Genomic DNA, 71892 nt, shown 5'->3' with positions numbered 1-71892 from the left:
GGTCTAGCATGTCAGGAATAAAAGCCCTCTTGTTGCAGCTATGTGTTCTGTAGCTCATATGCAGATCCAGTAAGATTATTTGTAATGTATTTCATAGTTGTCCAAATCAGTATCACTTTCAAAAACAGAGAGGTTAGCTTTCAGAAAAACATTAGGTCTTAAACAGCTAAACCCTCAAAAGATATTTCAATCTCCTTAAAGATGCAGAAGTTAACTTGAAGTTTCCTTTTCTGGCTACAATTTTTGTAAGGGTGTAAGATAAGCAAGAACATTGTATTACCCATAGAGGGACAATCCTCGAGTCTCAGATTTGTGACTTTTTGTTTGTTTCAACAAAATACACATTTTGATGTGGCTCTCAACATTGCGATAACCTAATATATACATCTCCCAACAGGAAAGAAACTGTCGTTCCTGCTATTAAAATGCCATTTCATACCATACTAAATTTTCCCATACCAATGCCTGTAACTGTGAGCTGAATAATTCAGATGTTTTGAGGGGTTTAATTTCTCATTAAAACTAAACTGAAGACTGTGGCAGAGACCCCTTATTAAAGATGGATAACAGATACACCACAATGCAACCAGATGGCCAGCGAGCAACACTTTCATTTGTTACTGCAATGCAATGTGTTTCTGCCATACTGTGTGTGTGTCAATCAATGGATGGCTTAAGTAGAGCACAACAAAGCTGGGTTCTCATCTCAGTTACATGGGTGTTTTTCACCCATTGACACCACTGTCACCAAGGTAAGTTTGAGCGGAGGGTTTGGGTTTGGTTTGTCTGGGGCTTGTTTGTTTTTTTTTTTTTTTTTGTTGTTGTTGTTTTGTTTTGGTTTTTTTTTGAAATAAAGGAACTCTAGAGTTACTCCAACTACATATTGAATCTTTAACCTTTGTGTTAGCTTGGTTATGAAATCTTTTATCCATGACAAATTGATTTCGTTCAATCATATCTACAGAATCATATTACTTCAGGCAATGATGATATGCTGTTTATATATAAGCTTGCACTTCACAAATTTTTTATAAGCCCATTAAATTTGCATATGGAAGCATGGTACAAACACAAAGATGAAGCCAACCTGTCTTTAGGCAGATGGGACTCCTAATATTTTCTAGCTGTGGCACTGTTTTGTGATTACCTAATAAAAAAAAATAATGTCGTAAAAATGGGATCTTGGCTGCACTGAATTAATCTCTAACATTTTTCTCCATCTGTACTGGCAAATTAAGCACTACACTGCATGGTCCTGATCATAAAGATCACATGCTGTGAGGTCAGCCATCAGATGAAGTTCCTATTTTCTTCAAACCCATTCAAGTTCATTTCAAGTCAACGTTTACCAGACTGAATGAACTGGGTTTTGGTAAACTCTTATCAACATCCAGTCAATGTTTGTAGATCAAACTGCAAATACAAGAGAACTAAATAAATACTTATCCGTGTTATTAAGATGATTCTCACGCTTAAAAAGCTAGTGAATAGCTTGTTATAAAATAAAGAGGTATTCAGACCACTTTATCCTTCTTATGTTTGTTAGATTCTATATCATTACAAGCTAAAATTAATATTGATGTTTCAGAAAAGTGGTGTTTTTTCTAGTTGAAAAAGAAAGTAGAGTCCAATGTAACAACGACAGCTGCCTTTGTGGGGGAGCCTATTTGTCCATGTGCTGAATTCCAGTAACTTCAAACAGCACTGTGCAAAGTGCAAAGATCCATCCCATTTGGGCTGACTGAAGAACTAGGGACAAACTAATCCAGTCTGATCCAAGGTCCACTGAGCATTTCTAGGATGTAGGTATTATAAAATAAATACCATCACTGAAATTGGATCAGGAACAAGGTCTATTAAAAAAATGCTTCATCTTCCCCAATTTAGCACCATTTAACCCAGCATACAAACCCCGTGTCTTACAACGCCATACACAGTTTTGCAACTCTTTTGCTTCGCTTCCTCAAGACTGTGTTTAACTTGGTTACCGAAAGAAGTTGATGATGAGCATGTCCATGCTGCAAGCTAGTTATGCCGTTTTTACACAAGCTGAAGCTCACTGAAGAAATAGCGCAACACTGGGAAATCCAAAAGGAGAAGTCGCACCATAATTTGCATTTAAGCTACATGTTCACCCACATCCTCTGCAGTCTCACGACTTGCTTGTTTCATGGCTGAAAAACACTATTGCTGTCTTTCTCCTGAATGTAGTAGAATACTGTTGTCCATTGTTAACTGCAATTAATCCCGTTGTTAACAGCAATTAACAATTTCCTCTGGAAAAGTTCAGTTAAAGCTACTGTTGGCATTTGTTAATCAGTAATCATTAATTTAGTTAGATAATACTATTTGTTAGGCATTAAAAAGTAGCCTGTTTTGTGGATTTTTTTTTTTTTTTTTTTTTTCCCCTCTCCAGAGTTAAAGATGTAGGAGGTTGATTTCCACAAAACCCTTATGCATTTTAGCTGCAGTTTCACATTAAGTTTATCATCCTAAGCCAGGGACAGTCCCAGTGTGCATCAGGAAGGGAGGAGGCTGCATTACAACTGCCATGTCATATGGCTGGCATCAACAAGAAGGCCCCTTCCCATCCTCCCCACTGCAAATCCAAGCCAGGCCACTTTATCCTGATTTATACTAGCCTGTAGCAAAGACTTAAACAATCAATCGATGAGGAATTTAATCTAGATAGATGAAAGTAATGCTTTTATACACTTCTTATTACAGACACCCAAGACCAGTTTCCTTAACTGTGTCACAGCACAAACATGTTTGTAAGGGACAAATACTCTGTCTTTTCATGCCATAGGGTCAAGTGCTGCCCAGAAGGTCCGCAGGTTGGCATGTACAGTAAGTGCTGGAAATTGTTCTTCCTAAAATACCACAATTGTTTATCATTAGCGCTATTGATGCATTTCAACTTAATAAAATGTTATAAAAGCCATTACAACCATTGTTAACTGTGGCTAAGAAAAGCAATCCTAATGGCGTGGATGAATCCAGCCAGACCACGAGGCATTACATAGCTTGATTTGCTCAGCCTAAGTCTCATAACAAAAAGGCAGAGGGAAACAAAACTAAGGTTTCAAAATGATCAAGACATAACCGTAATGCTACTTTTGCTTAGATATATTAATCTACTATGCCTTTAGGAAAAAATTATTAAAGAACATAAAAGCACAACAGAAACTCCCTTTACTACACAGAAGCAATGCAAGGGGAAAAGAAAAAAACCCTTTCAAACATCTGCTAAACTATAATGCATTTTTCCCTGTATATGAATACGCTGCCCTCAAGAGTCCCAGTTTCACTGAGCTCCTTTGGACACATACACCCTTGTTGGTCCCACTTGGCCGAGGCTGTGGCTGATGCAACCTACCAGTGTTTTACGCTGACTGCCTCACACTGTCTCAAATGCAACAGTTTTGCCAAGGTCCCAGCTTTCACCTGTTGGCACTCTACAGCCTCGAGGGTTTGAATGGAAGCCGGAGCCAAAAGAGCCCAGAGCAGGAGGAAGCAGAAGAGCACAACCTGGTCTGACAGCATATTTGAGTAGGACATAATACCTGCGGCATACTCGCCCCAGGACACTCACCACATTGTTCAGACAAGGATGCATCCCCAGCTTCGAGGGGTAAAAAATGGTAGCTAAATGAAGTTGTGAGATTGGTAAATGAAGTCTGGTTATTGGTATAACTCAGGTCTTTCTGCTTGCTTCCACTAATAATTGTCAAGACTGTCAGACAGCAGTGAAAGCTACTATAATTAGATATTTGGGGGGGAGCAGAAGAGGAAACAGGCTAATTTGTTGAGGTTCTGAAAAAAAATATCAAACAAGATGGGCCTTCTGTTAATGCTGAGTGGTAAAATGATATATCACAGCAAATTCAGTATCATAGAACCATAACTGCTTATCACACTGAGCTGGGAGAACTTTGTACTGACTTAATTGAGGTCAAGATTTAATTGCATGTCTTTTAGATAACATTTCTAAATGGCAGCATCTGCCTAAAGAAAAGACATCAATTCAAACCTTTTAGGCCAAAAATTTACAGAGAAGCAGGAAGTTCCAGTCAGAGCAAGAATATAAAAAAAACTAACTTATCTTGTCATAAAATGTGTCTTGATTGGCAAACTGCAAGGATCAAACCAGTAATATGCTGGAGAAATAACTAGATACAGAGTGTAGACTTGGGTATTTAACCTACTATTTAATGTTCTTGCCTCCTAAAACCAGCCCAGCATCCTCTTTTCTGTTGTTAATACTTAATGATGACTGGAGTTAGACCCTTATTAGAGCAAAGCTACTAAAGATAAACACAAAAATAAAATCCAGCAGTTGAACAAATTGTACTGGATTTGTTTCAGCTTGTTAGTAAGGATTCTCAAGCTTGAGTGGTGAAGAAACAGGACATACGATGGGGTGATTTAATTCCAGACTATCTTGGTGCCTGAGATCACCAGCTAGGTGATCTCAGCCTAGTAGGGAGCAACCCTAGCTAGAGTAATGTCTTGGACATGGGAATCTGCAGGAGGATCTACCATGCCTTGCCATAAACTGTTTCTTTTCCTGAAGGCAGGGAGGAGTGGAAGCGGAAGCTTCACACCTTCTAGTCCCACATCAGTTACTGCTGTCTCAAACTGAGGTGGAGGCTGGTAATTTGGAGTATTGCAAATCGTATTGCACATTCCACTCCCTACAACACACACTCTTATTGTGGTAACTTCTGTCTCCAAGTGGAGGTAGTATAGGAGTTGTTACATACCTTAGATATTGATCATCTCTCCCCTAAGGATAGGGTACACATTAAAAAACAAAACCAGAAACAAACAAAACCCAAACACCCCACCCCCCTCCCCCCAAAAAACAAAAAACAAACCAAACCAACAGCAGTCATTATATGAGGCCACAAAAACATTCCCTTGGCTCCACTCTGATAGATGGCAGAGGCAGAAGCCAGGACTGCAAGCAAGCATAAGGTATGCGTGTCCCAATCTATACCAGAAAGACTCACATTCCACGTGAAGAAATGCACTTGCATCTCTACTATTCATTATACTGCCAACCACCTTAACACTTGCTCCTGGCCATTCAGTTTTCCAGGTAAGCAGCCCTAACTCAACCTGGTCAAGCAGAGGCTGTTGCTCACTGTAACGCAGCACGGGTGACGCCACCACACACATTCACAGCTTCCTCTGCTCTTCCTTCTCCAACATAAATTCCTAACTATCAGAACTTTTGCAAAGATAACTTAAGGATATGACAAAAAAGAATCACCAGGTATATTTGGAAGGACTGGGAGCAAACACCGTTGTACAGGATGACCTGTTAGAAGCTATGGGCTGTGTCTTGAAGAGATGGATGAAAAGGTGCAAGGTAGCAGCAGGATAAAGACACAATTGACTAGAAATCCACTCGTGAATTTGAAGAATGACGGCAACAGATTGTAGGAAAAAAAAAATAATCAAGTATTTATGTATGATTGCTCAAATACACTACATAATACACTCTGGAGAAGCCTAAACCATTGCCGGAAGTCAGGAAGATTTGCAAATCGCTACTTTAACCACCACACTCAGAAGCAGTCATTCTTACACCAGTATTTACCAGAGGCCTTAGAAAACACCACTACTTGACTTCATGACCAAAATAAAGAGATAAAAACACTGACTTGCAACTTGAGTCTTGCAATCCCGTAGTCCAGAGATCAGCAGCTGCCAAAACCTCATGCTGTCTCTGGTCACTATCTTTAAAAACAGATGACAAATGAAATATCCTTAGAAAATACAATGGATTAATATTCTGTTCTGATAGGAAAGCACTGAGTGCCACAGAAAAGCCTACATATTTGCTATTTCAGTTGAAACCCTATGTTTTTCAACTATTACCACTGCTTTTCAGTAGAATCTCTACTTAATTAACTGTTTCTTTCTAGGTCTCCGTGCCCTTGGTCACAGAGCTCTTCATCCTGTGAGCTATGTTGCTGGGATCCTACCAAGCCTGTAACAGCTGATCTGGTTCACACTGAATTTCAGTTGAACTGTTATAAAAATCCTGCAGGGATTCTACAAAGGTCTTCTACACAAATGTAGGTTCATTTATTTCCTTTCATTATGCAAGATAAACAATATGAATTACTGATTAAAAACAGTTCATGTGAACCTAGGTATTATATATACACCAAAGGCGACTTTTATATAATCTGATCTTACTAGTCAGTGACTTAATTATGCAGGGAAACACAAGCTGAAATACTCAGATTTTTCAGTCCGGTCTACAGTTTCACATATAGAACCATTTGCATGCGTTCAGTTCCAGACTAAGTCTACTCCTAAGTACATCTGTTGTCTGCAAACAAAGTTCAACAGAGCTACCTACATAAATCCAAAAAAATCAAATTTTGAATTTGTGATGGAATGCTATTGGATTGCCCATTACAAAAACACAACACAAACAAGCACAGGAGCATATAAAATTCCAGCTATTGCTACAAGCTAGATTAAAAAGGACGCTAATGAACAAGATTCTAGTTTTAGCAATTCAGAAGTACTAATTCTATTACATTAGATTTGATCACCAAGTACAGTTAAATTAGTCTTTAATCAGTAGTTTCATTACTTAACATATGCTATTTGAGTGTATTTGTGTATTTGAGTGTATTTATTAAATGCACTGTTAACATCTCCCTCTCCCCCAGAAACTCAAATACCTCAAGATCCTTTTGAAATTTTTAGAATTCATCTTTAATCTTTGCTATTACAGAAGTATAAATTCATCCAGTTCCTCTTACTTTCCACCCCCCTTCAGAGTAGCAGTTGCTCACACATGCACAAATACTTTAAAGACTTACATTCTTAAAGAAAAGGTACAAAGCTTTCATGCGCCTCCAACATACTTTAGTAAGCAGAATGCCCACTCAACTGTTGTTCCTTCTACTCCTAGATAGTAAAAAATAATTAAAGAAACAATTTAAATGACATCCATAATCACAAGTAGCATTCTTTGCAATGATTGGATTCTTTGCCATTGCCTGGATAACACAGGTAAATATTTCACTGTATCAGGTTGTACGTCCTGCCAGGCTTGTAACTGAAGTGGCCTGGAAGTTTTAATATTTCAGAGCGGCACAAATGAGTCATGGTCTCGACTGCCTCTGCTGAGCATGAATTATGTACCTCGCTTTAACAGAAGTCCAATACAGAACTATAGCAGAGATCCTGTGCCCTGTGTCAACCCTGCTACAGCATTAAGAGGATTTATCCTGCATTGAAGGAAACTTCTGTCTACATTCTGTTTAGAAATCTGATTCCTGTGAATGGCTTGTGAATCCACCTAGACTGTTGAGTAACCAAATCACTGGTGAACAAGTTACATCTCAGGCAGCATAGCTGTAGATTGCTGCTCTCTTGCAGGACCAGGCCCTTTCCATCTCTGTCCTTCTGTAATTTCAGCTGTCAATTTTTCATTACCAACACCACAACTTAATACCAAGAACTTGTATCAATGAATCACTGCTCAAACAGCTGAACTGCTATGACTAACCCAGGCTCCGTAGCTTCTTTAGAAAACTGGTCAGAGTCTGCCCTTGAAGGTAAAGGACAAAATGAGTTCCATTTTTATTCCCTGTGATCTCATTATTTCAAAACTCTAATTTACTAACCTTATTAGCTGTAATCATTTCTACAAGCACAATCAGAGGGTGTTGAGTTTATCTTCCAAAAGGCGGAGATAAGGAAATAAAACAGGCAATAATTACAGTGACACATTTTTAAATTGCTAACTTGCAATCAACTTTTGTCAACTTGCAAGTCTCACTCACACAAGTGCTACCCACCTCCCATCCGCACTTCCTTTCCTACAGGTTTGAGTGGAACACACTTGGCTTGTAAAACTTTTATTAATATCCTATTCTGCTGTTCCTTTACTGCTTGAATAGCACAGCCCCGCAAGACTGGGCATTTGAAGGCAAAAACAAAGCACATTCAATTGTTTAACAATATTGTCAGAAGGACAGATTTTACTGAACATTTGGTTCTTGGTATTTTAACTATTTTTTTTTAAGCCACACTTCCTGGAGTCAAGTACCAAAAATAAAAATGAGGAATGAAATTATGCAAAACATGATTTATAGCTATCATGATTGCAGAGAAGCAGGTAAGAGTAAAAGCTCAAGAGATTAAAAGTGGCATTTTTTTAATTATTCAGATTGCATAGCAGAGTATTTGAGGTGGCCAATGCCAACTTCTCTCTGGGCTGCCTTGGAGCCACTGGAAACAGTCTAAGATTTACAGCAGGAAGGGGCCATCAAGGACCCAGCAGCTTTTCATATCAAAGAACATTCTCATCTCTGCCAGCAGAAGTGGCCAGACATAGGTGAGGACTCATGAATCAGAAAAAATACATTACATCACAGGTAAACAGTGGCTGACCTGACAGTAGATTATTAGTCCTTATATGCTGCTATTAGCCATGACAAGAAGGGCTGTGCTCAGAAAGCACAAAGCCCAAGAGAAGCAGAAAGGCACGTTTCAGGTGATTAGGCAGGCATCGCAGAGGGCTCTCCCATCTGTCTTGTCACAGCAAGAGCTCACTATGTTTATGCTACAGAATGGGCTTCACTGAAAACAAATTTTAAGTTACAATATCCCTCTTGGTAAGCTGTTTTCTGGTGAGGTAGTGTTTACATATATACATAAATATATTCAGTGAATCATCAACGTTCCCATCTGCCATTCAGTACACTCATATCATTAAAGGACAGACTTGGACATGAGTACCTGGTCTGCACCACTGTTTTTTGTTGAGGGAAAAAAACCCTACCAAACAAAACGCAAGAGACTTAAAGAGATTGATTCATCAGCATGGCATTTTAAAATAGTTTTTCTCAAAAGCATTATTGCCATGCAAGTTCTGCACTGGTTTTGTTATCTTGCCAAGTTGTACTACAGTAGGTATTGCAACACAATAATCACGGGTTGGGACCTCCTTTTTCCTATACAAAAATAAAAAATATCCCTTCACAAAACAACAGCATAGTGTTTTGTACTTCCATAGCACCAATGAACTTCTAGAACTCCGAGCAGCAAAGTATAAGGAATTAGGGTTTTGTTTTGTTTTTTAAATGGGAAAACCAACGGATTCAATGCTTTTCTTAGGGTCAGGCCAAAATATCAGGAAGACAACTAAACCTACAGCCATCAAGCTATCCTTACGTTTCACCCATATCGCCCCACTCCCCCCAAAAACAAAAATCAGAGTATATTTTTGTCCTTAACCTAGCGTACACATGCTAACAGAAATACAAATCTCTCTAGGGGATCCAATGTACATCTGGCTGTACTACCCAGATGTGCTCAGAATTAATCATCTCAGAAATCACCACCCAACTCACAAAGACTTTGTCCACACTAACATGCAAACCCTTACAACAGGCAAAACAAGGAAAGGTTCTGCACCTCTCACAGGACACAGAGGACTGTCAGTTAAATCTTTCCTTCTGCAAGGCTGAAAATGCACATCAATTCTTTACTGGTGACATACAGAGAGACACAAAGGAAATAAACTATCAGAGTTTGTACACTGCAGACAGGATCGATTCACACTGCTTAGGAAAAAACATGTCAGAGTGATGGCTTCACTGAGTTACAATAATTAGCATAATTAATTACAATTGTTGCTGTTCCTCCCTCATGAAATGAGGGAAAGAGGCCTTCTGAAGAGGTCAGACAACATTTTTTTGGTGAATTATTACAACTCCTGGAATTTCCTATCTGAGCTGGGTGACTAGCTCCAAGAGTTCTCCATCCATGTTGCTCTTCCACTCTACTCAGTGGGCAATGATCTAGTTTGAACATTGTCACTTGCACAGACCAATTTCTGCAAATACACACCCATGAAACTAGTGCCAGTGGATTTAAGATTAAGTGATAAAAGCCTGGCTTCAGCCGAAATTTCAAAGCGTTCACGTAGGAACAACACCAGTATAACTAAAAAATAATGTGAAATCAGAACCTTGACATCCACACACTGCAGGATTTTGTAAAACAAGGCGAGTCAGAGAGCTGTCATCGCTCACTGCTGTTAGCTATTACCCATGTGCATTGCTGGCAAATCAGAACGTATTCAAGCACACCTCACACGCTGCAGAGCAAAAACTGACAACTCACTACAGGCTTGGCCTCGTCCACTGCTCCACAAGGGCATTTCTTCCCTTCTGCTGCCTCACTTGTGGGTGGTGACTCACAGCAGACAGGAAGGCCAGGCAGCTGGCTGGTAACTACTGCACTGATCTCTGCCCTCTCAAACTGGCCATGCAGAAATGCCACAGTTCAGAAGTAGGTGAACAGATTGTTCCCTCCAGATTTGTGTTAAGTACAGAAATATACCACAGATGCATGGTCAGGCAGTCCAACAGTTGATTATTACTTCTAGGATACACCATACATCTTCTCCAGCACCTTCCTTGTACTGGCTCTGTTGATCAAGTTGCTGCAGTCAGCCAAGACAAACCTGCTGATTCAGCTGAAAAAACACCCTATCAAAATGAAACTGTTTTAACGGGATAAACTCGTGATCTGATGCAAAAAGCAAAGACGGAGGCAGGAATAAACAGCAGAGAGTGGCTCTTTCAGCAACACCATACACCTAGATTATGATAAGTGAAGGATGAAACTGTACCCTGAAGATTCACCCATCATCTTTGGCAGACTCTACCCATCCACGTACCATTCAGTTTATATTTATCACAGTTTCTTCTAGTTTAACTGCTACTCGTTGTTTATGCCCTGTTAGAAGTTAGGAGCTGTGTGTTAAGCACAGACAGCTATTAATTTTAAATTAACTGCACTCCTAAATGTAGTACTTCTAGTAAGAACAGAAAGGATCTATAAGATGGACTGCCAGCAAGTCACATACTTAAACTGTTGAGCAAGGGTATTTTAAATCAGATAACCCACACAAGTCTTTATCTTCTTTGGAGCTTTTTAGTCACCACTAATACCCATAAAAAACTCCAAACAATTGCTTTTATTAATCAGAGTTTTACAAGGTTTCTTGAAAACCCCATCAAACTCAAGCCTGATGGAATGTGAATTTAAGACTCCCTATCCATCGGGGGGCAGGGAAGGATGATTTTTTAAGACTGTGAAGTGGCTATGACCTAAGTTTTATTTCTATACAATGGAAGAGCTGCAGTATCTCCTTGACTGCTCTACTGGGTCACCGGTTCAGCACTGACAAAAAGAAAAATTAGCTTTTTACTACAGTTCAGTGTCCAGTAGACTAGAGAGTTCAAGACACTGCCACAGGCTCTGTCTAGCCTGAGAAAGATCTTTCTGTCAAAATTCATTAAATGCTGCTCTTAGTTTGTCTAAGATCCTTGGATCAGGAGGCTAAGGCTAATTGGAAACTCCATTAACATACAGCCAAGCTGTTCCTTCATTTTGATAGCATTGCTTTGAGGTGAGCAAGAGGTAGATAAAGACTTTATCCTAAAAGCAAATAAGAACACCAAGAAGATACTTCCTATTCCTCAGCACTATGCTGACAATCAGCAGAGTAGAGCAACTTTCGGGAGCATGCAGAACAACCGGGATGACTACTCACTGAAATACATGTAATCTGTGATTTCAATAGCGAGTTTGAGCAGCTGCTGTTTGTCAGATAGATGCCCCTTGGGGTACAAAGAACCCAGGAGCTATCAAGGGTCACCATTAAGATAGACTTGTTTCCTGGTAACACAAAACAGCACCTGGCTTAAAAATTCACATGGGGAGAAGGTAACTGCAACACTGCGTAGTACATCTTGTAAGAAAAGCAACGTAACACTTGTTTTTCCCTTGCTTTCAATAAGTCCTTTTGTTTCTATCACTCTCTCTGCTTTGGAGGTTAATAAGCCACGGTTCTGTGCAAGTCTCCTTTTGTTTATCATCTAAGGTTGTGTCCTTGACAGCATCTATGTGGGTGAAGCAAGAGCAGCTCCAATAGTCCTGGACGCAGGGTTACAGCAGTCAAGCTTTGCTTTGGACAATGCAGATACCCGACTACATCTGCACTGCCACAAAAGGAACAGACTGTTTTGAGAAGATGCTGCTAAGAATTAAAAGGGCAGGTGTGTAAATATGCTGACTGAAGAAACAGCAAAGCACTGTAGGCCAGCAGAAAGACGAAAGCCAGAAAAGAAATATAGTTACTCTGAAGGCAAGATGCTTCAGAGTAAGATGCTGTGCTGTATGAGATCTTCTCTATATATGTACACACACACACACACGTTGAACATAATTCAAAAGAGATTTTAGGAGTGCAATATAATTCATTCAAATCCTATCAGTTCCTTCAGTAAGTCGTTTGTTTTTTTTTTTTTTAAACAGAAGTTGTGACATCACTAAAGAAAATAATTGTAAAAGTTTATGCATGTTTAAAGAACCATTGAAATTGCTTTAGACCAGTCCAATTCCTGTACAGTTTCACAGGATTTAAGTCAAAGATATGCATATACTCACTATCAAATACAAAAACTAAGCTAAATTAAGGCATTTCAGTCCTCAGGTAAGATGAGTACGTAGCCAGGGAAACAAAAATGGGAAGAAAGGGAAGTCTAAGATGCCATGAGTACCCGTGATGAGTGCAACTTCAGGGACTTGCTTATGAAACAGACTTAAATGACTTTAGTAGGAGACTATGCTCTGAATTCCAGAGGAAGGCAGAATTTGACAGGGGAAATTCCTTCCCTACGCCTTGTTGAGTTCCACATTGCCTTGAGCAACAGATCAGCCAGGAATCTAGAAATGACACTTTCTGGTATGTCTGAGCCCAGGTAAGAATGTGAGTAGTAAGTACTTCTGAGAGTAACTGGCTACATCATCCATGGAGAAATCAGGGTAAATTCTAGAGCCCAAGCACCAATTACTATTTGCTTAATGCAGAACTGCACGTATTATGAATACCTCTGGTCATCTTAATTTGATCATCTCCACCCTTCCCCAGCCCAAGAATTTATCAAAGCTAGATGAAAGCATATCTTAATCATTAAGACTAGATAACGATGTAGCTGCCTGCATAAGCCTTTTTGTTGTTTGAATTCTTAGGAGCAGCCACAAGACCAATGTCCAGCCAGTGAATATTTTCTTTCTTCCGCCAGTAAGTGAAAAAGATCTGAATTGTCTTCCATTACTGGTGTGCAACTATGCATAGTGATCGTTACTGCTCTGTTTATTGAGAAACCCTAAACAGATTTAACTTAGGTCCATATCACAGAAGTACTTTCTAGATTCTTTGTTGCACATCTTCAAGTACAGGCACCAGAAACAGAATGCAGGATTCAAGCAAGATAACCTCTCTGCTTCTATTAATAGTCAAGGATCACATTCACTGCTGATAGCTCCAACAGCAGCTTTCTGTACATTGCTGTAACTGTAACACCCTTCCTCACTTCTCTTCGGGTCTGAAAATCTTGGTTCCTGTTTGCCAAGTGTATTTCACAGTGTATTAGGAATAACAATACACAATGTTTGAAAACAAACAAAACAAACACCTGAAGAATAACCTCACTACAAACCCCACATACGGTAAAACACTGTGCATATGTAAAAGGACAACTTAGTAACAAGTCCAGGGTCTTTCCTGATCAGCACACACATATAACTAACCTGCAAATGAGCCAGCATGAGAAATCCTTCAGAGTTTGTTAGAAATTCAGACACTTGCATGGCACGCTACCTTCCCATAGCAGCTCATTTCCAATAAATACTACTCGCCATTTTCCAGAAGACATTTACCATCACCCCACAATCTCCCATACCTAGCATCCAGATTTTCAGACTTCAGTTATTATTTGCCTGGCTTCAAAATTGACACAAGTTTCTAGAGTTCTAAAGGCCTCTCAGATCAGGTGAACAAACTTGTTTGGAGAAGGAAAAATTCTTTTCAACAGCAGCAGGGTTAATCTTAGTGGCTCGCAGACAGTTAAGCCTCAGGCCAGGTCAGGGCTAAGTTTATTTCTGCTACGCTTCTCGTAAGTTTAGCTACGTGCTGTGAACATTGTATGACTTAGGAGAAAAGTCTGCTCCCCAGTGTGGAAATTTCATTCAATTTCAGAGTTGTTTTGGAATGCTGCCATCACAGGTTTCCAAAAACATATTGGTCAATAAAAGAGCAAGAAACACACATTCATTATGCAGGATAAAAGAATAGTTTGACCTCTTAGTCCTTTTTCTTTTTTTCCTTTTTGCGTTACAGTAAGGAGGGTTTTGTGGTTAACACACTGATGTATGACTTTATTGGAAAAACCCAGCCAACCACAAACAGTTCAGATCTTCAGTCTGACAGACTGCATGCACAACACTAGGTAAATCATCTTTCTGGACTATGTAACCATACATACCTATAGGTACATGTATGCATACATAGCTGTACACATATGCGCGCGCACACACAAAACTCTTAAGTATAACCATAAAAGTGGGGACAGAAACCACCACTTTCCTCAGCCAGCTTGAAGGGCAGTGGTAGTTTGTGTCCTACACAAAATACAAATCAGATTTAAGAAGGATGCTGGCAAACTTTTAACAATTTTGTGAATCTTCTATTTCCACCTTGCATCCCAATTATCTTTTCTGCTTAGGATTATAGCCTGACCAAGACATTATGAAATCTACCGTGATCACGCCTTTTTTTTTTTTTTTGGTTAACGTTAAGCCAAGAGGAAGAGAGTTGATTTCTTAAGCAACTATTACGGGAAAACATAGCGAAAACAATTCTTCATCCAGCTATGCCAAAGAAACCCAGGCTTATAACAATTCATCGTCATATTCTCTGCATATAAAGCAAGCAGAACCTGCAAGCTCCAGTCAGCTTCTACAGTGAAATCAACTTGATGAAATAACAGTATCTTAGGAATTTACTGAAAAAATAACAATGAAAATTCCTGCTCCAATGAGAGGGATTAAACCACTTACAAGTCTGCAAGAAGTGCCATTCTTCCCTCCTCCCTATTCAAAATGGGTCCTACTTTTCTGCAGTGATAAGCAGAGATTATTTATGAGGACCAGGTGAAGGATATGTTATGTGATCTACTGCCTGTGTCTGGACTCCCAGGCAAAGTTCAGCCTTTTACGTCTCAAAGGAAGCATGAAAACTATGTATAAAGTAGCAAATTTCCAAAGTTATTCTGAATCAATTTCTAGTATTGGTAAAATTCTCCTTCAAGTTATCTTGTAAAAGTAACAGTTAAGATTACTAAATTGGTCAAAGAGTACACAAGATTACAAAGCTTTGGTATATACAATTCCTTTTTTAAAAAAAAAAAAAAAACACAGTTAAAACAAATGACAACTTGCAAGTTAACTTCCCTCTTAAGAGAGCAAACCAAAAACCCTAACAAAACCAGTGCCTTCCAAAATACAGATACATGAAGATTTAAAAAGAACATAGTAATCTTTTTGATATCATCTGAGAAACAGTTATTGTTCCCACCTGTAAAATTCTGCCTCTTGTAAGACTCCCCAGACAGCAGCCCTTCAAGCAGTTTCCTCCCTCTACAATGACTAGGTATGACAAGTGAGTTACTACTTAATGCATACATCTGAAAGAAAAAAGTTGCGCTGATGAATTGTAATAATACACATCCACCAGCCAAATTCTGGAAGTTGCTATTAAAAATGTCAGAAAAAAAAGTCTCTGGATATTTTTGCCAATTCCTTCACATTAAAAGACACAGACTTGGTATTACTCGGAGTTCTGTATGACTAGCCAAAGTGTTTACCGATGTCCTGTAAGCCTAACATTAGAACCTATGTGCTTCAAAAAAAGAAAGTACATAAAGTACTAGTCAAAGAGCTCTTTGTGTCCTCCACTATCAAAGTTTGTGGAGCCTGCTGTAACAGGTTTGTAAACAGAAGTGAAGAGATCAGGTAGAAGTTCTTAAATTAAAAGCACAACTCCAAATTTGAACAGAGTTGCTCTGCTGAATCAAGTTCAAATTTACCACAGATAATTTAAAAAACAACAAATTGGCACCTGAGACTTTCTAGGAAAAGGTTAAAATTGTAGGTCTTTCAAAACAAAAAAAAAAAAAAAAAAGAAAAAAAGAAGTGTCCAAGAAAAACTGTAATACCGTTGACCAGGTTAGAGTCACTTCTGGGAATTAAAACCGCGAGTATGCTGTTCTTTGCTGTTGCTGCTGTGATGGCGGCTGTCCTTGCTGTTGCTGAAGACGAACCTGCTGGGAGTATGGATCCTCAAGAGATTTAACAAAAATAGTTGTTTTAGGCCCAGTTTTCCAGACAATGCCATTTGAATCTATTACAGAGGACTCTACTGTGATGTTGTGGGTGCCAAGTATCACAAAGTTTAACAGAAACTGAGTGCTGAAGTAGTCGTTGTGTGGTTCCACCCTCTGCTCCATTTCATTGGTCATGTTGTCAATAGGAATCTGAGAACACATGGAAGGTTAAAATGCCATTTTATATAAACCTGATAAAATAAGTTTCCTGCTCTCCGTTATAAGGAGAGAAAAAGGAGAAAAAACGTCCTCAATTTTCCTAAACCAATGTATGGGCATGTTTGAGCTAGCCTGACATGCTTTGTCATCAATGAATGTGTTATTTTTATATTTATTCACAGAAGCAAGGTAGCTAACAAGACTTTCTCTCCCCAAGGTCCCAGTTTTCCACAGAGTAACAGAAGTCAGACAAACATTACACACGTCCTTGTCCTGTTTTCTTTTAGAAGCAGACCTTTTTTCCTTTTCCCCCTCAAAAAACCCCAAACAACAAAACAAACAAACAAAAAACCAACCCCAAACCAGGTCTTTCACTAAGTGTCACATGTTAGCAGAAACTGAACTTCAGACATGCAATCTTTGATAAAACCATTGGCTTGAATTTAATACGTATCTCCTCAGGTGCTATTTAATTTGGACAGCCTGTTCTCCCGATTTCCATTAACAAAAAAAACCCCAAACCTTACAATGAGGATAAAGAAATTCTAGAGACTGTGTGGTAGAGAATAATCTACTCCTGCCTTTTTTCCCCCCTGTGGAGTTTCATGATATACACCTACGTTGAATTTTCCTGATCTCAAGCAGATTCTTAATGACATGTTCTGAACATCACATATCCTCTTTTGTTTGGAAGAAAAGCTGTTACTAAGAAGGTATGAGCATACAGCAGCCATAAAAATCCCAGATTCCTTCCATGCCCTATGCCTGGATCTGGCCAGTGCTCGAATGTCAACTGTTAAGAGTGAGAGGATTACAGAAGAACCCACTCATTTCAACCTGAAAATTCTGCTAGCCAGAGCCAAACAAAAGAGCAGGAAAATACAGCAAGAAAGCTTAAGACTCCTCCTGGCTCTAATTCTATCCATACCTTATAGTCTTGTCCAGATTTGCTCTGCAGCACTGAAGAGACATTTAGACAGACGGATTGGATTTTACGGAAAAGGCCTGGTTTAGATCCATGCTGAACCACTCCTTCCACCTTTAGGGCCAATTGCTGATTGTTCTGTACTGCAATAGGTTCTGCTGGGTTCCTTGGAGATGGGGATAGAGCAAGCTGAAACACAAGAAAACAGACCAAAACGTCACTTTATGCCTCCAGAAAAACACACAGAACTCAAGGATGAAACATCTTAGATCATCATCTTATAGAAAAATTTCCAAGGAGATGTTTGGTAGGGAAACCAGCAGATGGAAACACAGAACGTACATCTGAGACCTGTTACTATAATAATTAATAAGCATCATCAGTAACACCAGATGTGGTCTTTATATCAGTTTCATTAATTGCACTTCTTCAAAAGTGGAAAAAATCTTCTACAAAATAGCCACAGATAAGTATATTAAGCTGAGCAAAGAAGTGCAGTAACAGTAAATATTAAATATCTTAAGGCTTTCACTTTTCCTAGGTAAGAGGAGCACTTGAGTTAAAAAAAAAGACCACTGAAGGTCACATATAACCATTCTTAGTCAGTCAGCTGATAAATATTACAATTTTTTTCCAAGATAGTAAACATTGCTTTTTAAATTACAAGGAAAAACAATACAAATTTCTAAGTGTTGCCTTCCCAAGACTATTAGCTTTGCAGACTCAGAATCAACAAAAATTCCAGTTAGATTTTACCTTTAAGACTTTGCAATCAAAGAACTGAATGCTACTTGCCTAAGTCACAGCCTAGTGGTTCTTAATGATTATATGTACACTTTATTCAAGTTATTCCTAACAGATAAACCCAGATGCTATTTGCAGTTAAATATCTTCACTAAAAATGCTGAAGCTTTGTGCCTTCGGTAAGGCTTTTCTCACGAAGTAAAGACTCTATAAAGAGAAGTTTTAGGCCACATTTGAGCAGTACTTACCTTAATACTTGTAGACTGCAGCTTTTGAAAAAAGTACCTTTGAAATGAAAGGGGTACCTTCAACAATGCAATGACAGCATTGCTCAGACAAGCTGTATGCTGTAAGAAACAGAGAGTTGAGAAAATCACTCATAGCATAGGAAAAAGACATGCACTTGAGGTACTGAAACTGCAGTAATTTCTACAAAAGTCCAGAAATACATTGATACAGTCATCAAGTAACAGCCACTACGATGACAATGTCTACATTCAGCCTCTGTTTCTGTTCTGCCCTTAATGAAGAAGATATACTGTTCTGGAAAGAACAAGGAGGCCAAGAAAAAGAAAAATGCAAGTCATTTCAGTCCTAGTCTTAGAGTCCGCAGAGCAGGATCTGAGCAAAACCCTCATACACAAACTCTCAAACGAACAATTCCTCTCCAAGCAAACAAACTGGCATCTACCACAACTTAATGCGATGCAATAATTAAGTTTTAAGACTCTTGACCACTCTGCCTTTCCCCACTGCACTATACTGTCCTCCTGGCTCAGATGAGCAAAGGCAGCACTACTGAAGTCACCAAGCTGCATTGGTGTGGAACCAGTGACAACTATGTTTACAGGGTTTACCTTTGCTATGTTTTACACAACTCGTTCTTCTATTCTATTTGGAATCAGTACTGACTGTTGAATTTAGAAACAAGGCAAATAGACGGGTGCCATGACAAATGGAAAATGAACTACCTTGTTCCCATCAACGTGCACTTCAGCTTTACGATGTTCACTAACAGTAAAAGATGAAACCATACTAGCCCTGTAAAGCAGTACGTTTATCAGCTCACTGTTTGCACTCAGCACACTTTACATTGTGTTCCCTGATGACCTGCATTGATAAGAGAAACGCTATACTCACAAAACACAGTATTAACTGCCAACAGCCCAGTGACCAAGGCTAGGCTGCTGCTGGACTCTCCAGCACTGTGTGCGGTAGGGGAAGAATTTCTTCATGACAACAGCATGAACAAAGAAAAAGTGCTTCAGTATTTGAATGCGAGTGTGGTGAGAGATCTTAGAGACCTGACGCTACTTTTAAGTATTTTTATCGGCATCTGCTATATTCTTAGTATCAGAATTTTTTAAACATTACTTTTAATCAGACCAGTAGAGCTACAGATGTCTTAGTAAAACTTTTGTTGAAGTATTTTTGAAGTAGTGAGTCTCCATAGAGGCCATTTGTGCCAGTAAAAGGTTATGTTAATTAACTGCTCTTCAGTTTCTTGACCACCATTGATAAACGGAGCACCCAAGTTTTTGGAACCTTTGTCTACAGAATATACATTTAAAACTTTTACTTGCCAAGTAAGACACAGGAGCGTACTTCCTGTTGAGGGATTCCACTTCTTCCAGTACATGATTAAATACAGACATCATTCTTCTCTCATATTCACTCTCAATGTGTGCTGTTCCATTCGAACTATATTCCTGGAAACTAAAAAAAAAAAAAAAAACCAACAAAAAAAAACACAACAACAAAACAAACCACACCAAACAAACAAAACCAACACTTTTCATTGTGTCTAACATACTTTCCTCATCATAATCTGGGAGGCTCACTCCCAGACAGGCCCATCCTCTGTTACAACTTGAAATCCATTAAGAAATAACTGTCTTTCAAACTGCTTCCTCTGTTTCTTTATTATTTTTCCATTATAAGACTTGCCCTTTACACTTAAAGCCTTTCTTAACTAGAGCTTATCCACCACTTTCTGCCCCCACCCTCTCTAACTTGAAGCAGTTACAGGTCTAACAGACTCAGCACGCTTAATTCCCCTGGCTTTTATTTAATCCTGCAGTGTTCAATTCCCCTTGCTTTTATTTAAGCCTGCAGTGTTTATAATGTTTTTAAAAGTCTCACAACTCAAGGAAAAACAAGAACGCCAGCCAGAGTTAAGACTAAATCTGGAAGTTTATAATCTCATGCTTTGAATACAATTCCATCTCCTAGACACCTAATGCTTTCAAGTCCACAGGTTCATACTTTTCACAAGTATGTTTAATACACCTTCTAAGCAATGCTTAATTCCTAATGAGTAGGACAGTCACTTAGGATGTTCACTTTTATTTCCAGTTATAAAATTAGACATTTAAGAAGATGTTTATCCACATTGTCTTCCTTTTAATCTCAGCCTGGAAGTTTTAGAGTGATTCATTTCAAAGGTATTTCAATGCAATTTTTTAGTGGGTATAAGTTCACTGTTAAAAAAGAGCCAGAGGTCATGGATTTACAGTAGAAGATTAAACTAATTTAGTGCATATATTCGCAGGACTCTGAAGGAAACTAATGTGTGCTTACAAGAAGAAACGGTAGGTATGGGAGCTAACAAAGAATGACAAGTTAAAATAGGTGACTAAAGAAGAGATTAAAAGTTGTTTGTTTTTTTTGTTTGGTTTTTTTTGTTTGTTTTTGGTTTTGTTTTTTTTTTTTTTTTTTTTTTTCTTTCTTTTAATGCAAGTCTATATTGAAGACAAGTCCAGTATAGTGCTCTCAACAGCACAATCGGTATAAAATGCAGAACCCAAAACACAGTCCCTAGCCTGCCAGGTATAGCACAGCAGCAACAGGGCCTCAAGTCTGCCCAGAGTACAATTAGAAAGGTCTACTGAGAAGTTTTCTGAGCATTCTTTGAATTCCTAGGCTTAAAGCCCCAAGGAATTAGAAATAAATAGCAAATGAGTAGAAAGTTAGCTATCAAACCTACCTTGCAGATTCTGGATCCAAAATCAGAGCTTCTATCGCATGTGAAATCAACAGGCAGCTCTGCTGTTGTCTGATCTTAATACTAAGGAGTTAAAAGACTTAAACTTGGCACCTAAACCAAGAAATCCAGTATATTTACTGGCACTTTTCCTTATTTATCTAGCTTTTGTGAAGTAATCCCACAGTCATTACTCCTTTAGTAAACAGAGCGAGAACTATGAAAATCTCAAGTTTTATGCTGTTGCAATTTGTATGTCATAACTTGTTCATAAAGTAATTCCAAACAATAGTATGGCAATGTTTATTTCCAAATAGGTTTTAAGCAATTGGTTCCTAATTTTTATGTTACTAACTGCTGCAAAATGACTTTGTGCCAGTCTTCATAGAAAAGACGATTGTTAAGCTTTATGCTGTCTACCTAAGTGAAGTGGACAAATTCTAAGATTTTTAAAAGGATACAGTTCTACATTCCTTAGAGTTGCTGAGTCTGCATCAAAAGATGACTGATACAGATCTCCATATCGTGTAGCCAGGTTTCGGAATTCCTCCATTGAGTGTTTCATCTGCAGAGACAACGTTACCAGTCAAAAAAAGCAAATCAAAGCAAAACAAACAAAACCCCACACATTCAGAAAACCACTACACTATAACATACAACACTGAAGGAATAAGACAACATACTCTGGAAAAATACATAAACTTCTCGCTTCTTCACACAGATTAAAAAAAAAAAAAAAAAAAAAAAAAAAAAATCGCCAGTGACAGACTATTATCCATGCATTAAACAGATACTTTTTCTGTAACACAGCACCAACATACCCTCCTTGAGTTAAAAAAAAAATAAAAAAAAATACCCACCACCAACCTCCCCCTTCCTCTATTGGTAAATCAAACTGCTCTATCTTTCAAAGACTACCCACTGATTCCTTCTTGGAGACAACATGCGTTTTAGAAGCAGACTATCTTGGTGTTGTGTAGAGTACCAAGTCAGTTGCCAACACTCACCGAAAGGAGTTGCAGTACGATCCTAAAGTATATATTCTTCCTTAGTGTAATCACAGTATCCGAGGTGTTTCAAAACAAGGTGTGAAAGGTCTTGCTACAAGTTTGAGTGTACCGAGTGGCCTGCTCTACATGTATATCCTTGGAAGCTGTGCACATGAATGTATGCAAAAACATACATACATGCTCTGCTTCAAAATATGGCCTGCTACAGGCAGACGTTTTTATAGCTACAGGTGAAAACAAAGGCCCACTATTTAGCAAAACTCTTCACTACCACTTTTCATTTCTTTTGTCAGATATGTTTGCTGAGAAGCAAAATTCAAACCAGAGTCATAAACATAACTGCACAAGAGTGGAACATGTACACATGCCTGGTTAGAGATGCGTCCACACCTTTGGAGATCGTTTCCTGATGTCATAGCAATGGTTGTGGCAATAGCTGGTGGTGGACTTGTTTTTAGACTGTTGCAGGTACAAATAAGTTGAGAAAAAGCTTGCAGAAGGTCAATCCTGAGTTTCACAAACCCACACTGAAAGCTCAGAGGATTAAGTGGTGTACTAGCAGCCTGAAACACAGTAATAGGAACGTTGACGATCTAGGTCAAAAGCAAACATGATAAAATAACTTTGCAGCGTCACTGAACTGTCTCATCAGACAACTGAACCCTTCAGTTCAATTCTAAAAGCTGCTTTTTTTAAAACTACATTTAACACATTTGCTCAATTTAAATCATACTGAATATAAACCACACAGAAGTTAGGTAATTACTAAGCCGTATCTCAAGTGTATCACCCTTGTAACAAGTATGACTTAAGCTGTTACAATGCTATTGGGGCACCTATTTCCCTCTTTATCCAAGGCCAAGCCATTAGGCTTCAAATGACATCACTCCAGATGGTCCTTAGCATAGAGAGAACACACTGAATTGGAAGGCAAACAAACACAAAAGACTGAAAAAGTGATTGTCTGCATCTGCCAGAGGAGAAAGAATTGGCTAGAGTTACCCGCAGCAAAAAGAAGGGGTGATAACCTTTGATTTTTTTGCAACTCTGAAACGGATAGGAACATTATGAAGGCAGTGAAACTTGCATTTGGTAAAGGCAGAGACACAGTTCAGTGACAACTAAGAACAGTAAATAACAGAACTCCAGGAGGGTAGACACACTGCTATTATTTAGAAAATATGGTTCTGGGAAATCTTGCTCCCTAAAAGCTTATCAGACTTGTAGAAGCATCTGTGACAGCTTACGACACCCAGGAGGGGGTAAACTGCAGCACTCAAGACTTGATAATAGTTAAGTGAAAAATGCACTATTTATTTTTCTTATACAGTGGGATTTTGAGAAGAGTACACTTTTTTTCTTTAGGAGGAAAAAAGCCATCTGCAAAACAAAGCACTGGGACCTTCTCTTACTCAGAGAATAGAAGTATGTTAAACTTGTGCATGTCATCCCCAGTGCTTCTTATTGCTCAACAGAAAAGGTCACTTCTGGAAGCAAGAAGTTATAACCCATCCCAAAACCTTACTAAGAACCATTTCTTTGCCGGCAGGAAAGCAGCAAACTAGTTTCTCACAAAACATCACATCATCTGAGAACTGGAACGCTATTGACGAAAGCGAGGAAACATCAGCCAACTGCAACAACTTTAAACTACTGAGCTAGATTTCAAAGACATAAGAAGGACTCAATGGCTCAAGTGATGAAATACTCTTATCTACCACTTTGCTTTCCCTTTTCCAAGGGCATAAAAATATCCCTTTTGAATGGAAATTCTGCACGGGTGGTTTCAGAAAACCCTCTGTGGAAGAGATCTCACTACACTGTAATTGCTCTACAGAGACTACATGCTTTTATAGAGAGTAAAGTACCAGTACTTATATCAGAAAACCCAGACATTTTTAATAGCATGAATTGGACTCGATTCTTGTAAATGGAAATACAAGCTTGTCTCATTAATACTGCAATTTACCTTATCTGCTACTCATATAGCCATGGGCAATTAATGAGTTACAATTCTTTTTTTGAAAATGACAGAAAGAGTTCTTTGGCTCAGCCAAGCTCTTCAAACACCACCACTTGTTATCAACATGTTTGGAGTTAGTGCTACTTAATCAGCGGTGATATTAGTGCTTTGTTCAAGTTCTGAATCTTCACTACATTACCAGCAGCAAAAAATAAGCAGAATGCTTCCAATGAGATGCATATTCTGTGCCACAAAGAGCAGTTCCTATTCAAAACCTTTGCTAACTATATAAGCAAGTACACAGCAAGACAGATGGGACTGTGGCCAATACGCTCTATGCCAAGGTTCTTGCCCCCCCCCCCCAAAGTAATGGGACTTTTTTCCTCAAGTGGACTAACTCACATGAAAGAACATTTTGCATAGCGCAATGCAAGACAGTTGTATGTATATCAAGAAGGAACAGAGAAATTTTCTGACAAGATCACACACTGTCTGAATATTTCATCATTGCTAAACTGGGCTGACCAAACATCTGCAACAGATTTACTGTCGGTGTCTTCCAGCTACAAAATGGACAGCTACACAGAGTTCCTCATACGCCCTAGTGGTCTGTGGTACCAACAGCGCAGAGTCATGCTCTACACTGAAACAGCAGCAACAGTAAAGCTGAAGTCAGAGGGAAGAGACAGCAAAAGAAGTCTTCAGCAGCAAGACTATCGTGCACTTTATGGTACTTTGCTCTCCTCTGAGATGCTGAGCTCTGTAGATGCAAGCAGTGAGTGGCTCCTTTTACAGCTCATACACTCAAGCACGGTTAGGAATTTGTGCAGAGTGATGAAACAAATCAGTGACAACCAGCAATAAAACCCAATTTCCTCTTCTCTAGCCCTCTGAAACCTGTACTTACTCCTCTGGACAACAACCCACAAGGAAGTGCTTTTCTGGGTGCAATACCTATTGGCAACATGCAGGAATAAAGTCAGCAGAGGAGATGAGGACAGGAACCCTTCAACAGAAAAAAACCCAAACTCTAGGGAAAGGCTAATTAAATTACTGAATCACAGAATGACCTATTTAAACAAGTTATTTTCCTGACCATATTAAATATTAACATCTAATTAGATGAGGTCCCCCCTCAAAGTCTTCTAGACATTAGAGAACTCTTGAAATGTTGAATTAAAAGGCTTATTCACTCAGCCAACAAGTTAAAGACAAATACTTCAGTAACAGAGCTTTCTCTCAGAGGACAGACGTGTAAAATTTACGTCCGTCCTCCTTATTCAGGGATAGTTTATTAATAAACAGTACTGTGTGAATTTTATTAAACACTAATACCTGAACTGTCGTGATACTGGCAGTTTCAGGAACTGAAAAAAAAAAAAAAAAACCCAAACCAAAAACAATCCGCTTCAGTCAAAAGACATACAGAAAACTGTATGTAAAGGTTTCTTCATGGAAACTAAAATATGAAAGAAAATACCGTGTGAACCTTGATCATCTTTTGTTAAGCAGCAGCACCTTCACTGAAAGTCCATATTCATTAATGCTTTTTTGTTTACATTCACAGACATCACGTACACAGGTTCTTGTTATTCTCACCACTTCAGAGAAGCATAAACTTGCATTAAAGCAAGTACCATCAGAATTCTGCTGATTTGATGAGACTGAATTGTCCTCCCTCCTCTTAGTAAATTGGTGTTGCCTTGTTGTTAGGATTCCATAAGGATCGCATTGTCAAATACAAGGCACCATGAACTCAGCATCAGAGAGGAATGCAATTAAATCCTTCTCTTTATCTTGAGAAGATAGCAGCCAATTTAGCCAAATTCCCAGGCTTAACTATTACAAGAGTGTTTACTCAGCCAAGACAAGGAGTGGAAAATTTTAAGAACTGTAACTTTAAGAAAGATCTGTCACATATATGATTTGATCAAGGCAGGAATTGGGGGGGGAGAAGGAAAGAAAAAAGAGAAATCTAGCTAATCACACTTTGCTGAGCTACAGGATCTTCTCCCTGAAGATGTGGTATGTTACAACTGGCTCTTCCCTGCAGTCCCCTCAAAACCAGAGCCTGGCAGATGTCAGACATCTTTAAAAACTTTTCAGAGATTTAAGAACAGAAACCAAACAGACCTTCTGCAGTATACAGAAACATCATCACTAAAGTAGAAGATCTGTGCTAACCGTCAGTGACGCTATTCCTTTGTGATAGGATTTTAAAGCTTCAGCAATGCAAGAAAGTGCTGAGCTATAGTTGTCCTCCTGCAAACCTGTCAGACACTGTTCTGCATGGGAGAACTCCTTCAAGCTGTTCAGCCAGAAGTAGAAGTGTTCTGAAGCCACTTGAGTCAGCAGGCTTTGATACAGTTCTCTGGCCATGTCATGGTTGCCCTGTAATGACAAGAATGTTTCAAAGAGGGGACATGAAAGCAAGCTGTGAGTTTCTATGAAACAAATACAAATAAGAGAACAGTAACACCTCCAGAACTACTGTACTTTAAAAACAGAAACAGTGGAAGTTCTTCCAATCATTCAAAAATGACTGGAAGAAACAAATACCAAAATTTACTTTTACCCCAGCATCTTGTACTAGGGTTTCTATGTAATTCTAACCCCAGTTATGACTTTACTGAAGGGAAAAAGGAAACATCATCTTTTTCTTCCTTTCTTCTCATTGAAGGAAGAGAAGCACACATCAGGATGGCCTATATCACCTTCTAAAGAACACCTAGACAATGCAGATTAGGCAGGTGCTTAAGAAAGTATCAGGTCATTGCTTTCTTCCCTCTCAAATACTTCAAAAAGACAAATGAAAAACTACCCTGATGGGATAACTGCCCTAAACGGCATATATCTGAATAAGCATTCCAGGGAATTAAGAGGGAAAATTATTCCCCCTCCACCCCCTTCATTTCCTCCTCCTGAGTCCTACCATTTTCCCTACTTTCTTTTTCCAGTTCAAAGAAATCGCTAGCACCCTTTCAACCACACCAAAACTTTTTCCTTCAGGTATTTTCACTTACCATTCTGGAAGCCTGCCTGGCTATCCTGTAGGCGGTCCATCCATTGGAGGCATTCTCAAGCTGCTGTTTGATAACAGTTTTGATTTCTGAAGATAAAACTTTCTGACTGGAAACAAATATCACTGTGGCGAGAGAAACCTAACAAAGAGTGGAAGAGTGAGGAAGAAGGTTGTATGTCAGGAATTAAACAAAACAAGAAAAAAGCGCTAATCCTGTTTCCTAAACTACCAGAAATGATCTTGATTTTGGATTCAAAACTACATAGAAGATTACATATACATTTTAACTGAGGAACTCTTCTCTGGCATCTTTTAAATAGTTATGGCAACCCAAGTATTTCTTGTAGATGAAAGTCACTTTCATTTAAAGAATCTTTTCTGTGGCTTTTAACTGAGATATTTCGAATGCTCCAAATGAATTAACAGGATGCTTGTCGTTTCTTTCTTAAAATTCAAATTAATTTCCAAATAGATGTGACAAAAGCATTTTTATCTCTTACACTGTATTAAAAGATGTACATCAGAGTACCATACATAACCTGACTAACTGCCATTTTGTTTCTCCTACAACCATTATTTTACAGGTACTCCAATAATTTCAATAGCTAGGTTTGTCTAAGCAGTGCCATCTACTGGAAAATGTAATGGAATACACTGCATAGTTCAGGTCCATCTATGAGATACGATTTCAACATTGAACAATAACATATGTAGACAAAAGTTAAAGCAAAACTGAAAATAGCAGCTACGGATTGGCACATCAACTTGGACATAAGGAATGGCTTTGCTGCCTTTTTAAATAAAATCCATCCACAGCAGTTTATATAGACTTTATACATCATGGGCTATTCACCAGAAGGACATCTTACCAAGAGTTCCTGTTTTTTGTCTGTGGCAGATCGTCCAATTAATTTATAGAGGTCCATTAGGTCTCCTAGCATCCCATCTGCTAGGACAGGCAGCTGCATGGCAATAGCTGCTAAACAGTGGCACATGAGAATCCTAGCAGCATCCTGGGCACTGTGCAGCTGGGTCAGCAGGGATTCAACTACGGACTGGCTCAGGTGAGGACGGCACTTGACCAGCTTCACCATACAAGTTAACGTGATCTGCAATTCACACAACCAACAGGTACAATAAACACAATGTCTACTTAAAAATAAAAAAGCCAGACACACTTATCTGCAAGTATGATTGCAGAAATATAGAAGATGTGGTGTTTTCAGAACCATGTACTCTACAAAAGATGAGATTTTTCTAAGAGCCCAAGCCTCTGTCCCTGAGCTAACAGCGTAAAAACATACCACAAATTCAAGAAACTATAATCATCTTTCTTATGCCACCATTCTTTACAGGTAAATAACTAGATAAAATTACTGGTTATGCAGCTTATGAACAGGGAAAATAAAAATAACAGTTTATAAAAAGTGTTGTAATCATATACATTGCATCCCCATCTCCAAAAAGCAAGTTCTCTCCAACGCTCTCTTCATCCTCCAGAGACATGTCCGTCCCATGTTCAAGTTCATGTTTTATTACAGCTGTTCCTCCGAGAGGATTGTTTCAGGGAAAAAAAAAAAAATGCATTCAACTTATTCTAGAACTAAGAGGAGATGCACTATAGCTTTGCTCAGTTCCTCTACTGCTCTGAATTCTGATTATGACCAAAACATAGAAGAACCTTAATTTCCTTCCAGTATGTTATGCTTCTACCAGAATGGACCTGGTGCACACTAGCCTTTCAGTGATATAAGCTATTAGTATAACTTACAGCAGTGTAAGGAAAGACAACAGTAACATCACCTTTAAGGTTGCCTGAGCTCCTGGACTGTCATCTTGACTACAAAGAACAAGAAGAGCTTCCAAGCCAAAAACTGCATCTTGCTCCAAAGGCAGAAGATCTAAGAAAAGAAAGACAGAGTAAGTTAGTTCTCTGACCATAATTGGTGTAATGCTTACACTGGTATTGCAGTCAGGGCAGATAAGCATCTTCCCAATACTTCTGCTTTACCTTATTTTGATTAGAAACAACTCTGCCATTCCATGCCTCAGGTAACTACTCAGCAGTCACACCAACTGTGATATTTGTAAAGCACGCGTAAGTCTCTGGACTAAGATTTCTAAATGCCCTGTTATTCTTTTGCAACAGACTTTGCGCAAAGAGTTTTCAAAGGTTGGCAAACAATTCGCTAGTCTTACAGCAAAACTAAGACAGGCATTTATTCAGCACGAGTTCTACTGTGCCCAGTAATTTTCTCTAAATTAGACGAAGATGGAACCTTCCCAACCATTCATAAAATCATACAGAATGTCTTCTACTAGATTATAGTCCCCATCTCCTGAACCAGCATGAAGGGTCTAACAGATTTATTGACAGGTTCACAGACAAGACAGTTAGTACGTGTTAAGTGCATAAGCCTGACTGTAAACAGACACATTTCACTGTCCTTGCTTTCATTTACCTTTTTCCTGACAAGAGGCTGATATATTAGTCAGAATCCTCACACCATGAGCTGCAATGCCACGGTTATTATGGTAACAGCACTCCTGTGCTAGTTTTACTAAGTCAAATGATCTCGCAGTTGTAGCTGCTGTTCCTAAATAAAGACAAGACAAACAGGAAATAAAACAGTACAGTCCATAATTACACCACAGATCTTTGCAAGTACATTTCTGCAAAAAACCTGTATTTACTTAGGATTTTTTTTTTTTTTTATGTTTAAAGGATGGCATGAAAACATATCTTTTCCATCTTTCCACACAGAGGCTTGCCCTCCATTCCTGAAGACTATATAAATTAGACATATACTGAGAAAGAATATTTGGATCTAACAACTAACGTTTCAAGGTCTCAGAGAAATATTGCCTTAAGAAACATTACATTTGATTTAAAAAAAGCTGGTGAGCATATTAATTAAGACATGCCAGAACGACTGAAGAGGACATACTATTTTTCTCCATTTCTGCGACCCATGTAGTTGGGCTCATAATAGTCATTAGGACAGTCTGGCTTTCAAGAAGATAAAAGAAAACAGTATGATCCCCATTTTAAGAACAAGATACCTCAAATCACTTTAAAACGTCTAAAATTTCTCCAGAATATAGTCATAAAGCACCTGGTACTGAAGCAGGTCATCCTCACAAGGGTAGCATAGCTTCACTGTGCCAGGGTAACATGCCAGCCCACTCTCACACCATTAAGTTTCCATGCTGCTCAAAAACTATGCAAATCCACAGTTTCAAAGCACCTTAAGCAGGATGCAGGTCAGCCATTTGAGAGACATTACATTTCTTCATTTTATAAAGAAAAGTTTAAGACACAAAGGTAAAAACACCTTTCATATAGCATATTATCCACAAAATCCAGAACAAAATCTTAGATCATGACTATTCACGGGTACACAGTATGCCATTTTAAGTTTACATACGATGAACACAGTCTGACTCTCAGCTAATGTTCTGGAGTTCAAAAATAGTTTAAGAATATTGTACAAAGTGTTTAGATGAAACTGATTATCAGTAGATAGCCAAGCCATTAGAAATGCCAAAGATAATAATCTAATCTAGTTTTCTTACCTGGAGCACTGCTGAAGTACTGTTTAATGGCAATGGTCCCCGATAACGTGGAAAGAACAGACAGCATACCCAGTTTCAAGCTGTCATAGGGAGTGTGAAGAGCAGATTCACAGAGTGCCTAAATATTAGCAGGAAAAAAGATACAGAGGGAAGGAAGACCCATGAGCTATCTGTATAACATGTTTAGTTGCACTTGTCTGTGATAAGTTTTGAGAGTCAAAGTTTTTCTACAGGAAATAGTATACTGAACTCAAAAGTTAGAAGTCATGTCCTGAAGCATCTGTTTTAGTAGACTGAAGACATAGCTTGCAGAAAAGTGGCAGTAGGTGTCATATGCTACAAAACACCATTTCTAAGTCATTTATTAATTTGAAATAAGCAGCAAAAATATTATCAGGTCTAACTGATCAAATATTGCAACGGAATTTTAAGACAGTTCTCCAGTCTTAGAGGTATACTGATTATTTTTGCCTTATTACAATCTGCAGGGTTTTGTGTAAGTACACATCTCTGAAGAGCGAAGTTTCAAGTGTCATTTCCTTCAAGAGTCCAGGTGTCCAACAGAACGCAGTTTAAGTTTCTTGACAGACATCTTAAAGTGTATTTTATTTTTTAAATTCATTTCTAGTACAGCTCCTGTCATATTGTTGTGCCTTTTGCCAGATGTTCTCAGGCCTTATCACAGCTACATTGGAATAACTCTTAAAATGCACATTGTTCTCAGATTCATTATGCCAACACTGTCCCCAGTTTAGTCATTCCTTGGGTTTGGAGACTTTTTTAGTCAACAGAAGAGAAAGCAATACGAGACACAAATGGAAAATGTAAGTATAGTCTGCCTCAGAGAGTGTCAAAGCTGAGTAAAGAAAAACAACACCACAGAAACCCCCCAAAAATGTTCTTATCAGGCATACATATGTTTTTGTATGGTGTAAGGGTTAAATTCTAAATAAATTTTTAATTTGTACCAATGTAGTATTCTGCTAATCTACTGAATAGCATGGCATCAACAGACAGAAGAAGATACAATGATTAGGGTTGAAAATGAGTCTTGATGTCTCCCAAGACGCTGATGTTTTGCTCCAGTGCTATTAGATCACCATTCAGAGCATATTTGAAGTAACTATGAAGAATGCCAGGAGCACAGAAGAATTAGCATGATGGACCACAGACTGCTTGTTATCTTCACACTCAGCGGGAGGACTGCTCTAAGCATCAACAGCTTCTAAAGCTGATGTCTAGAAATCAGTGAAGTCTCCATAATTCAAAGACCAAGCCCCCAGCTGACCTACGTAGATTGACCCAAAATGCTGAAGGAATTAACACTGCTGAAACTCTTGTTGGTAAAAAGGTATAAGAAGCAGATTTTGCCATGAGATAAGGAGGGTCTGTTCTAGTTCCTGAAGTAAACACATTACCAAGCCATTTAAATATATGGAAAAAGTCAAAATGTTGACTTTTCAGAAGTCAGAAAAACTCTCCTTACTTCTGCACACCATTCAGCGAGCAGTAACAAGCTTGAGTCAATTAATTTTGTTGTAACCCAGTCACTGACTTAGTTCTGACATCAATGGAACTTTTTCCTATGCATTTCAACCATCAGGACACCTACTTTAAGACACTACATAACAATAAAAGCCATGTTATCAATGTCTCTCACTTGTATTGAGATAACTACCAACCAGGCATAATAGTAGAGGGAAGCATTTTGACTGCAAAGAACCCATAATTAAAGCAATTCCTTAAAATTCCTAAAAGGAAATAAATTTCTAGTATTAATCCATTATGAAGAATAAAGCAGTTCACTAAAACAAAAACCTCTTCACACTCCAAATCATCTTATCTAAGAATTGGAGACAAAGCAAAACACGCTTTATTTCTCACACAATTATTAACAAAAATCCACAGGTTTTCATCACAGCTGTCTTATGCTCTAACAGCATATAGCAAAAGTAGCTTCCAAGGATAGCAAAAACAAAGAAAAAAAGATCCAGAAAAATAGACCTAAAAGCCTGTGTCTTTAAGTTCTTGAAATATTTACTTTCCCATTAGAAACTTAATTTCTACCAGAAAAAGGAAAACAGAAGAAAATGTTCATATGCAACTGCGACTGAAAGAAAATGGCAATCCTAACTACAATATAACAACTGTTTCCCCAAATACCACTGATGTACTATAAACAACTTTTAGGGTCTCATTCATACAACAGGTGTCACAAGGACACTATTGAAATTGAGCCATTAATCCTAACAAATGAAGTCAAAATTACATTTGTCCTTTCAGGTATACCTTGCTGGATGACATGCTTTGACAAACTCCAGAGAGGCTCTGTGTTACATGAGCACTAATACATATTCAGTATCGTAAGGTTAATGTAAACATTCAGCTCTCGTGTCTATTATCTTAGATGAGTTTGTCAGATGGAAAAGTTATTTCCGTACTGTAAAAAAGCCTACTACATGACGCATGCCTTTCCTCAGGTATAATACTTCAGCTTTGATCCTTATGGGTCAACTTAGCTAACTCAAGATATTCTATGAACTGTTCATTAATACTTGGCTACTCTGCTTGGCAAAGTAACTTAAGGATATGGAGATGTATGTTCTTTCTTTACCTCCCAAATTCTTCTGGAAAGAATTCTACAACTAACTGTGAAGTTTCATAATGAACTTTAGCTTAAAAATGTATAAACCTGAATATTTTCTCTGCTCCATGTATGTGGTGTCTTGTTGGCCAACAACTTTAAATCTTGGATTGCAAGCCTCTTCACAGCCTTCCGGGGGTCATTCTTCAAGTACTGCAACAAAAGCTGGATCTGCAACAAAGTAAACGCATCGTTTAGGAGAGAGATGCTACTAGAGGTTAAGTATTTTCAAAAACACTCATGAAGAAATTTTGAGCATGCTCAGCCAAAACTAACCTGCCTTACCTGTCTGATTGCTGGCCACATGGAAAAGCCCTATGTCACACAGCTGTTATGCCACAGCAAGCTAAAACAGTCCGACAGACTATTTCTACCATCCTGCTCTCCTTGTTCGTGTACCCTTCTCTACATCACCGTGCATACCTGAGAAGCCTTGAGACTTGTTTCAGCACTCACAAAAATACCATAAAACACCCTTGAGAAGCTCAGTAAACACCTTATATGCTACTAGCAAGTACTCCGGGCTTTTGGTGCTAATTTGGGTGTCTGCACAATCTGCAGTTAATAGACAGCAACACGGACATATCTTGTATGGCTCAGTAGTTGCCAAAAACAACCCCAAAAACCCAACCAAAGAACAACAACCTCTACCCAGATGCTCCAAAGCATTTATCTCAAATTAAGTGACACTTAACTGCATGTCCTTTGTTGCGTTCATTTCCTGCAAATTTACAGAGATGGAGTAGCCAGCACATGAAAACAGTACGAACATGCTGATCATGGTTTTGCTCTCCATCCCCACCCTGGCTACATCAGTTTTAAGCAGCATTGACTGTTGCACTGCAGAAATACAGCCCAAATCACCATGCTTACTGACATAAATAAAAACCAAAAAGCACATCAAGTGTTCTGATGTTGTTTCAGTTGGCTTAAATTCAGTACTATTAAAAGCATGCTCTGAAATACGGAAATCAGCCATACCAAAAAGAAGTTTCAGACATATCAATGCTATTAGTCTAACAGTAACAGACACCAACTTTCCATAGCTGTACAGGATTGAAAGAAAGCAAATAGACTTTCATGGCTACTTTGCAAGGATTAGTTAGACTAATCTCAAATGTCACTGTGTTCAGACCTGCTATACAAATCACATCCACAAAGCACGTTATCAGAACATAAAAGCATTGTTTTTTCAATCACTGCTTTCCCATAATTTAGTTTATAGTCTCAAATTATAGCAACAGATTCAAATTCCTCAGAGTTCTTCAAGAAATACATTTTTAAAAGCACTCTATGCTATCGTAATACTCATTTGCTTGCATGCAAGGAAGGCAAAAGGCACATGCATGACCCAAGAGAATATACAGCAGTGAGAAGTAAAGCCTGGGTTCTACAGGTAAGTTGAAATGTTTTCAGAAAAAGTCAGAGCGTTTGCTTTCTTAAACACTGATTGATCCTAGTTGATTTCAATCCCAGTTGATGTAAAGAAAGACAGGTTACAATCTGTAAAGAAGGGTTTCTGTGTTTGATGGGGTTATCTGGAAATGGGGTCAGAGAGGGCAAAAAATACGAAAGCAGAGCAGTTTTCAGGGTATTCTTTCTCTATAGCACATAGGAGCAACCATCCTAGCATATCCATCACGATTTATTTTCAGCATCGGCTAGAATCCAACTTTTTTAAAAATGTACTTTGTACTTTAAGTTGAAGGAATGAATTAGGAAGAATTACCTGCTTAGGAATGTCAACCAAAGAAGAAGCAGCAAGCAGAGTAAAAGTGTGCAGAGTAACAATGACCATCTTGGTAGAGGGATACGACGTTACCAGCTGCTGAAGCAGCTGCCGGGAGCTGGAAGCCAGGCTAGCGTCATGATGCATGTGCTGTAAAATAGGGATCAACTTCAATTTCAAGTCTACAGGTGTGGCCAAACCTGCAACAAGGAAGAGAAACACAGGCAGAGTGTAAGTCCTGTGTACTGCCTTTTGGCAGTACTGAGGCACACAGTACGGCTGCATGGCTACTACGGCTGAATGCAGATTGTGCAGACACCTGCGTGAACTTCAAGTAACTCATCTACTAGCTAGCAGCATAACGACAGTGGTATCAAGCACTTCCATGGTTCTTTGAGAAGGTTGCTCCTTGCTTCGTTGCAGGTAACACACATACTAACTCATCTAAAGCAACCTGTGATAGTCTATGTCAGTTTATTCACTGTACTATAGTTGAGCTTTTATTCTTTACCAAACAGGTGTTGAGAACTTAGATAATTTTTTTAAGAGGACACAAGAACCAGACATTAGATTACTGGCTAGCTAATTTAAAAACTGGAAGCATTTGAGTAGAAGGGCAACAGCATTCTGATATCTGACATTTACATATTGATAATAAAGAATTCTCAAAATTACAGATGTTCCTTTTTATCATTCAATATACATATGTACCTTGAATCATCTCACTGATCTTATTGCATATTCCAGCAGCAAAATCCCTGTAGAGAAAAGACAAAGTACCAGGTGAAATGAAAAATAAATAAATGAATAATTAAAAATAAAAATCAACTGAACTACCAAACATTTGTGAAAGTTTTTACTATTAAAACACAAAGAGTGCTTGCCAAGACCCAAGTCATTTTAAAACCCCTGCACAGGCACGTGATCAAATGATAAAATGGAAGCTTTCAAAAACATGTCAAAGTGACAAGCAGCACTACATTTTATATATAAAAATATATAAATACACACACACACACAAACTAACCCTTGATTAAAGCTGCTATTACACTTCGCGTTCCCATATTTATGAGCTTTCCATTACTGTTTTAGACAAAAAAAAATCTGCTAAACTTGTATTCAGATTTCTTTACAATACTATTATTGCACATAGTTAAATGTTTTGCTATAAATGACATTTAGTGGTACAGAAAGGAATATTAAGGTTTGCGACATTAAGGAAGTGTCAGTGGAGTTTCCATTCTCTGTAATATGAAAAACTGAAAAAAAATTACATCTTACTTTGATTGTGCAGAAAAGTTGGCAGCAGCAAATATAGCAGCTTCAACTTCCACATTATCATGGGAATCCAAACTCTGACGAATACTGTGATGTGCATTCTTCCTTTCTGGAATAATAGATGCCATGCTGCCCAACATCCTACAGAAATAAATCACAGCAAAATCAGCAAGAACAATGACCATGAAGACAGACAAGATGAAATCAAATAGAAATGTAAAAGGAGCGGTTAAAAGACTATTTTTATGTAAACATGTGTTCTTCCATGTCTATTACAGAAACAAACAAATGCTAAAAGTAGGCATATAATTAAAAGGTAACAAATTTCGTCATGTGGGTTAAGTCAATGGTTTAATAAAAAACTGATTACATGTTGATACTTTTTAGCTTGAAATGGGCACAGTAAGAAATTTACCAAGAATTCTTATAAAATAAGTGCACTACAGCACTAGAAACAAGTATTTTTAAGATGCTTTTACTTTCAAGCTCTGATAACCAATGCAACAGGTTTACTGCTAAAATGTACTGATGGCTATTTTCAGACACACATGAAGTACACTTTACATGATATAAATTCAGTGGTTTATAACTGTTTCCACTCTTTTTATCCCTCTTCCCAGTTAAGACTGCAGAAGTAACAGTCATAAATTTTAACCACGTGCTAAGAAACCAAAGTTTCTACCATGATCAAGCAAACAAATATCTTAGAAACAAATGATGAAAGTCAGATCTTTCGCTAATGTGAAATAAGGTTATTACTGGGAATAGTGCAGTACCTTTTGTGTAACTGCTAAAAAAGGAGGCAATCAATTTATACTTTGCTAAGAATATTCCAAAGATACCTTTCAGACATATTTAGCATAATCCAATTAAAAGAAGAATGAATGGAGGAATGATGTACTGATGGTAATTTTAGAGAGTTCTATGCTAATATTTACACACAGTCATCTAGCAATAAAATTCCACAGACACAAAGTTTTGTTTTAGCAGATCTTTCAGCACGCTCTTTCTTACTGACACTACTTAAGGAGGACAAAAACAAATCAACTGAAGAATTTAATCTGAAACTGCTGAACAAACAGCCATTTTAACCTTCCACTTGTTGCATCCTGTGAATTGATTAGTAATTTAAGTATTTTTTCAAACTGAGCAGATTCCTGGCCTTCTGGCAGTTTGTAAAGATAGCCCTCAATACCACTGAGCAACTACAATCTTATGTTAGAATACTTAAGTGGAACTACTAGAAAACATGTAGATATACCAAATTTACAGACTTCTGAAACACCAGAGCACGAAAGCTTGATCTCAAATAAAATATCAAAAGAAGAAATGGATGTATGATCTAATTAAAAAAAAAAATCCCTGTTAATGCTTCACATCTTTCAATAGTGAAGTTAGTAACAGTTCTGGAGGGACAGAAGAAAAGAATACAGGGAGAAAGAAGAATGTTCTCTTCACATTTGAATTCACTTGCACAGGACTTGGAAGATGCTGTTAAGACGATCATGTTGGATACTATTAGAGACACAGACACCAAAACAGCAGGACAGTGACATTAAAATAGCTTAATTTATTCCCCCATCATTTGATTCTCAGGAAGTCCAAAGCAATGAATAACACAATGGAACTTCCTTATAAATTATTGATCAGAGACCAACAAGCAGCAAACTTCTAGAACAATGATAAATGAAAAATAGCTGCAAGCATAACAAGGTTCAGATAAATAAGTTTTGGTTACAAGTTAACAGAAATTATTTTGACACGTAAGGAAGCACTTCCCTTTTGGTCCTGGTCTAAATATATCATAGGCAACATATGACATATTGCATACAGCTACTGTCTGGGTTATGCATACAACAGGTTCATTTTTCTTCTCCTGAGTACACGCGATTTCAATGCTGCAAATTCTGTTTTGCCCAGAGACTTCACAAAATCTCACCACCATAAATGGTAAATAACCTTGTCCTTCTGATCACAGATCCTTATGGCTCATCCCCTTTAAAGACAGATATCTTTGCTTTTAACTCTATGAGCAACATATAAGATGCTTCCTACATTTGTTATACCAGACTAGCATACTAATAACTAGCTACAGATTTGAAGTTAGGTTAATTTGTGTAATACATACCGAAGTGTAATAGCCCGAGCAACTGGATCATTGCTATGAATTACTGAGAAAACTCTTTTGACAAACTCATCCACGTTTAGGATCTTCTCTAAGTGCTTCTCACTCTGCTGAGTAACTTTCAGCACGCACAGCCTCAGGAAGTTGTTTCTATTAGAAGACACACACATTTCTTTATCAGGTTGTTTTATAATAAAAATTCAAACACTTCAAACACAAAATTATTCAAAACCCCCCACCTTCTAAGAGTATATTAAAACAAGGAAAAAATCTATGCTTCAGAAACATTAAAGTAGACTGATATAGTCAAACAAAGACTATTAACACACTATTGTTTTATTTTCTATTACAGGTAGTGTCAAATTTAGGCCCAATTCCAGGGAAATGAACCTGCTGACACCAGTGAGAAGGAGTGTAAACAGATGCCTCTTTTGTGCACACTTAGGGATCTAATTTTTCTAAAAAAAGCTTGTCCAGGGTTAGGACAGAAAAGTGTAATTGCCATTGCCAGGTGTGAGTGAATTCCTTTTCCTTCCTGGAGCCAACAGGGAAGATTCCACAACAACGACAGGTAACATTGTAAGCCATTCCAAAGTAGCTCCAATTCAATCACGTGCATGGTTTTGACATCAGGCACTTGGAAAAGCTATACTTTGGGCTTTGTTGCTAACACTCCTTAGAGATGATATTTGCACATATGGTCATTCATCTATTTATTAATTATGAATTTGAATGTGCCTACAGAGAATTTACACCAGTGAATTTACAAACCAGTCAGCAAGTGAATCCTCAAATCAGGACAGGTGGAAAGGAACAGTGTCATTGATCACTCACAGCCACTTAAGCCCAGCAAAGACAGGGAAAGCGAGCTTCAGTCGAGCACAACTTGTCCTCAACAGAGCCGGTACCACCGTGGTATTATCAGGCAACCAGAAAAACCCCATGACTGCCCAGGCTCCAATGCAGCCACACTCCAAGATACAGCGTTATTACTATGGAGCAGAGATCTGGAGGGACAGAAACTGACTGGTGTTACTTACCCAACCCTGAAAACATCAGCGAGCTTTAGGAAAGCCGAATTAATGAGAATAGGGAAAGGATATTTCTGGAAGAGCCTGGGAAAACGAACGACGGCTTCGCACTGCTCCCCGAGCTTGCCAGACCTGAGGCCTAAACGAAACGACAATAACTATCGGGGAAACTGATGCTCCTTCAACACCAGCTCCTCCCTCCATCCCCCCCACCTCGCGGTAAAGAGGCACCAAACAAGCCTCCCGCCGCTGGGGACCGAAGGACGGGACCGGACCTCCACAGCGCGGCGGCGGCGGGTGGGTGGGGCAGAGAGCGGGCGCCAATGGCCCCAAGGGCAGCCCCGGCCCCGCTCCCCAGGCCGGCCACAACCCCGAGCACGCCCGCCCTCACCTTTGTCCAGCTCCATGAGGGCGGAGTTGGCGTCCAGCTCCTGCTCGCCGTAGCCCGCATCGGCCAGGAAGGACTTGGCGCTGGCAGCCATGCCGACCCCCTCAACTCTCCCCTCCCCTCCCCTCACCGCTCCGCTCCGGCTCGGCTCGGCTCGGCTCGGCTCGGCCCAGCCACCACGCATGCGCAGTCACCCTCCCGCCTCCTCAGCCCAGGGGCGGCCACCCCATCTCCGCGCGATTTGTGCGCAGGCGCCGTACCGGCGAGCGGCCGCGTCCCGCTGATCCACCGGAGGGTTGGGTGTGGCCTGAAGGCCCTTCCCCTCTGCGCCACCCAATCAGAGGAAGAGGGCGAGGCGCGGCGGGAGCCTTGCTGCCCAATGAGGGGCCGAGGCGCGTTTGGCGGGTCGGTCGGTGGCGGGAGTTGGCGATACGAGTCAAGCTCGCGCGCGCTCCGCCGGTGCTCTTGGCCATGCTGTGCCGCGCGCTGCTCCGCCGCGCCTCGGCCTCCTCCGCGCCGCCCCGTGAGTACCGGCGGCCCCGCACCGCGCCGTCCCGCACCGCCGCCTCTTCCCCGGGCGGCGGGACCGCCGGTGCAGCGGTCTCGGCGCCCCCCCCGCCCCCGGCCGGGCACCTCCACAGATGCTGGGGGAAGCTCGGAGGTCCTGGCGTGCGAGTGCGCGGTGCCCGGTGCGGTGACGGTCCATCTGTCTCGCTGCAGGTCGGTCCTCGCCGCTTCCCCTGCAGCATCTCTTGGATGGCTACCAGTGCAGCCACGACGATGACCACCTGTCTTACGGGGAAACGGGAATGCCGGTCCCTCCTTTCGGCTGCGCCTTTTCTGCAGGTAATGTCACCTTCCGAAAGGCCCTTTTAGGGGCCAGCGTGTGGGCACCGCTGTCGTTTGGTTTTCTTGGTTGTTTTTTTTTTTTTTTTTTTTTTAACATGTCTCATAATTTGGTTTCAGAGCTTCTTGGTTTTAAAGTGAGCTGGTAATAGTGTGCTTGCGCCTAGATGGGATATAAGTTGGATCACAGTGCTCCTAGATAAGCTGTTGGGAAGTATTCCCTGAAAGAAGCAATTGCAAAGCATTTATTTTAATGCCTCTTTGTTTCAGCTTTGTCTGTTTCAAGGTATGTCCTCTTGGTGACAGTGCTAGGCCACATAGTAGAAAAATCGGGCTTTGATCAACATATATAAAAGATATAACAGGATGGAGAATAGTATGTAGAAACCGAAGAGGTGGATGTATGTGACTAGACGTGTAGCGTTTCCCCACGATAAATACGTCATGAGTGAAGAAAGCGTGGAAGTTCCTGGATTTTTAGGACAAAGCTTTCATTTGTAGTACTCTAGTTTTGGTGTGAGCCTATACCTTTCTCCAAGGCGGCTTCATGGTTTTCCGACTGAGAGCCATAAAAAGTACAGGAGGTTGTAGAGGATAAGTAGTATAGATACAGAAAACTGTAACTAGAGAACTGTAACAGCTGGTAAAAGAGGCCATTATCTCAAAAATTGCTCCTGGAGCCATTTAATTGCTCATGTTCCTGAATGGAACATCTAGAAAAAATGCTTGCCAATATTTCTGCATTTTGAGCATTTAAAGTGCTATGTAAATACTGTTTATTTCACAACTATCTATTTGCTGCGTACACCATTAAAGGTGTCCGTGGCCCTTCACAAAGAGCAGGGGCATGATTATGAGTCGGCTACATAATACACTAATACGTTTCAATTTCTTTTCAGCCCCGAATTTGGAGCATGTACTAGCAGTTGCAAATGAAGAAGGATTTGTTAGACTTTATGATACTGAAGCTCAAACTACCAGCAAATTCATCTTTAAGGGTAAACGTTATAGCGAATGTGATCTTCATTTGATGTGACAAGTATGTAATTTACTGGAGTCAAAGAAGGCTTTTTGCAAGTCATTTAAACATAAATGTGGGTAGTACTTAAATCCTTTCGTATACTTTGCTGAGTTGTCTTTCCAAAGCAGCAGAGCAGCAGCCTGAGTGTGCTTTTACAACAGCGGGAGTGAGTGAATTGTTCTGTGTTGCCTAAGGCAAGCTGTTGACGAGTTTTCTGATTTCAGTGTCTGATGTTCTTTAGTATTCTGCAAAATACCATGCTGCAACACACTGAACTAATCTTGGCTTTCGTTTTCTTGTTAGAATGGCAGGCTCACTCGAATGCTGTATTTGATCTTGCCTGGGTACCAGGGGAAGACAGGATTGTAAGCAGCCTTTTGCCATCTAACTTTATTTTTAATGCTTTGGCAAGTGTGTGCAGAAAATAACTAAAGCTTTTTATTTTTTCCTCTGAAGGTCACTGCTTCAGGAGATCAGACAGCCAAGGTGTGGGATGTGAAAGCCGGAGAGCTTCTTGGCATATGCAAAGGTCACCAGTGTAGCCTCAAGTCAATTACTTTTTCTAGATTTGACAAAGGTAAATGTTGATATTCCCTGTTGTCTGTTTTTTCCTTCTTCTTTTCCCCTGGCACATTGGTAGTTTTGGGGCTAAAAATGGGCTTTGGAAACTGGCAGTTACGAATAGCACAGGCCGACTGAGCAGCAACCCAGCCAGTGAAGCAAAATTAACTTGTTGGAACTTCACAGTGACCTGATGCTAACATCTATACGTTTCTGATCTTGGGCGAGTTTAAGATATGATATCTACATCCATACGTAAGCATGTAAATACTCTTATCATAAGCAGGTTTCTCTGGAGTAATAGCAAAAAAAAAACCCCAAACACAACCAAAGCCGAAAACTAGGAAGAGCAAGGAAACTAGTTAAAAAGAATCACAGAACAGCAGCCTGATTTTTGTATTTTTAGGACTGGCATCCCAAGTTTTGGGGCAGAAGAGCCAGAGGCACGTAAATTAAATTGACTTTTGGAAGCTAACAGCACTCTCTTTCTCTCTCTCAGCGGTCTTCTGTACTGGAGGCAGAGATGGAAACATCATGGTTTGGGATACCAGATGCAACAAGAAAGGTAACTGAACTTTCAGATATGTATCAAAAAAGCTTGTTATCTCATGTGAAAATAGTACTTAGATGCGCTTGTTGGACAAATGCTTTCAACTACAATATAGGCAACACTTCAGTAAGAAGAGGAGGACTGTCAGTGTACTGCTTTAGTGCAGTAAAAGGATGGAGTAGGTATTACTTCTACATATAATAAATTTTTCCACTTTGTAACAGTCTCAGATTTGCAGCATGGTACACATGCTGGCCTGATAATACTCTCTATATTGGTAATGAGATAAAGGGGTACGGAATACATCCCTGTGTGGGCCAGCATGGAGATAGATGGGCTGGGTGGGAGTGCTTCAGTCAGAGCCATCCAGAGAGATGAAGCAAAGCCGGGAAGGCTCCTGCCAGAGTAGAAAGGAAGGCAGAAAGTGCAGGAGCAAAGGAGCTTGTGAGTGCTCGGAGCGACTGAATATAATGCGGGAAGACCTACTAAATGCAGGGTGAGCTCATTCTGCTCCTCTCTTTGTTTCCTGGAGCTTACCCTTCCCCGGTCAGGTCATGCCCTTATGCCTCTTCCAAGTTCCCTGCTCTGTCCCAGCAGTTTCCTGGCCTGTGTTGCCAGAACACATCTCACTTCCATGTGGCCCAGGTTCCCTGGCTCTTCAGACTGGCAAGTGGGGGAAAAGGGAGGTTCCACATGACTGAAGTGGAAGGTATAGGAAAAAAAGTAGAAAAGTTGCTTTACCCCAGTAAAGCAGTAAGTTTCATAAAGTGAAAAGAAGCAGACAAGAGGCTAAATAGAATATTATAAAATAAAGTGGAAAAGCACTGGAAACCTTCCTGTGAGTGCAGTTCTGCTCCGGATGAGATGGATTGAATGCTCCACACCAGGGCGCATGCTGAAGCCCAGACCAAGGGGTAATGATTTCCAAAGGCAGACTGCCTAGACCACTTTTAGTTTCAATGTCCATGCTACATCAACCTCTAATTTTTTTGCAATAAGTGCAAAATATATTTTCTACTGTGTTCTTTTCATCGGTTTTTTATGTTTTTGTATGAAAACCATTTTGGTTTTCAGGATACATTAATGATTTTAAAGGTTAGTCTCAGCCATTTTTTAGGACTTACGCCAAGCTGATGCCTGTTTTATTGAAGCGATAGCAAAATTGCATAGAAACTATTAATTGAGGTGTCTGTGATTTCTTTCAGATGGATTTTATAGGCAGGTGAATCAAATCAGTGGAGCACACAATGTGGTTGACAAGCAGACTCCTTCCAAACCGAAGAAGAAGAGGCAGAACCTAAGAGGACTTGCTCCCTTGGTGGTAGGTATCTGGGAAACAAAAGAAATGTAGGGCTCTCTTCTGAAGACAAGTGTTATTCATAGAAATCTTCCTAAGTAATTATCATGAGAAATATTTGGCTTGAATGTGGTAAATACTTCCATTTATCTTTGCAGAGATAGGGGTTTTTGTCATGGTCATTTGCTATGGCTAATTTTAGACATTGTTTAGTTGTTTAACAACCCCTGTGCCATCAAAGCCATCTTTGTGCAAATGCCATGTGAAAATACATCTTTTTTTTTTCAAGAGAGGAAAGGAGAGGCCAGCATTTGTTTTTTTTATGGGGGAGATAGGGAGGGTTGTAATTTTTTTTTTTTTTTTTTTTTTGTGATGAAGGCAGCTCTCTTATCTCTGACCTGAAATGTATAATCTCAAACTGCTTCCCAAACACTTACTGCTCAGTGGCAATTTCACTGGTGGGGGTATTTGAAGGATTGTTGGATCCTAAATGGCATCTGGTATTCCCAGGTTCTCCTGCCTGGCTAGGAGGAGGTTTTCTCGGTATTCACTTGGCCTTGAACTAAGCAACAAGATCTTGCTGACCTTGGAAGAAAATAAAGTTCTTTTTTTTTTATTTTATTTTTAAGGATTTCCAGCAGAGTGTAACTGTGGTGCTGCTTCAGGATGAGCATACTCTTATCTCTGCAGGAGCTGTTGATGGGTAAGGAAGAAGGATGCCTGCTTTTCTGTCTCTTCTGCGTGTTCTTAGTGGCACAAAAAGATTGGGAGATTTTTTTTTCTAAAAGCACTCAGTGGCCCACAAGGCTAGAGTTACTATTAGGTAGAATCAGCAGACCCATGCTGCCAGCTTGCATTGGCAAAGCTGAATGATGCTTTTCCTCCTTACTGGAGATTGCAGCGCTGGGACAAATTGTGCATACATGGTAAATACTCATTTTAGTGTCTTAGGTATGGGGCAGAATGAGAACAGTCCTTATCATCTGTCGCTGTTCTCATGGACCTACAGGACCACACATAAACAGACTATTGTTAGGCAGTGAGCTGTTTTGGGATGCAAGTGGGTGGTTGGTGCCTGGATATGTGTAGGCGTGCTTGAGAAAATGTTGCCTTGAGTTACAAAAGGTGCATTCTTTTAGGTGCCAGATCCATTGCAGCATCTTGGAGCTCAAGGAAACCGTCCCATGGATTAGTATGGAGATTACCCTCTCAGGACTTGATTCTTTAGCAGGCTCCATGTGGTCAGAGCCTTTCTGAGGCAGATGAGATTGACTCTCCTGCCTATGACTCACGAGAGAGTTTTGCTCCTGGAGAGCAAGAAAAAACTTGAAGGACTTCATTTTTAAAACTACAAGTCAGGAGTATAAAGGCATCCTTCTCTTTCCATTTACTAGGTGAAGCAAGTCGACTTGCAGGCTCTTGTTGTGTTAGTTACAGAAGACAGTGCTGTTTCCTCATCCATACCCAGCAGAGCAATTGTTTGGCTTTCAGCACGTCTCTGTTCTACTTCTACTCAGTTGCGCTCCTTAGCACTGGACGCTCCTCAGTAACAAGCGACCTGTCTTCTTGTGCTCTTAGAAGGCCCTATCAGCACTGCAAAAGAAATTTTGAAGTTGAAGATACTTGTGCTTTTCTATTTCAGTGTGATCAAAGTATGGGACTTGCGCAAGAACTACACTGCTTACCGTCAGGACCCAGTGCCTTTCAAGTCTTTTTGCTACCCTGGGACCAGTACTCGCAAACTTGGTAAGTTATTGGAGGATGTATTTGTTGAAGTGCAAAGTGAATTTAAGAAGTACTGACAGTTCCGTCTCTTATCTATTTATCCAATTATTGATCAGACTGACAAGCTCAGCAGTGTATTTTCATTACCAATACCAAATTTTCAAGTTGAAGTGCCCCACTTTTGTATCATTGCACCAATGATAAAAACTTGCAGAAGCTTCAGAAATGGAGATGAGGGAATAATAAAGCTCTTGAGGTAAAATTAACTAGTCGTTTTGATGCATGAGTAAAAATCAGATTGAACTCTTTCTTTGCATTGTATCTTGCAAAGACAACAGACCAGACTGGGTTTTTACATTACAGCCTTCCAGAGTCAAGCAATACTTAAAGCTGTTTGTTATAAAAAAACAATAGCGCTCTTGTTCATGTTTCTCTGTGCTTCTCTGTATCTTAATGCCTTACAATGCTCTGATGCAACACAGTTATTTCGGATGACTTGTCTAATCAACTATCTTGATGTGGTAATGGTCAGTGTCGGTCCCAAGAACATGAGGGGAATCCTCAAGGAGCTGATTGTGAAATAATTTGCTCGCAGGGAAAGATTTTTCTTGAACCTAAATCACATCAGAGGATACCTTATTATACCAAAGCATGAGTGTTTCTATTTATTTTTAATCTCTGCTTCTACAACTGGTTGTTCCTGTTACCCATTTGAAAATATCAAATAAATCACTCGACTGGTCTGAAGGTGAGATTCACCTCTAAATATCATCCTGAATCCTCATGAGAAAAAGTAGATGTTATTCTAGAAACCTTCCTTCACCAGCAAGTGCTCTGTCAAACAGACAAACTTTCCAATGACAATCTCATACGTGATCAAGATCCTTTCCAGATTTCCCTGTCTAGGCATTTCTTTGAGAATGCCTGTTTTCCAAAATGTTGTGTGTTTTTTGGGTTTTTTTTTGTAGAGTTATTTCTTATGAAGAACTTTTCTTTTTGTCTATAGGATATTCTAGCCTGGTTTTGGATTCCACTGGTGCTAATCTGTTTGCTAATTGCACTGATGACAGTATCTACATGTTCAATATGACAAGTTCAAGGACCACTCCTGGTAAGCATGGTATCTGTTGAAACAGCTGCAAAAAATAGATGTGACAGGGCATAGAAAGGCAAGTTTGTCCCTATGACTTAGAGAGACAGAGAGCAGCTTGAACACTTAGGAAACCTATTCCATGCTCTTATGTCTCAAGCTACCCGGGAGAGAAGGCACGTGTTACAAGGACTGTTTGTGTTTTGTGTTAAGCCATCCACATAAAATTAACAGCACAAGAACTTACGTAAGTGCAGATTCCGGCTCACCCAGGCATAGACCTAATGGCAGTCTGCATGTTGACTCTAGTTACCTGGTGAGGAGTGGCCAGTGTCCAGCTGCTACCCACCTGAAGCACGCTTGAATCTTCTGCGTACTGGCACTCACTGTTTTTTCAAACTCTCAGATATGAATCCATGTAAAGTGATCACCTGCTATGGTGTATTCAGATATTTTAAGGTGTCTTTTAAATTTAGGTTCTACCACAGTTTCTGGGAGAAAGCATCTCCAGCATATTGTGGAGGTGCTTCAGCTTTTTAGGTTCCTTCAGCTCTGCATCTGTGACCTTTACATGGCCAAGATGGCCCACAGCCTTTGGTGCACTGAGCTGCTTTGTCACAGGCCAGTGGCCGCTTCTCAGGAAGCAGCAAAACTTGTTAGATGCATTCCAGCCAGACACATGATTTAGTTTCCATTGCCTTTTCTCAGTCTCTCAGTTAATTGAAATTTAACGAACAATGTGTCCTTCTGTCTGCTCTTCAGGCAGGCAGTCTGGTGGGTGGGAACGCTTCCAGAGCCGAGAAGCGGTGCAAGCAGTAAATATTAATAGGTCAGTCATTGAGGTTAACCCTGGGTGCCACCACTGAGCTGTGGAAATACAGGCAGGAGTCCCCCAGGCAGGAGCAGGCTTTCCCCAAAGCACAGGGCATCCCGCCCTCGGCCTCTTCATGGAGCTCTTGCCTTCTGTGTACAGCCGATAAAAACCCAGCGAGGCGAGCAATCTCCCATCCATCCGGCGGGATGAAACACGTGCGGCTTCTCGGTGTGCCGCTGTTCCCGCAGAGGGCAGCGCCTGCCCGCAGGTTGGTGCCGCTCTTCTCGCTCGCCGGCTTTCATCCCCATTGCCGCCGCTCTTATCCAGTATCGAGGCAGCTGGTAGTTTGCCAGGGGGACGTGGGGGAATCCTCACTGTGACAGGGCTTGCTGGTGGGTCTGGCTTAGGAAGGGACTAGTAGTCTGGTAACTGCGGCGCTGAGAGAGCTGTGGGTAAAGATTGAGGGATATTTTGGGGTCTCGCAACTTTTTCAAAGACCATGAAAGGCAGCCATGTGTCCTCTGATCTGTGAGTCGCCTCCTTCGCCAAAACCACTATTAAAAAGGGCTGGTAGAAGGGTTGCCGGCCCCACCTGGTGCTACATCGGGAAACTCGCCCTTTCTGCCCCGAGGAGAGGATGGAGGATGGGACGTGGTGCGGCCGAATGCTCTACATCCACACTCAGCTCTCGTGCCAGCTGCCGTCTCTTCAGGTCCTTGCAACAGGGGGGGGATGGCTGCCATTTGGGGCAATGGTTTCAAGGTTTTAGCAAACACTACTGAGGCTTTAAATACAGGCAGCTGGTGAGCGTGGCTGACACCAGGCAAGTTTTGTTGGCGAAATAAAGATGCTGGCAGGAGGAGGAAGGAGCAGCAAGTGCCTTTGTTGCTGCCTGGGTGGGAGAAGGCCCTCACTGTGTTTTCTGCGTGACTGCCCGTGCTAATGTCACAGGTCTGGTGATGGGGGCTGAAGGAGGAAGAGGGACCTTAACCAGAGTAGTGGGGCAGCCCAGGTGGTGTCTCGGCCTGCTTGTGATATGGGTCAAGCTAAAGCTTTAATGAAGCTGCCACTGCTTCCTAATGCTGTGGGGAGAGCTGTTGCTTCGCTTGGGAAGCCTGAAGGGCTCCACTTGAATAATAAGAACTGCCGAGTCGGAGCCCCAGAGCAAGGGAGCAGTGCAACCACTTTCTCCAGCGGATATGTGGCTGGGCAAGAAAAGCCTGTAGGATCAGCCCTCCTTGCGCAACCCACTATGCATTGAGTGGGGCTTTTATTTACTTTTTTTTTTTTTTTCTTTTCGCAGTGGCCGTTTTCAGCGGACACCAGAATTCAACCTTTTACGTCAAATCCAGCACCAGCCCAGACGACCAGTTCCTGGTCAGTGGCTCGAGCGACGGCAACGCATACATCTGGAAGGTGAGGCCATGGGGAGAGACCCAAGCGTGCAACCCAGAGCTGCCCCGCTCTTTTGTTTCGTTTGCTTTCCATGTTCACGGAGGAGACTCCCTGCCCCCTACTCCTACTGAGAGCGGCGTGGGGTTAGCTCCTGGCCTGTTGGGCCCAGAGTGTGTTTGTGTCTGTCAAGGCTAGATGTAACTGTTTAATGTAAAACAGAGCTAACCTCCTGCCATCAATGCGTCTCTCATCACTGCTGCTTATTGCAAGTTGCTGATCTTAATCTGGTTTTAATGGGCATTAAAATCCTCTTTCAATCCTGTTGATTCAGCCAGCTGTGACAAGTAGACAGACAGTTCTCGGTTCATATTTAGCAACGGAGCACGTTAGCAGAAACCTAACAATTTAATTGTTTTAAAGAGCTCTTTCCCCCCACCTCCCCCTTTTCAAGCTCTTGCTTCAGACATAGCTTTTTCTCATGCTTAATTTACAGTAGTTAAGGCCTTTGTATTACAGCAAGGGCTCAGCCAGAGCCTTCAGCAAAATTCCAAAGCACTGTCTGACAGCCGAGAGGCTTCGTCACTTGGCATCTTGCACTGATGTGCAGGAAATGCAAATGTCACCAAGTTAATAGCAGGGACCTCAGAATAAGGCGTGCTTCAAGTTCTCTTCATACTTGACAGTCATATGGGAACAGCGTAGACTTCTTATTGTGGTAGAATAGAGAGAAAACATAGGGTGACCGTCTGTTTCAGGTCTGGGGTAATTTTGGGGGAATGCTGACTTGGTTACCCCTTTCAGGATTAGACTGAAAGTAAAATACAAACCTTTCAGAGCGGAGGGTCAGCCTGCTGAAGCTGTGGTTTTAGCATGTAGTCTCTTTGATTTGAGAACACTTGTAAGCAGCTAGGTTGCTTACTCAGTAGTAGCAGGAGCGCGGTAGCACGGCTACTCCCATGCCAAGTGGTGTAATTTTAACCTTCCTCATGTTCTGTATGAGTTCAGCAAAAATACCTGTGCAAACTTGAGTGGCGCATTCTGCATTCGTGTGATTCGATATTTTCTTGGAACGCAGGCTGGGACTGGGTAGAGAGCATTCAAGGATGGCATTACTTCTCGAAGTTTAAGCATTTAAGTACATTTAAAATGCATTTGTGTACAGAGGGATTCTGTTGCTATCACATCTAAGTGACAGATCATATTGCGTATTTATTAAATAAACCATCAGATGATTACTTCCATTTTAATCCCATAGTCATGTTAGAAACCATCTCTTTTGAGATCTGTTATATCCAGAGGCTTCTTAATTTGTTTTAAATGTTGGCAGATTTTACTGACTCTGAACTGTATGTATCTTTCCTGGCATGAGGACTTACTATGCTGTGAAAAAAAAACATGGTTAGATATTGCATGGGCAAATAACAGGCAATGTTGGAAAGAACTTAATGAAGACCACTAGCTTTCCATATCTAGGGAAGAATGAAAGGCAGAGCAAGACCTTGTCCATCCAGATTATTTCTTTGAGAAACTTGTAGCAGTGCTAAGTTGTGTTTGGGTCAGCATTCCCAAGGAACACTGTGGCTATAAGTTATTGCTGATGAGGATGCTGTTTCAGTCTGTTTTCATATATAAAACACGTCCAGGCAATGAACACGTGCTTTATTGTGTTGGTTTTATGATTATTTTTTTTTATAATTACTAGTCCGTTGATTAATGAACAGACTCTTGAACAACTCTAAAATTATAAAAGCCAGAGAGCAGAAAGGTTTCTCTCAAGAAAGATAGTACCTAGCTGAGATACCTTCCTGGTAATAAAAAAATATCCTTTACAGGCATATATTTCCATTGTCCTTTGATTCCTCTGGTAGGGACCATTCCAAAGTGACTATATTAAGTTACCCTTTAATCTGTCCCACCATTGGAATTTACATGCTTCTGTCTCTTACGGTGCATAAAACTATATACGCCATTTTATGCTGAATCTTGAAGATGGATACAACAGCTGTTTCAGTCAGTAGAGTAACTAATAAAGTCTCATTTCCTAGGTTTCTCTTTTTAACCTTTCCACAATAGTTCTAACTTCCCCACCAATATCCTGTCAAATAAGGCAAAAAGCAGCATGTGCTGTGGTTAATCCTGACTTATTGTGTGCAGACTGGCCGACTGTCTTCTGCCATACATAGTGGACATAGCTGTAACTATGCATCCTCCTTTAGTTCACAGTAATAAAACTTGTGTGTAGTTGGTTTAATTTACACTAGCATAGTGTAAAACCACTGTGTCCCAACAAGAGACACTTCCTCTGCTTTCAGCAATCAGTGGCTACTGGACCACTGTTGCATCTGTTATGTGTGTATAGCAAGACTGCTATTAAATGCAAACAAAGGTGTTCTCTGCACCAAGATCTCCTGTTGTTTATTCCCTTAGTAGGGATTTAGTTTCCATGGTATTGCATGTTTTGGCAGAGAAGGGAATACTCTGACCCAGGCATTTAGTGCATATTTAGTCAAGTGATTGCCTCTGCTGTGCCAGGAAAGAAAAAAAAAAGTGGCCTGTTAAGATGAACCTGTTTGTATCAGAACAACTTTAAGATCTGAAGCTGGATATTCAATTGCGGTTTTGCAGGCTGTTGTAGGAGGTGATCCACAAGAGAAAAACGTGTGTAAATCAGAAGCTTTCCCTGATGTCTTGCATCTTCCCTTGAAATCTATATGATGTGTACTCATTTTCCCACACCGCAAAGGATCTGTTCATTCACTTAGTCATTTATGCAAATCCCCTTGATAAATCCCCCTTATAATGTCACCTCAATAATGGTGACTCATAGCTCCAGAAAGGATTGCCTGCTGAAGGCATGCAAAACTTGGATATAATCTCTGTGTGTGTATGTGTGTGTGTTTTCTTCCTTGAGCCACTTAACCCTAGCTTCAGCTGTATCTGTCACTTACATGAGATGCAATCGAAGATAAATAGCAATACTGTAGAACAGGAGAAGGATTTTTATGAGGGGTATAAGAGAAACGGACATCAGTTTAATGAGGGGGAGTGATTTAGGGAGCTTTTTTATGAACACTTAAGAGAGCCTCTGGTCCAGCTTGTTGGTTGGAGGGGGTACAGGCACACCAATGCCAGTTCTGAAGCCAGTGAAGGTTTATCTATAGGATTTTGTTGGCGGCAGTTTCATTTTTTTAATAAAGTATTGACCTGTGATTGGGATATTTATAAAACAGCAGCAGAATATGTTTGCCTATCCTGATTCAAAGCATCAGCTTCCCAAACTTTTAAGCATCTTACCTAGAACAGGTAGAGGTACGTAATACAGTGAGATGCTTGTGTCGTGTTTTGGGCTGACAACTCTGGAGGCAGAAATCCTGTGTGTAGCAGGAATTGAACAAGTGTTTCCAGGCAAGTCAGTACATCTCAGTGCTGACCAGCTGCTTCACCTCTAGAAACGAAACATGAACTGATTCTTAGGGCTCCATCAGTTGTTGCCTCATGGTAACAGGCTAAGAGCATTTGATTTGTCTGTCTCATATAGGAAAGATGGAAAGTATTCACATGCTTCAGAGGTGAGCTGTGGTGTCTTTTCTTAATGATGTATATTAGGCTGTGGGGCTTCTGATTAAATACTTGTTTTTTTATGGAATTTTTAAGGTTTCTGAGCCCAGCCTTCCTCCACGGATACTCGTTGGTCACTCTCAAGAAGTTACCTCCATTGCTTGGTGTCCTTCAGACTTCACTAAGGTTTGTTTTCTGGAAAATTGTTTTTCCCATGAAACAATGGATGCGATGTGGCAACATCTGCTTTTCAAAATTGCAGCAGTATTTGTTTATTTGGGTGGAAACTTCTAGTCAATCATGTCTAAAAATGTTCATTTGAGGGGGCAGTAAACCAAAGCTTGTCACAGGAGTACAATGTATCAGAACTTTTTCATTATTTTCAAATAATTTAGGCTATTTGATAAGACCTACGAAAATGCAAATGAACAAAGACCTCTCCCGATGAGAGCTTGTGACACTACCTGTAAGAGACAAAACTGTGAAACCATTTAATCAGGGCTTTCACAAGCCAAAAGCTTGTTTGGTGGTTCCATACTTACATCTTCCTTACCTGTCTGACCATTGATACATCTGCTAGTCTTGTACAGAGTGGAAGAAGTTTTGAATGCCCTTTAAAAAGCATGTGGACTCTTTTCATTGTGACCTCTTTTCAAAATCTGAGCTGTTTTTATGACACATTTGTGTGTACACCCAAAAACCTACAGTAAAACTGGGTCAGTAATTATGTGCCAGGTATCGCTAAAAGGAAGACAACTGCAGTAGGAGGTTAGTTCAAATGATTGGCCTAGCTCAAAATGAGAAAACCCTGAAAAATCCTAGACAGCGTCATAATAATAGCCAGTCTCTTTCACCCCCCAGTATTAAGCAAGTCAGCCACTTTCCCCAGCTTGCACTATAGCACCGGGTCTTCAGAAAAGCTTTGCAGGCAAACAGGAGGAATTGTCCTAGTTGTGTAAGATGCACAAAAATAGGAGAATTAGCATTTTAGATGAAATCTTTGATCTAGAGGTAGCCCAGCATCCTGATCATGATGTGTTGGAAACAGACCAATACAGCCTTTAAAATCGTTACTGACACAGGTAAGAAATAGTCAGCCATTGTACAGATGCCAAAGCATGAAGAAAAGTGGAAAATGTGTTAAGACAGGTCAGGAAGCCGCTTGGAGTGATTTGAGAGACAAAGTTGCTTTCTGTAGGGACAATATTGGTGTCACAGAGGTCAGAGTAGAGACACTTTCCCATCCAGATTACTATGAACTTTGGCCACAGCATTTCCGTTTTCTTGCTGCTGATTCCCATGTGAGTCACAAGCTAATCTGGCCGAAGAGAACCATAAAATGTGGGCTAGGTGGGTTCTGCTGCTTCTTCAGATGAGATTCCACAGATCCTTTTGGAGCGCGTGATGCTGTGACGGGAATCTAGACCAATGTTTCTAGCAGAGTTGTTTTCTCTGCCAGATACTGCTGACATCTGACTCTGAAGAGATAGCGCTTAAGGCTAGTGGAGCAGCCTTCCAATGTCACCTTCTCAGCGTGTTGCAAATATTTGTCCCCAAGCAGAAAAAGTCCCGAGTAACAGAGACAGACCTAGGTGCAGGTGCAAAAAGCAGCATGGCCGCTTTTGTCTGTCGAGTGACTGAAATCTCAAAATACGCCCTGGCCCTTCCTGAGCACACTGCTGTCTGTTACAGAGCTATGCAAGGCAAAGGGGTACCGGTGACTGGGATTTCTCTAGCAGAAAGACATGAAGGCAGCAGCCTAGCCCACTTTAAAGCAAATACTGCTGTCTGGTACAGTAATGAAACAGAGTTGGGTTGTTTTGTTTGTTTTATGGGCAAATCTTGTACCCCCTCAACCAGGCTTCACCCTCATTCGTATTGTTGTAGTGTGTCAGGTGTAGCTGTTCTAGCTCACTTGGCCAGCGATCAGTAGGATGTGCCCGGGTTACTCCAAGAAACTAATTTATACTGTAGATTGCCACATGCTCTGATGACAACACTGTGAGGATTTGGCGCTTACGACGTCGTCCTGAGGAAGAGAAATCAGCATTCAGCAAGATCAACTTGGTGGGCTGGGTCACTCAGAAGAAACCAGAAGAACAATGTCCAGCAGGTAAGGCCCCTGAGCTGAGATATCTTGTCCTGTCACATGGTTTCTGAATTTTCGCTGTTCTCTGTACCAACAAAAGCCTTTGGCTTGTCTTATTTATTAGTCTTCTATTTTTTTCATATTAGGCAATAATTCATATAGCAGACAAACAGTTCTGCTTGTAAATACTTCTGCTACCAACAAGACAAGCTGGCTGAAATAGCTTACAAGTATGCCAAAGTCTATATGACCAGACTGCAAAACAAATATCATTAATATGGCTTGTTATCTTCAGTGGATATCAGCAGGGTTCAATAACTGAACAGTCAAAGGAGCTGTCATGTGTGCATGCACTGTACCAACAAGTCACATATTTTTATATCGAATAATAACTGAGAGCAGTAAGATCATATGCTTTTTCCAGTTTGCTAGTTTACCCAGTAAAGGGCTGATGGCACATATACAGCCTTGGAACTCTGAACTGTTTCCTCCTGCCCGGTAGTTGAATTCTGCACAGATTTCTTCGCTGCTGCTATCAATATTGCATCTCTTTCTTGAGCTTCATGCAGTGTTACTGACTGGTACAGACATAAATGGAAACAGCTTGGAACTGGCTTAGTAGAAGCCTGAATAATGTGTGCAGTCTTACAAAAAAGTCTGATCTTCATATTCTTTATCTCAAGTTTGGGGGTGTTTCTCAAGTTTGGGTTTGCTTCTTGCCATGACATCCATACAACTCTCAGGATAGCTTTTTTCCCTTGTCCAGTGTCTCCACATGCAGACGTACAGTGGTACAGACAAATGCCATGTAGTGGAAGTACTTGTGCAAAAGTGCATGTGATCATAATGTTCCAGAATTATCTGTAGCGTTCCTCTGTCCGCCTGTTAAGGCTAGTAACAAATGCAATACCTTTCTGCAAAGCCTAGGCGATCAGACAAGCTATGCAACATGCTCTCAAGCTAGCAAGTAGCAAGTAGATCTGGGCTCTATAGAGAAGCTGCTCACTGGACAGTGAGCCGGGAGCCCTGGATCATAGCACTACTTTGACTTGTCCGTAACTTGCATTTTGTTACAGTAGAATAGATGAAAGGAGAATACCCCCCCTCAAAGTGAAATGAGATAAGCTTGACTGTAGAGTAGCTCTGAAGCTAAGAATACAATAGCTTCCCAGCAGCTGCTGGTGTGACTTCCTGTGTTCTACCTAGCTTTTCTAGCCACCCTCCAAATGAATTTCACCTTGGCTAATATAAATGAAGGCTGAAGGTCTCCAAATCCCACTAATGGGATAACATTACCTCTAACCTTTTGCCAGTGAGTAACAGTCTTGCAGGAAGTTTGCAGAACAATAGCAGGGAGAGTGCCAGGTCTGCTCCGTAGCTGGTATATGGTTTGTGTGTGTGCACGCTCTGCTTCAGGGAGGGCTCAAAAATCGCTTTGTGTACTAGATTCAGCAAAAGAGAAGTAAGCATAGGTCTAGTGCAGAAGCCTGAAACATAAGGTAGCTTGTACACTAAAACTTTACAAGTCAGCTTTGGCAATTAACTAGAAAAATACTTACTTCTTGCTCTTGCTGCATTAAAGTAACACAGGAGGGAAGAGGAAGTACACAGACACTGCAAACACAACAGGAGGCTTCCTGCTGACCTTGGCTCTTGAACACAAAAGCACGTGCTTTTAGAATGCAGGAGTTATCTGCAGAGACTGATTCAGAGCTGGCAAGCTAAGTACTATTACAGACCCGCTGGGATGAGATCTAGGTAGTTCCCCACCCATTTATGTGGAACAAATTGTGACACTGAGATTGTGTATTGACTGTTGACCTATACCGTCAAGTGTAGCAAGCAGAGTTTCCTTTTCTTTGGAAATTATTTCTGTGGTTTCCCTAAGTTGCACTACTTTCTCCACGATTTGGTGTAACCACATTTCTGGAGCAGGCCTGTGCGTGGACAATTTGTGACACTTAAATATGGAGATTGATGATATCACTCTAGAAGATTTGTAGCAGAGAAGGTAGGAAACATCTGAAATAACCTGCTTTGGTGTTATGCAGGTTGATTGTAGGTATTTACAGTATTGTACTACATGCAATGGCAGCATAGTGGAAACAGCTTGGAACTGGCTTAGTAGAAGCCTGAATAACGCATGCAGTCTTAGAAAAAAGCCTGATCTTCATCTTCTTTATCTCAAGTTTGGGTTTGCTTCTTGCCGTGACACCCATACAACTCTCAGGATAGCTTTTTCCCCTTGTCCAGTGTCTCCACAGTAGAACTTTCAGACTGGTTTGGGATTGACTGTGCTCATACCCAGCTAGTCATCCAATATTTCTGCCGTGTGAATTTGTAGATGGTCATTAAGGATCAAAAGTAGCTGCGCTTGCTACTTCTCTTCTACCTCTAGGAGCTTTGATTTTTAAGTGCAACTAATTCCCCAGCTGAGATATTATTGTTTTGTAAGTGCTCATTAAAGTAAAGATTAGGAGAACCAATCTTGGCAGTTACTTTCTCTTAGTCCAGATTGAAGCAAGTTGTTACGAAGTAGCATGTTTTATCAGGAAAGGAGCCTTTAACTCTGTTTTGTGTATTAGAGTAATTTGTAGTGGGATCTGTTAATGCAGGATCCTATTTAATTTGTCTCTGATGCACCAATACTTGTATTTTGGATACTAGATAATACAGTAAAAGGAAGGATCGAAAGAAGCTTAGTATGGTATACAATCAAACAGTCACGTAGGTGCTCACTTGACACATTATTTGTGAGACAGCCCAGCGTCCTAAAGAAAATGGCAGGTTATTCACACTAGACTTCTCATTGTTCTAATGAAGTGCTTTATAGTACAGTGCTAATGGTGAGAATTAGGAGTTCAGACTAAGCCCCTGGAATACAGAAAAAGTTTAGAGCGCTTGTGCTCAGCAGTGGAAATGCAGAGAGTGACCAAGGTGCTATCCTATTTAATTGCATCACCGCAAGTTAGATGAATTAGAAAGCAGGCATCTAACAAACATGCTAATGTGTTCTCTATTGGAGAGTGCCAGAAAGAAAAAAAAATAATAAAAAAAAATTGAAAATCCCCCTCTAATATTACTGCAGACCAAGATCTTTGCTATATATAATTCCCACTGTTACTAGTGAGGTCCTTATGCCCCTACCTGTGAGTACTGTTTTAATAAGCTGGGTATTCAGAACCTCTCTTAAAAGCAGGGGGGTTTACATCTTGGCTAGTGAGCTAAAAAGCCACTGTGAAATATCTGTTTGGGAATCATTTGTTTTAAAGAAATAACTTACTACAGTGAGTGACAGATTTTTTTCTTTGGAATTTAAGTCCTTGTTCAGGAGGTAAAGAATTTCTCACATTTCCCTGGGCGTGGTAAATAACTACCATCTGCATGCTAATACAGCATATAGCAGAAAATCCTCCAGCAAAAAGATAAGAGAATGAAACTATGTCCTTTCTTGTTCTCACTCTTTTTTTTTTTTTTTTTTTTTTTTTCATCTTTGAAATATGCAACTGTTAATGCCTGACTAGGAGCATTATTCATATGGTAGGGCATTATAGCGTACGGCTTCCTTGGTATTGTAATTAGCTGTGGGACCTGCTTACAGTGCCTTTGTCCCTTAACTCAGTTATGCAGCCATTGAAGACGGGCGCGCAGATGGCAACCAGCCTTGCTGTCAGGCAGCGTCTCCATACAGAGCTGTCTGGACCGAGCCACTGCAAGGCTTCCAGCATGGCTAGATAAACTTGGAAGGTTCAAGATCTGTTTTGTCTGTCCATCAGTCCCTTGGCTGTAGCTCACGTAAGAGTGCTCATTACAGAAGGGATAGATGTCAGACATTACACAAATGTGCTGTGTTATACTCGTCAATATGACACAGGATTTTACATACAACTTGTATCAGTTTAACCCAAATTAGAGGGATTTATGCAACCTCTTAATTCAAAAGGGCATGTCTGAGAAACAGGATCAGCACTGAATTCGTCTCCTAGTTGGAAGGGGTGTTTATAAAAGGGCTGTCTTTAATCTACTGTTCTGTGTTCCTCATCAGACTACTTACTTCTCCCCTATCAGGACCGCCAGCCAGCCCACAGAGTACTCCTGCCAAGGCCTTCACAGTGGGCAGCCCGGGCATTTCCTCGCCACGGCCGGCTGCCTGTGCTCCCATTTATTCTGGAGACCTTCCCCTGTCTACAAACACTCCGACGGGTGTGCTCAAAACCCAGACGGCCGCAGCCTGCACCCCGGCCAAGCGGAGCGGAGCCAGCCCATGCGCTTCTCCCAGACTGATCCCTTCCTCCAAAATGTCCATTAAACATTGGGTTACAAGGACTCCGTGCTCTTCTCCTCCAGAAGCGGGGAAAAAGGCTCCTTCTCCTAGAAAAGCCCTGGCAGAAGTCACCCAAGGCATGCTGGAAGCCGCTTGCCCTCCTAAAGCCCCGCACTCGCAGTTTGAGAAGCGTGCCAAGAGAAGGCTTGACTGCAGCAAGGAGGACGACGCGGGGCAGAAGTGCCTGCAGGCCTGTAGCTGTGTGACTGAACTGGACCATGCAGCTAAGAAATCCAAGCTGAATTTATGTCACTTGGCTGCGGACCAAAAAGCTTGTGATGAAGGCTCTCTCAGCCGGGCTGACTTGGAAAACGACCGTGAAGGCTCCAGCCACAGCCCAAAAGAGCCTTCCTTTCCTGGAAGCCGTATTAATCCATCAGGTGTTCAAACTCCCCCCCATCTTTTCAGATCTCCATGCGGAAAAAACACTGAGGTAGTAGATAAAGAGAATAGTTCACCTGAAAGCAAAAATTGGTTGTCTGCTCTGGGAGAGAAGCTACGGACTGGCAGAGCTGGCAGCCAGAGCGCATCAAACAGCCCCCCGTCATCTTGCAGTCCCAGTGCGAAACGACGAGAGGCTGTGGCAGCAGCCACTTCGCCAAAAACTGTAAGTAGGGTGGTCAGTAACAGTGGTCATGAAAGAAGTTATCCCTAGCCGCCACTCTCCCCATGTTTGTTCTGTCCCACTCAGGCATTCAAAGAATTATCTGATCCCTTTAATTATGGACAAAAGGAATGATTTCAGGCCTAATAAGCTGGATACATTAACGCTGGTATCTACTAATCCCTCTGTGCAGGAACAGAAATTTTAGGATGGTGGTGTCCCACATTTTAAAGGGACTTAGGGCACACAGGAGCTGAGAGATGCTCGCAGTCCTCAGCTGGGTGTTGGAAGGATGTTGCTGTCATCTGAAATACAGCTCTACTCTGAGAAGCACAATACTGACAGCACCTTTCCTGGCAGATTTACTGTTTGTGTTCACCGTCACATCTGCCTGTTTATGTTACTGGAAAGCCATGTTAGTATTGGAAGAAAGAGCTAAATTCTGTTCTAGCCCAGGTAGCAAAAGAATTTGTTACCCATGTGAAAACTGTGGGGCTAAATAATGCCTTCGGTCGCTTCAACTGAAAGCTAGCAGAAAACAAAGGTATTGTAAAAGAGTCAGAAGTCAGGACTTGACCTACATAATCCTACTTTTGATATACAAGAAGCCTGGCACAGAGCTCATCCTAGGATCTCAAAGTTAAGCTTATAAAGCAGGTAAAAAAGTTGGCATGAGGGCAGGAGGGTTTAACATGCAAACTGAGTAATGATAATTACATTTTTGAAAGCACACCAAACTTTACTCTGAAACTGGACTCCAAGTCCTACAGTATCTTTGCCTGAGTCTTATTTCAGTAAATGTTGGGTAAATTTTCAATCATCAAATTTTACTCTCAATTGACTATGTGATCCTAGAAGTTGTTGCCATCATTAAGGCTTATTTTGGCATCTCGTTTCTTACCCGATTTCACCTCTTCCAGCACTTGTATCAGATATAAAGTGGGCAAGCCCCCAGTCCTTAAGTTATGCATAGCAGCTGAACTCTTCGTATTGTGGTTGTACCACGAAAGCTTGGTTATAGGAAACCTACAACTACTTGTGCTTTATGCTGTACGTGTTTAAACACAAGACGGAAAGATTTGCCCTGGAGACAGATTACTATAGAACAATTACCTTTCCTGCCCAGTATGCTCTAGTTCAGATTTCAGGATGCTCCTGGGTTGTACTCAAAACCTGAGGAGGTGCCTGGAATACCAGCAGCATTCCTTGTTCTGCTACATCTTGGAAACGTGCAGCTCTCTTATCTGCTGTAGGGCAGCTGAAACTGCAGCCAGAGTACTTTTCTTATGGCAGTAAGACAGCCCTAGGTTTTAGCCAGTGTTTCCTGTAGGTACTAAGCCTCTTATCTGCGAGACAAACAGATTACAGTAAAGAACCTTTCATTTACTGTCTTACTTGGGAAGCTAAAGACTGGAGCAATGATGGAGGGGAGACTTTAAGACTCCTGCAGCATATGAACTGTTAACCTAGAAACATTTCTTGTTGATTTCGTGTTGTGGTTTTTTTTATTTCCTAGGCTGCAACCACTTCAGTTTCCATGAGGAAGATCTGCACATACTTCCACAGAAAGCCACAGAATGACTGAAGTGGCATCCGCCTGATGGCTGTTGACACTGTGGTATCAAGACCAGATTTAGCAACGCCGACAATGCTGCGCCGGGATTACACAGTTTGTTGTCAGACATTCACAAACTTGGGGTTTTATTCTTCTGTTTTTGAAGCTGTTAACAGTTGAAGTAAGCTGAGTGTGGAAGATCTACACAATACCTACTCATGGTCTCTTACTGACTTCAGGTGATGGATTTTTTTCATAAAGAAAAACCGAGCATTTTTTTACATGGCAACTGTTATAGTCCAGAGATGGCAACAGCTCTGCTGTGCATTGTTGACAGGCACATATAGCTTGTCAGTTTATGTTACTAATCTGTCATTGAAGCTTCCTCTACTTAAGAATAATGTGTAAATCATCACACCCTCCTGTAAAACAAGTGTTGGAATGTGTGTAGAGAAACTTACTGGAGGTAGATTTGAGCTCCTTCATGCTGAATGGCATTTCTACAGTTATTCCTCTCGTACCTCAACGACTGCCCGCTTCCAGCAGGGAAGTTATGAATGTGTTGAGTAAATATAAAAGGCTTTTTAAACACCCTATCCCCATCCCATGGTGATTACAGTCTAAGAGGAGACAATGTATAATCAAGTACATAAGTTGCTCCTCTTGCTACCCCCTTTCTTCTCCCAGTCTGAAAACTTCTGTGTTTACCGATTTAGCTGGCTCTTGAACCATCAGCACTACAGCTGTTGAGGCCAACAGCTTGTCACTTCTCTGAAATAAAATACTGGCAAGGTGCGTTAGAAAAATTAGTTTGATCTGTCCCAAACAGGCATCCCATAACAGCCTGTTGCTCGGTCACCTCTTACAGATTCAGCCTGTAGCAAAGACATTATTAACTCATAACACTTTTATAGTACAGTATCTATAAAATAATAGCTTTTAAATTGGGGGAGGGGCACTTGACATTTTAGAAAGCACTTGACAGAGTTTACATATTATATATAAAATGCTTTGCCATTGTAAGTCATCACTGATGCTGATAGAACAAGGTCACTGAAATGAGATGACTGTCCTGCCGGGAAATGATACTAACCCCCCAGTCCTGCTTTCCCCAGGAGGAGCTAATAGAAGATCCTTATCTTAGGTTGGAGCATTTACTCTGTCTTCTGGTATTGTTGTTCCTATGAACTTTAAAAAAAAAAAAAAAAAAAAAAAACCAAACCAAAACAAAACACACCAAACTAAACCTCTGAATCCCTATTAAGTTTTTCTACTGCAAAAGAATTGAGGTATTTGAAGGGGTTGTGACTAACGTTTGCCATTTGAAATTTTCACACCTAATTTACAGTAGCATTGAATAGTACAGTAGCTGAAAGGGATGAGAGGAAAACATGCTGGTTTGTATTTTATGTTGTAGATTTTAATTTGCAAGGAAATAAATTACTTGAGAGAACCTGGCTTTTGTGAAAGGTCTTTTACAGCTACAAAACAAAAGTAAATGTGCAGTGTGCTTTTTTAGACAAAGAAAAGAGTCATCATCAAGTTGCATCTTTTAGCAGGACCGCTCAGGCTTGTATAGGGGCCAGAACAACTTTCTCTTGTTTACTGAATTACGGGCCATCACCCCATGAGCTTCGAGGAGATGCCATCAGGAAAGTCAGAAAGGCAATGCAGTCCTTCAGGCATTTTTTATAGTTCTTGTTTTAAAAAAAATGGATTTTCAAAAAGTGATTATCTGAATAGATATAGTATCTTGGGCAAAAGAGGAATATAAAAAATCTGTTAGTTTAATTTTAACCTACTTCTGGATATTGAGGTAGATGGAAGTAGTTGAAATATAACCTAAAATAAGTAGGTTTGGGATTTAATTCTGTCTTAATTTTAATTATTAGAGCAACTGTTTAGGGTACAACCTGCCTTGCCTACAGCCAGTTTTTCATGCAACAGGTTGCAGAATAAGGAGATGTGGACCTTATTGAAGTAAATGAGAGTCATCAGACATTTCAGCAATAAGATTTCATGTTTTTCCACTTCTTTACAATATTTTCCTCCTCCAGAAATGTTCTGCAGCCAAACCATTATCTCCTGTATCTTGTAAATGGCTTCCTAGAGGTGATTTACACTAACGGGTTACCACTTGCATGAATAATATTGAGTGGAGATGTGAGATTTCCTCCTTTCAAATAGTACTTGTTTAGTGGAACATCTTGTTTTATGGACCACCAGGCATAATTTCTTTCATCTTAAGCTGAGGTCAACCTGGCTCAGAGCCTAAGAGAATTAACTGAAACTTACATTCTTCCACATCCAACTGCCTTGACCTTATCGTGATAAAATCATGATTGCAAAAGCATAGAAGAATTGCTGATACAAATCATATGTCAAGTGGTTTAAGGTAACCAGTGTTGTCTCTGCTTGAGATTCTTGCTGAACTAAGCATTCAAAGCTATTCTGAGTCAGCAAGCTATACTTCTGAATTATCTTTCCTTCTAAAGGTTTTACAGAAACTCTGTTCTCCATGTTTTATAATCAAATTGCACCTTTTGAGATATTCCCAAATCCTGTGTATATATGTAAATCCCATCTTATGTATCTTGCTGTTTTTTCCATGCCAATGATACTGCTTACTGATGTCTTGTCTCTGTCCTCAGTGTTTACCTTCTAATTGCCAAGTGGGATTTGGGAATGACCACAGCAGTTTATGATGGTACTATTTCCAACAGTTGTTACTACCGCTTTGTTGGAAGTTATGCCTCGCTGCTCAGCTATGAGCAGTATAGTTTAATAGCGGTTTGGCGGTAACTTGAGCTAACCTGGCTTGGCAAAACTGAAGAGGCACTTGCAGGATCTGTGCAGATGCTTGGTCAGCAAGCCTTGGCAAGCTTTTCTTCTGGTAACAGCACTTAAGAATCCCTTGGGGAAGCTAACTACAAAGAAAACCAAAAATTTAATTGCCTCAGTTCTCTGACTCAGTAGCAAGTTATATCGAAACCGTTGAGGTGACAGAAGTGAGGGTATGGGATCAGCATTGCCACCGAGGGGAGTGTTCTGTCAAACTATCTCTTGACGTGTAGAGTTGGTAGCTTCTTGTTGGTCAAGGAGTGCTAAAGTCTTCCTTTGGCACCACCGTTTCTGCAGCCATTGGCCATGGCTGAAATCTCCTGGATGGTCCATCTTACCTTTGAGTGTTCACACCACCCTGTAGACTGACCTACAGAGGTTAAAGGAAAACAAACTATTGTGGCACTGAAAAATGTTCTAGGTGCTATCTGTACGTGGTATATAATGTCTTAACAAGTTTTGTTTGGAAATAGGTGCTTTCCCACTAGGGATTTGCCAAAAGCATTTGGTAGCTGGCTAGAGGTATCACTATATTCAAGGTTTTAAGTGCAGGCCTTGCACCCAGAATGCCTCTTAAAGAGGTTCCTCAAGGTCAAATATTAAGATGTTTTCATAGCCAATACTGGTTTGGCAGTAAATGGGAAATAGTGTTCATCTTCAGGTCCATTACAATCAGATTTCATTCTTTCCCTCCTGAAGCTGACCTAAACAGTTTTCCAAGTGAATGGAAATGATCACCCTCTGTTTCTCTACAAAGAAAAACAGAACCCAATGGCTTGCATTTTTTTCCTCTCTCTGATTTGTGTATGGCCCAGTGTCGTGGTTTAACCCCAGGACCACACAGCCTCACTCCCCCCCCCGCCCCGTAGGGTAGGGAGAAGAGGGAGAAAAAGAAGGAAGAAATCTCGTGGCTTGAAATAATGACAGTTTAATAGAACAGTAATGGAAGAGAAAAATACTACTAATAATGGTAAAAGAATATACACAATAAAGTGATGCAAGGCACTTGCTTGTCCTGGCCCGAGCAGTGATCGTGGATCCCTGCCCCCCAGCACACCCCTATTTACATATTGAGCATGATGTCTGTGGTATGGAATATCCCTTTGGCCAGCTTGTCCTGTCTATGGTCCCTCTCAGATTCTACAGGAAATTGAAAAAGTCCTTGACTTTCTATAAACATTGCTTGGGAACAACTAAAACAAGGTGTGTTATCAACATTATTCTCATACTAAATCCAAAACACAGCAGCTACTAGGAAGAAAGTTAACTCTATCCCAGCTGAAACCAGGACACCCAGTCTACAATAAATAAAATACATTCTGCTACTATACAGTATCCATGTGTTGTCCTTCAAACAACAGCTTTGACCATAACCAAGTGCTCTCTGTCTGCACTGTACAAAATGCAAAATACAATGGAAAGCAAAGAAGAGGAGAAAGCAAACATGAAGGAGCCTACATGTAATTTTTTTTTTTTCAATAACTTAAGAAGAAACATTTCATGTCAATTGTTTTATAGAAATATACACAACAATACAAGGACAGCATGAACCCAGAAGGGCAGAAGCAAAATTATAAACAAGGATTGCCTTTCATTTTTAAGCCTCAGTCTGAATTATATATTTTTTAAATGAGAGTAACTTTCCATCTTAATTTACGCATTATGGAAAAATTCCAGGGACTAAAGGTACAGCTAGATTACAACAGGAAGACCCATTACTCCAGGCTTGTGCAACTAGACATAGACTTAAAGATCAGAAAGGATTATGTATAACGAAGTCCAAATACCCTGTTTTAATAATTTCAACACGGTATCTTTAAACTACAGCAGTTTGTATTTTTGAAGTTGTTCAGCCTTGATTTAGGTGATAACAGGTCTGTTACAGTTGTACATAGATTATTCTAGAGGTGAAATAACTGTGAAAAGATTCTGACTGACTGACTTACATTTCGAATTTTTTTAGGTTTGCCTTTCACCTGTTAGCTCACTTTTTGGTCTGGGTTAAAGATATTTCTACTACTACGGATCTTTTATCCAATATGTAGGAAGCCCAGACATGAGACTGAACCCCCTCTTGTTCTCCTCTTTTATGTGCCAAATAGATTCTACATACAAACCCCAAAATATTTCTCAAGCTTGAGTAAAACAGCTAAGGAAGTGCTTCATTCTTTCACATTAAGGTGCCACAGTAGTAGCTCCACTCGTATTGACACAAAGCTGCTTCTTCACCTCAAGGACACAGCTTTATGATTTGCTTTTCCCCTATTGTCCTAAGAAGAATGCCTTAATTGTTAGGTAAAGTATCTTCAACCATCCACTTCTGGAACATGCCTGGATTTTTTTATTTGGATCATAAATTATGTATCTCCCTGGTTGCCTTGTTAGCGTGCCCTCACATCGTATTGTTGTGAGCACTGCAGAGGAGATGGATGCAAATCCAAGCAGCAAAGACTAAACTGACCTAATTGAGCTGATCATTCTTACATTGACTTACCTATAACTGTGACGAAATACCATGGTACTCTTGTTTGGTTGGTGTTTTATCCTTCTAGTTGTAACATCATTATGATAAAAATCTCAGTTTATTGTTCTATTGCTGTTCTTGCAAAAGGTGTTAAGTATCCAAAAACCAGACTAATAATAGTCTGTAGGACTGTAAAGCCAGTTCCGCTGTACGCTGCAGTGACAGCAAAGTAGGCTGTGTTGACAGGAGTTTAGCAGATATTGTTGGAGCATATTACTGAATTATTCAGTGTCACCATTATTTTTGTTCTGCTAATTTTCATGGCTTTACCGAGGGAGGAAGTGACAGTGTGTATACTGTGAGATCAAGAAATCCATTGGATTCTTAAAAACAGCATGTGACTGACATAAATTCAACGAGCTCTGATTTGCTTGAACAGACTGATTTGCTGGAGGTAGTTGACAGCAAGGTGGTTGTGTGAAAATTGGAAGTGTTGCATCATTGTGGCCAGTAGGTCGAAGGAGGTCATTCTCCCCCTCTACTCTGCACTGGTGAGGCCACAGCTGGAATACTGTGTCCAGTTTTGGGCTCCCCAGTTCAAGAGGGACAGGGAACTGCTGGAGCGAGTCCAGCGAAGGGCAACTAAGATGATTAAGGGATTGGAGCATCTCCCTTATGAGGAAAGGCTGAGAGAGCTGGGACTCTTTAGCCCGGAGAAGAGAAGGCTGAGCGGAGACCTCATTATGGCGTACAAGTATCTAAAGGGTGGGTTGAAGGAGGATGGAGCCAGGCTCTTTTCAATGGTTCCCAGTGACAGGACGAGGGGTAACGGGCACAAGTTAGAACACAGGAAGTTCCGTTCAAATACACGGAAACACTTCTTTACGGTGAGGGTGACAGAGCACTGGCACAGGCTGCCCAGGGAGGTTGTGGAGTCCCCTTCCCTGGAGATTTTCAAGACCCGCCTGGATGCAGTCCTGAGTAATGTGCTCTCGGCAATCCTGCTTTAGCAGGGGAGTTGGACTAGATGATCTCTAGAGGTCCCTTCCAACTCTGAAAACTCCATGATTCCGTGATCATAGGGAATTAGCTGTTTGTACACATGCAATTGTTTTAAGAAGCAGGACTGGAGTGATAAAGAGAAAGCTGATGTCTGCAGAAAGTAGCAGGGGAAAAAATAATCAATGTAAGAATAAAACTAAAAGAACAAAGAACATTTAATAATAGATGCAACTGACAGGAGAAACTAATCTTCACCCAATTGTTACAAACTTAAAAGAAAGAGTGGGGCTTGGGAGGCCCATGCTGCGCCTTCGTATCAGGTGCCTATCTATATAATCTATTTTTTTCCCTCTGTGCAATGGGACAGTTGTCCATGCTTGCCAATTCACCCTGATTAGGAGAGGGTGTGAGTTTGAAGGCTATTCCTGATCCTTCTGTATGCGGGCAGCCTTCTTCCACCTTGCCTGATTTAACCTAATCCACTCTTGGAAAAAAGTCAGTTTTGACAGAGTATTAAGATCAACCAGAATAAGGTTTTCTTGTTTGAGAATAAACCTGGTTTTGCACAGGGTTGTTCGGAAACGGCTATGCTGAAGTAGCAGCTCTGCAGTAACTCCGCCACGTAGGCGATCCTTCAAGAAAGTGATGCGAGGCTGCCGGGTGAGTGGTATTACATAAAGCCAAGGATACTCTCAGGCATGAAGGCAGCAGGAAAACTTTTCTCCGCGAAAATGAACTTCCTCGTTTTCTTCTCTCGGCACCCCCTGCCACATCAGGTAGAAAAGAGAGACGTTGAGAACGGCTCCAGCGGTGCATAACACAACCTGTGGTTTGGCTGTTGACACGCTGCTGCCTGTCCAAGGCTGAAGGAACCGTTGCTGCTGCCTGGTGGCAGAGCCCTCACCTTCCTGTCGAGCGAGAAAGACCTCCTCTCGCTTCCGGATCTGTACAAAATCGTGCTCTGCTTTCCCACTGCACACAGGCCCACGGTGACAGGGTGGGTATTTCCCGCAGTTGCCGCATCCCCGGCCCAAGTGGGGTCTCTCAGGCTCTGCCTGCATCCCTGTGCCTCCGCCGGTGTCAGCACAGCCCCACATCACCCATGCACTCTCCCACCACCTTCTGTCCCCATCGCTGCCCCGCAGCCCCTCGGGGGAGGGCCTGTGTGTCCCCTGCTGCACCCACACAGCCTAAGTGCTCAGAAAAGTGCATTCTGGCTGTGTTTTTTATCCCCCACTGTCCCAGCGGGGACACCACCTTGGGGCCACCCCTACCAAATGACATGTGTGCAGCCGCCTTTTCCATTTTCTCCCTGGGAGGAGGAGAAGAGTTGAGTTTTAAACACAATGCTGCGAGTTCAAGGCCGCTAAGCAGAGCTTGTCTGATCGCGGCTGCAGCTGGAGCTCCTGACTTCGTCCCGGCACAACTGAGTTAAAGAAGGACAAAAGGTCTTCGTTGCTCTTATGCAAAGAGACAATTTCGATGGCAGCTGAGGGCAGCATTAGTATTCATGCCTTGGCTGGTCTGGCAGCAAGGCGGCTAACTTGATATTAACTGCAGCACAATGACTGGTTTTTATGGGCCTTGTTTTAATTTATATCACAGGTAGCCAACCAAGTGGTTCTTTATCCTAATTTCCTTGGGGTATCTGCTCTCCTATCCGCTCAAGCGACGGGGCTTGGGTTTTTCGTGCCGTGGTGGTGGTTTTATCAAGAGCTGCAGGCAGGTTCCCTGCCTGGCTCGTGTCTTGTCATGTTGTAATCCTGTATTGGTTTATTTTTCAGCTGACCAAAGTTCCTCTTAAACTCAAGTCATCTGTGTTTACAAATACTTTATTGTGTAATGTACTAAAGCTTTTTCCCAGTGTTTGAGCAGGACCACAGATTTGCAGCCGAGACATTTCCACATTGTATGCATTAGAAAACTGTTACTAAATGAGTAATGGAAATTATTTCTGCTCCAGGAAGCAAAATGATGTTGAGTGAAAGACAGAGAGAAGGAGGTTTATATGGAAACAAGAGTATATTCCCCTTTTCCCCGGCCCACAGAAATCTTCCCTCCCCTTCCCCCTTGTCGTGTGTCTCACCACAGCACAAGGGTGTGCCAGAACATGTTCCCACAACCTTTCAACCCATTCAGCATAGCCTGCAAGTTTCCTGGCTATTTTCGTGTATTCCACTCAATGATTAAGTGCCGAGGACTGTGATAATACATCCTTTCACCAATGGCGCCCAGCAGAATGCAGTCTCAGCTGCTCACGGACTGCTTTTCCAGTTACTCTTCCTAAAAACTGGATTATCAATAGATTATCCTTCTGATCATAAGGGCGTAAACTTGAAGATGTGTTGTTCCTGGCCAGGACTCCAGCTCTTAGTAAGCAAGTATTATTCTTGTTGACAATATGATTTCTGCATCTAACCGAAGCCCTTTGCAGGCTGCCTTTGCCTATTGCAAACAAAGTGGCTCATCTGCCGCTGAAGATTAACCACCTCTGGGTCGAAGCAGGGCAGCTGTTCAATAATGCGAAGCTACAGCACACAGTGGTTTCCTGAACACCTCCAGTTGTACAGCGGTATCTTAGCTTTGCTTCAGCTTCTTACTCTATTTACCAAATATGCTATAACACTGCTGATGATTTATACTTTGTAGACAAGCCCCTTTCTGCTCTGACATCTGCCAGTTTTTCCATTGCTCAGCAACACGCGGGTGCTGCAAACCCCACTACTGTAACAAGACGAATTCAGTCTCACATGGGGAAGGCATAAGAGTTGCCACCAAACCACTGTGGCTCACCAAACTTGTCAACACCAGAACAGAGCCTCCCTTTTTGGCTTGAGGTGCTGTGAGACAGCACAAATAAACCATCACAATTGCTCCTGCAGTATCAACTGACAGCGGCCAAGGCACCACACATCCATCGTGACTGACAGGCAGCCCACTGACGGCTCACAAGCCAAATTGCCTCTGTTTCACATTGTATCCCGGTGAATCAACAAAAAGACCCCCAAACCCCCAAAATTATAGCGTTCCCATTGAACGGAGTAGGGGAGAATCAGCCATGGCAACGTGGGCAGGACATGATGGGATCCAAAATCAGCACTTTTAGTTCCCACCTTCCCACTCATCTTCAGGAGTGCGTGAATACTCGAGGAGCCTTCATCCCCTGATCTTCCAGGCAGGCTCTGCAGTGACATTTGAAAGCAGGAGTTTGTCTTCCAAGGACCTTTGGCACAAGTGAACATTTCAACATTAAGGCCTGCGTCACTAAATAGAGCAGGGGTAATTGTAGGGAGCCAAGCTCGGGACATGGCCCTGCACAGACCTATGGCAACAAGCGATTTTTCATGCTGAGGTGACCTGCTAGGAGCAGGGTCATGCAGAAGGGGAAAGCACAACCCTGATGGGTTAGCTCTGGGTCTGGGACACATATCCCCTGATTTCCACAGGACAGCCATGGGAAAGTCTCTATCCAGGAGCAGAAAATGAGACAGTTTGGGGACCTGTCAGACACAGCTGATGATAGTTGCACAAAGGGCCAGACTCCCACAGATATATAAATCAGCCAAGCTCCACCGACACCACAGCTCTACTTGTTTACAGTAATGGAAGGCGTTGCCCACTGTATTTCAGGTGTTAGATTCTAATTTATATTTACTCTTTATCCCACTGCAAGGCAAATCATACTCACTAGCAGGCTTTTGGCTGAAGAGGGCATTGCATTATGCCTCTGGTTTCATTTTAAAAAGTAAAAGCAAAACCTTAACTTAGTCCTTCCATATTATGGTATGAAAATGCATGCCAAAACTCTGCTGTAAAAATATTTGGAATGCTAAAAATAGATTGGCATTCGGATAGCTGTTGAAAGGGGAAGCATTCCCAACCAAAACTGGCACGACCAAAGCTGTTTATTTTCCATGAGCTTATTTCCAAACAGGTTCAGTATGCAGAGCCATCGTTTCCTCATAGGGCCTTTGTAAGCCCAGGTGTCACTGAAGGCAGTCCCTAGTGTAACTGTAGCTGGGTTCCCAGTGCTGTGACCTGCCTTCCTGGCCAGGCGTCCAGTCTGGGCATTGTCGTCATCAAACCGGAAACTTTTTTCACCAGAGGAAACTATGAAGGTTGAGTTAATGAGAACAAAAATCTCAACTCAGAAAAGATTAGCATCTTCACATCGAAGCCTCTGATACTCCTCTATATTCTTTTAAAGCCAGAACTTACTGATTTATCAAATCGTCAGACAGATCAATGCATAAAAACATTTGCTGCTCTCTCGGTGCCTCGTGTTGATGCACTTTCACA

At 40.9% G+C, this 71892-nt stretch overlaps 2 protein-coding genes across 4 annotated transcripts; one reads left to right on the top strand and one right to left on the bottom strand.

Annotated features, from left to right (window-relative positions):
- Positions 1-14212: 14212 nt before the first annotated feature.
- On the bottom strand, positions 14213-39952 carry INTS7 (integrator complex subunit 7). Of its 3 annotated transcripts, none has more exons than XM_082480435.1 (20): positions 39861-39952; positions 39479-39608; positions 38442-38588; positions 36317-36454; positions 35747-35793; positions 35036-35235; positions 33355-33477; positions 30663-30780; positions 29549-29683; positions 28890-28987; positions 27956-28195; positions 27088-27225; positions 26249-26455; positions 22470-22664; positions 21553-21656; positions 21095-21163; positions 19692-19824; positions 18357-18455; positions 17368-17553; positions 14213-16430 (listed from the first exon to the last, which is right to left on the bottom strand). In XM_082480435.1, exons 1-20 carry the CDS (start codon positions 39949-39951, stop codon positions 16143-16145), a joined length of 2886 nt encoding a protein of 961 aa, XP_082336561.1. In that variant the 5' UTR covers position 39952; the 3' UTR covers positions 14213-16142. The 3 variants fall into 3 exon arrangements, with proteins under 3 accessions (XP_082336561.1, XP_082336563.1, XP_082336562.1); XM_082480437.1 differs by having other exon boundaries at positions 18357-18413; positions 19704-19824; XM_082480436.1 differs by having other exon boundaries at positions 19734-19824.
- Positions 39953-40328: 376 nt separating this feature from the next.
- On the top strand, positions 40329-61384 carry DTL (denticleless E3 ubiquitin protein ligase homolog; the record flags this gene model as incomplete). Its single annotated transcript, XM_082481333.1, has 15 exons — positions 40329-40380; positions 40578-40703; positions 41603-41701; positions 42028-42089; positions 42181-42301; positions 42785-42850; positions 44041-44156; positions 44762-44835; positions 45775-45878; positions 46864-46968; positions 49065-49177; positions 52811-52900; positions 54689-54827; positions 58872-59734; positions 61248-61384. The coding sequence occupies 15 exons, from the start codon at positions 40329-40331 to the stop codon at positions 61314-61316; spliced, it is 2199 nt and encodes a 732-aa protein (XP_082337459.1). The 3' UTR covers positions 61317-61384.
- Between the last annotated feature and the right edge of the window lie 10508 nt (positions 61385-71892).

This window comes from Vanellus vanellus (assembly GCF_965231255.1).
Source record: "Vanellus vanellus genome assembly, chromosome: 3".
Lineage (NCBI taxonomy): Eukaryota > Metazoa > Chordata > Aves > Charadriiformes > Charadriidae > Vanellus > Vanellus vanellus.
The sequence above is the reverse complement of the archived record's forward strand: the minus strand, read 5'-3'. Positions and strand labels throughout refer to the sequence as shown.

Coding starts and splice junctions, on each gene's coding strand:
- INTS7 (XM_082480435.1), bottom strand. CDS start 39,951: ATGGCTGCCAGCGCCAAGTCCTTCCTGGCCGATGCGGGCTACGGCGAG. Junction 38,589..39,478: donor GCTGATGTTTTCAGGGTTGG/GTAAGTAACACC, acceptor GTCTTCTAATAG/AAACAACTTCCTGAGGCTGT. Junction 36,455..38,441: donor GCTCGGGCTATTACACTTCG/GTATGTATTACA, acceptor TTATTTCTGTAG/GATGTTGGGCAGCATGGCAT.